Source organism: Neofelis nebulosa, chromosome 2 (genome assembly GCF_028018385.1).
Source record: "Neofelis nebulosa isolate mNeoNeb1 chromosome 2, mNeoNeb1.pri, whole genome shotgun sequence".
NCBI classification, from domain to species: Eukaryota; Metazoa; Chordata; class Mammalia; order Carnivora; family Felidae; genus Neofelis; species Neofelis nebulosa.
In genome coordinates, this window is record NC_080783.1 from 144,857,926 (window position 1) to 144,930,014 (window position 72,089).

The 72,089-nt window shown below is 42.6% G+C and overlaps 1 long non-coding RNA gene across 2 annotated transcripts; it reads right to left on the reverse strand.

Annotated features, from left to right (window-relative positions):
• Positions 1-15,004: 15,004 nt before the first annotated feature.
• On the reverse strand, positions 15,005-49,695 carry LOC131504391 (uncharacterized). Of its 2 annotated transcripts, none has more exons than XR_009257959.1 (5): positions 49,561-49,695; positions 49,149-49,274; positions 44,009-44,149; positions 43,404-43,546; positions 15,005-15,365 (listed from the first exon to the last, which is right to left on the reverse strand). It is a non-coding gene; the product is annotated as an uncharacterized LOC131504391 (long non-coding RNA). The 2 variants fall into 2 exon arrangements; XR_009257958.1 differs by lacking the exon at positions 15,005-15,365 and adding an exon at positions 35,168-35,743.
• Between the last annotated feature and the right edge of the window lie 22,394 nt (positions 49,696-72,089).

Consider the following 72,089-nt stretch of genomic DNA (forward strand, 5'->3'; position numbering starts at 1 on the left):
AATGAAGATGTGATGACCTAAAGTGACAAAGGAGGACACTTGCATTTTCTCTAAGCTTAATAGAATTTATGATTGTAACTTTGTGTAGGATGAGTTTGGACAACAGATGTTCAGTGAAGAATATTTGCAGATAATGATCAGAAAACTATCAAGTGCTATATAGATCTAACCATATATTTCCAGTCAGGAAGAGAATAATGCTTTTAAAGCCTAAGACAGACCTGTAATTCAGGATATGCCACATATTCTGGGCTTATTTATGGGTCGCCGAAATAATAGGGTGGATTTGTCTTTCTTACCAGTTCCCTTTACAGAATTCTTGCTGCATATGTCATTACATTGCTTGTATTATTAGATCCATTTCTTGACAAGCAAAGAAGCTGTCCCCCCCATATGCTCCTTCTTCTAACACATACGGCTGTCACGTGACTCAGAGTAGGAGAGGGGAAATTTAGAACACTTGCCTCAAAGGGTCTCTGGCTTAATGACTGACTAGCAACATATAAGAAAAAAAAAAAAAAAGCCTGCTGGATGAGATAGAAAAATCCTAGAAAGAATGGAAAATGACTTTTTAGTTTTAAAATTGTCTGCAATGGAAATGGCTCCCCTCTCATGTGTGGCAGAAGCTGTCGGTGCTCATTCAGATCCCGGGTGTGTATGCCAGGCATTTGGGGCCTGATTTCCTAAAATGCCCAGCAAGGTCTTCCCTGGTCCCTCACCTTTGCCATCTCTGTGCCTAGAACAAAGGACTCCGCTATGTCAGAGCCACACACGATGTTAGGAGCTGGAACCCTGACCTCGTGACTTCAAGTCACACAACCAGCAACATGCACGTTGGACTTTGTGTGAATGAAGAATAGCTTTCATTGTTTATTGTGTTAAACCCCTGAGATTGTGTAGCTGTCAGTTATCACACTCACCTAGCCCAACCTATCAGAAGCAGGCAAACCCAGTGAGTAATATGTTACCAAGGTACTCCATGGATTTCATCATCAGGCACATGTATCCTCCTTGTTCTGATGTATGAATGCAGATGCACCTACAACCCAGGTCACTTTTTCCCTGGGAATCCAGCCAGCTCCCTACTTTGCAGCACATTTGTAAGCGATTTTCTTATGAAATAAATATTCCAGATGGAAAGCCCCATCAGACCTAATATTGCACTCAAACTTAACCTGGGGCCTATTCAAAATAGGCTCTGCTTTAAGGCTGGGTCTGAGTCTGAGCCGATATCCTTGAGGAGTAGCCAGATCAAAGTTTGGACCCAAGTGTAAGCCAGTGCCTGGCACATATTGGAATCTCCACAAACATTGGTTGAACAGCGAGATCGTGAGGTACAATCAAGAAACAATGTCAAGGGTTAGAGGCTGGTAGAAAGTACAGTGGATGCCTGGGTGGCTCAGTCAGTTAAGCGTCTGACTTTGGCTCAGGTCATGATCTCACATTTCATGAGTTTAGCCCCGCATTGGGCTCCGGCTGTCAGTGCAGAGCCCACTCTGGATCCTCTGTCTCTCTGTCTTTCTGTCTGTCTGTCTCTCTCTCTCTCTGCCCCTCCCCCCTGCCTCTTTCTCTCTCTCTCTCTCTCTCTCAAAAAAAAAAAAAAAATTAAAAAGTACAGTGGAGGGGCACCTGGGTGGCTCAGTTGGTTAAACGTCTGACTTTGGCTCAGGTCATGATCTCACAGCTCGTGAGTTCAAGCCCCACATCAGGCTGTGTGCTGACAGCTTGGAGCCTGGAGCCTGCTTCCAATTCTGTGTCCCTCTCTCGCTCTGCCCCTCCCCTGCTCATGCTCAGAGAGAGAGTGTGTGTGTCTCTCTCTCAAGAATAAATAAACATTAAAAAAAAATTTTTTTAAAGGACAGTGGAGCAGGAGGCAGCAGTCTGAGAATGGAGTGCTACCTTGGCAGGAAGGCTTGCATGGTGTACTGAGCTGCCTAGAGGTGCATGTTTTCTTTAAGCCCAAGTTGAGGTTCACAGCAAAATTAGACAGAAAGTACAGATAGTTCTGATATGCCTCCTGCCCCTCACATGCTAGTCTCCCCCACTATCAACATCCCCCAGCAGAGTGGTACATTTGTTATAACTGATGAGCCTACATTATACGCCATCATCACTCAAAATCCATAGCTTATATTATAGTTCACCCTTGGTGTTGTACATTCTATAGGTTTTGGCAAATGTATAATAGTTTCACTGCCCTGAAGATCAGAGGTACATCTTTACAGTGGACACGGGTAAGCGGCTTTGTCCACGGCTTTCTCTTCTGAGGCATTTTCCCAGCACACAGCCAAAAGACCCCCACGAATTCTTCAGAGATCCATGTGGGAAAAGAAAGCCCACCTAGGATCCTGGCAGATGTGCATAGAGAATGTGGCTCCATTCCCAGCATTCTCTGGAGTTTAGCTTGAGACAATAATAAGAATCCTATAGGATCAATGATCTCACTCGTTTGGACTACAGTAAATCTCTCCTATATTACTGCTCAGCCTCTGAGAATATTATATTGGGTCTCATTTTATTAAAGAATGTCGTGCATACCCAGAAGTCGCTATTTAATTTTTAGCTGCAAGATACAATTTTGAAAAACCATTATCTAGAAAGTGCAATAATCAAACAATACAATCATGAATGTTAAACCTCCTTGGAATATTATTTTAAATGCTTGCCTGCTGGAAGCAAGAGTTGACAAGGAAGTGTGTGACTTGGTCGGCTTTCTAATTTGTCAAAGCATCTACATTTTCCAACAAGATATACTTGTTAAGATATGTTTTTTTTTCCCTCTGGATGATTGTTTTGAAACTATCAAAAATGCAAAATCCTTAAATAAGGAAGATAGATTTGCATTTTCTATTCATTCCTGCCTTAGATGTAGGATTAAATCACTTTAAGAGACACAACTGAATCTTTTCTCAGAGGAGCCAGACGGTCCACATACATCACCAATTGCCTCTGAGTTTTCTGGCTGCTCTGTGAGATCAGACTCGTAAATTTTGTGACATATGGAAAATATCAGAAAACCACAGCATGCATTTTAAAAGTGTCCAGAAAGCAGGACTCATGCTATCGTGATACATCCCTGGTAATTCACCATTGTTCCCATCACCCGTCCCTGACTCTCTGTGGAGAGGACCCAGTGGGTATTTGGCCAGGGACTGGGAAACTCAGGGGTAATCCAGTGGTTTTGGGGGGGTTGTTCCCCCCTCCCCACCGCATACTCCCCCCCCCACCTCTCTCTCAGCACATGTTTCTTTGTACCATAACCCACATGTCTGTCTTTACTATTGGTGTTTAACTGACAGAGGCCAAGGCCTAGACCTTATTTTCCTTATATGCCCTGAACTTAGAGGTACTCAAATCAATGAATGTGTCCACCTGCTTGGGGAGCCTGGGGATGGAGCAGGGATTGACCGTAACTCCTACCTTCTTTTATGCACACTAGCTTCACGGCCTTAGGCAAGGTACTTCACCTTTCTACACCTCGGTTTCCTTGTCTGTAAGATGGGAATGATGATGATGTCCACCTCCTCGGAGGCTGTGACTGTTGGAGGATTTATACATGTATTATACTTAAAATGGTATCTTGCAATCAATAAATCTTAGCAAACAAAATGAGCTCTCAAAAAATGTGAGCTGTCCTTATCAGTCATGATAAATGTCATTCCAAATGGCCAGACCCCCCTTGACCTTCCCACATTAGCCCAGGGTTCTCTTCCAAGTGTGCAAGTGAAGGCGATTGGATTCATTTGGAGGAGTGATTCACTGGGGCCGTCAGGGATGTTGCTGAACAGAGATGGGGGTGTTTTCCCTGGAGTGGCCTACCTTGGCTGTTTGAATGACCCAATAGTAGGAATTCATCAACATCTGCTCGAAAAAAGAAGACCCTAAACACAACCTTCACACTTTTCCCAGACCCCGTCCCTAAGGAGTCCTTGGATGACACTGGAAAGGGTGGCAGAGTCCAGACCTGACCTTGGCCGGCACTTCAGGCTCTAATGTGCCTGAAAGTCCACAGGCCCAAGAAGGACTCTGAAGGGAAGTGGGGGGTGATGATCCATGAAAGCAATAAGTTCCACCCTGCAGGGAGCATGGGAAAAAGTCCTGGCCACCGGCTAAGGTTAGTTGGTACCTCAGAGGCAGAAACTATGAAACCTCAAACGTGTAGGCAAAAGGAAAAGACGATGTTTGGAGGAGAGGGAGAGGCAGTGGGTGGGGAGTGGATAGAGCTGGAAGGCTGTCCTAGACACGGAGGCGGTTCTCCATCCTCAGACCTGCCTGGCCCTCTAAGGAGGGGGGTGTGAACTGAGGAAGCAACATATCTGGGTGTTATCTGGGGCCTTTAGGGAATGGAGAATAAGAACGAGCCTCCCCAGAGCCATTTTCACTGGAGACTCTCCCACAATGGAGAGGCCCTCATCCATAAGGGAAGAGGTTTTGTGATGTTGGCCCTGGGTCCACAGATGGGTGATTCAGAAGCAGGTCCCAACTCTCTGTCTACCTGTTTGGGGCCTTTGGGTGGTCACTTTGCCAAGCTGAGACTCGCCCCTCCTGTGAAATGGAGTTAATATGCCTCCTTCACAGAGCCATTGTCCATGTCTAATGAAATAAGGCTTGGGGCACCTGGGTGGCTCAGTCAGTTAAGCCACCGACTTTGGCTCAGGTCATAATCTCACGGTTTGTTAGTTCGAGCCCCGCATCAGGCTCAATGCCGTCAGTGCAGAGCCAGCTTCTGATCCTCTGTCTCCCTCTCTCTCTCTCTCTCTCTCTCTGCCCTTCCCCCACTCATGCTTGTGACGTGTTCTAAGAGCTATAACATGATAGATTAATAACAGGCATTTCACTTATAATAATCAGTATTTATGATGGTTTAAAGAATCCTGGGTGGTAGAACTGAGCCAGGTTTGGTCTTTAGAACCAGCAGCCATGGCAGCAATGAAGGGAGAGTCCCCCTGGCTCTGATGCCCTTTTCCAACCTGCCCTCACTCCCTCCTCTATCCTCCACAGCTTGGCTAAGACTGGCAATATAGGGTGGCAGTTGAAGGTATGGGGGGCCAGACTGCCTGCCTTTGAACCCTGTCTCTGTTACTGAGTAGCTTCATGTCCTTAGGCAACGTATTTAACATTTCTATATCTCAGCTTTCTTGTCTATAAATGGGGACAATAGTGGCATCTACCTCATAGGATGGTTTCTTGTAAACACCAAATGGTTTATTACATGTATTATACTTAAAATGAGAGCTAACAAAATGAGTGTGCAAATAATGTGAGCTGTCCTTATCAGTCATGGTAATGTCATTCCAAATAGTCCAACTCCATTGACCTCCCTCATTCGAAGAACACTGGGACCTCTCCACTCTGGCAGGCCACTGGGAAGCTGGGAAGAAAAACGTTAGGAATTTCTGCAAACGTGAAAATATCTTTCTAAGGAGAGAGAAGAGGGGCTGTTTGCAGATCATGCGTAGCTTATATGATTCACAAGGAACCAAAACTGGAGCTGTCGCCTAATGATCCAAGCTGACCCGCCACAGAGGGAAGCTATGATCCTCTACCATCTTGGATCAGTGGGACCAGTTCTCCTCTGTTCCTCCCATGTGCCTCCGGTGAAGAATCATACACTTTAAGACTGGAAGGGAGGTGCCTGTGTGGCTCAGTCAGAGGGCTCTTGACATCAGCTCAGATCATGATCTTTCTGTTGGGAGATCAAGCCCTACATTGGACTCAGCCATAATCATGGAGGCAGATGAGGCTGGAGTCAGTGGAGGCAGATGAGGCTGGAGACCAGAGGGTATGGGGCTTCGTGTGCCTTGTTAAGGATTTGAGCTTGGAAGATGGGAGCCACAGCAGTTTTGGGCAGAGGAACTATGCAATCAAATGTGTAATCTGGAGAAGCCATTCAGGGGCTGGCGGGGGGGAAAGTGAGTGGGGGTGGGCAGGTCTGGAGGAGGTTGTCCAGTTAGCCACCTGGAGGCTTGGTCCTATGCCTTTTCCTGGTTCCCTGGTGAGCAGTAGGACTTTCCAGAGACCCAGGGCACCAGAGTCACACTGACATTCTACACGTTGCCAGCAAACATCCACCAGCATGCCCCCCCCCCCCACAGTCCCTGCCACCATGTTAACTGTTCTCAATCATCCAGGTATTTCCCTCACCCAACACAGCCCATGTACTTCAGGTGGAAACTTGACTGCTCTCCTGGGGCATGAAGCTTAGGCTAAAGTGAATGATGCAACTCTATCCCCTGGTCACAGTGTTTGCTTTAAGAATGAGCAAGTGATTTAATTCAGGCCACTGAGACCCAAGGCAGTAATTTTGGGGGGGCTCCAGAAGGTGAAATGTGCAGATCTGAGGACTGCAACTGCTATGACTGTTTTCTAACATAAGGGAAGGAAGCCCTAGGATGAAGCTGGCCAGGAATAGCAGAAAATATCAGAGAAACAGACCCAAGGCCTTGATGAGGTGGTGAAGCCAGATCAAACCAGACCTGAAGCACATCTCTCTCACCTCAGAACAAACCTCTGGACTTTTCAATTACATGAGCCAATACATTCCCTTTGTTTTACATACTTTTTTCCCTTACTTACAAAGCCCAGGGGCAATAATCTAGGGCACTGTGGTCAAAAGCGAGCAGCTTAAACATGTAAAAAAAAATCACTAGGAATTTTTCCTGACATCATTTTAGAAAACTTAAAGATTGCTTCAAATTAAAACCAGTTTGCAAAGCTCTCTGCTGCATGGGAGTTTCCTCTTAAATCCACTTTTCTGGGTACCCCCTAAAGCGGTGGTGCACTGCCACCTGCTGGTCACAAAACAGAACCTGCCCCAGGAAGCCTGAGAAGCTTTAATGCTGGAAAAGGTCTTAAAGATCAGGGTGGGAAATAGGGAAATGCTTTCTCTGCTAGTGTATATTTCTGAGCTGTCTGAGTTTTGATTCATATGTGTTATTTTTATAGTCAGAAAAAATCTAGATATTTAAATTGGGAAATACAGTATTTCATTATCTTGCGATGTTTATCATATCTAACTGCTTCATTGATTCCTGCTGTTTGCTTTAAAAGCAGCAGTTACAACAACCACACCACATCAAAAACCCTTCTCATTCTCTTTCTCTGCCCACCTGGAAACACACACACACGCACACACGCACTCGCTTTGCCTTTATTACTTCTGCCTGAAGCACCAGCCATTTCTTCACTCCTGCTTCCAGCCAGCCCATTGCTAGCCTGTTAGATCTTCTAGGCAAAAGGCAGACCCCAGTCCAATGTCTCTCTATTCAGGAAATGCTTATCATGCTCTCCAAGTATTCTTCTTAGAGTGTCCCTCTAGGCTTGACTCCAGGAGCAGCCACTAACCCTTGGAAGCACCGGATTTGACAGCAGCTCGCTCTAAATATTCTCTTTGCAAATCCTCCTGGTCTTTTCCTAGTGGTTAAGGAATTTAAGACTTGTTTTGCCCTGTTCTTGATACTACTTTGAGGTTTCTGCACAGTGAATCCTTTGGAATTTAACATCATGGAATTTAGTATTCATGCCTCAGCCAAAACTGAGATAATAAGAATCCCACCATAAATGCTGTTACAATACAAATTCCTCCTGGCCTCCATTTGAGGCGGACCTGACCAGCACCAGGAGACTAGCAGTAGCCTCAGGCTACCAGCAGGTGGCACCCCAATCAGCCTTAATTGGGGGGCTCCGCCTAGGACTAGGCCAGGTGCCAGTAGCCTCCACCATCATCCTTCTGGGCAAACCCTCCCTCCTCTACAGCCCCGCTTCAGCTGCCAATCTATTCACCTAATTGTTACTCGAGCTTTGGCTTCTCTTCAGTGCTCTGAAACTCCCACAGAGGCCTGGTTCCTTGCTGGCTCCCTCCCCTCCAGGATCTTTTCCTGTGTTGACCCAACCCCAACCCCTCCAGGGCTGGCTGGGGCTGATTTGGCTAAGCACTTTCCTCATGGACTTCCACAGTCATATTCTGCTTTGCATCAGAACATTATATGACCATGCCCTCTTGTATGAAGCTTGAATTTTCACTTTCCTAAGGACATGGCACCCTGGACTATAGCCTCATAGGAGTTTGCCCTATGGCCAAGCTAGTTTTCCCTGGCCCCTCTCCAGCTGGTCCAGGAGCCTCTTCCTCTTTGAACCAGTGGTGAGGCTGTTCCCCTCCCTCCCCCTCCCCCCACATGTCCCCAATACATGTGTATTTACAGCCCCAGGCCTGCAATGTCCCATATGATCTGGCCTCACTCCAGTCACATCTCTTCCTTCCTCAGCCTTCCCCACAGACTGCACTGACATTCCTTCTTTCCTTAAAAAGATATGTTCAAAGCTGCAGAAAGCAAGCTCACACCTGCCTCAGGACCTTTGCACTACTGTTCCCTCTGCCTTCTGCACTCCCACTCATGCCCACCTCTATCTTCCCATTCAGGTGTCACCTCAAATAATGTGTCCTCAGAGAAGCCTTCCCTGACCATTCTATCTAGATTGTCAACTGCCATCACACCCTATGCTCCTCCCTTTCTTCTGAAATTGTCTCCTGTACTTTCTGTTTACGTGTGTATTGTCATCTAGTCAGATAACAAACCCTACCTAGAATGTAAGCTCCATGAGGATGAGTACCTTGTCTGTCCTGTTCAGTGCTGTATCCCCAACATCTAAAACAGAGCATGGCATTAGTGGGGACTCCATGTTTCTTAAGGAAGGAATGAAGTGTGTCCCAGAGCCACCCTCCTGTAGTGTCACATCCCCGGAACCTACAGTTGAGTTCATCTGCATGACACAGTGCCACAACATCTGCATCCATCGATGGTTCTTGGTGGCCACCCCCTGCTTGGTAGAACCTCGAGTGGCCCTTCAAAGCCAACTTTCCCACAATTTCAAGTTTTCGCCTTTAGCCCACAGGCTGCCAGGTGGTTTCTGACACTTTCCTCTGGTCCAGTTCCAGGTGGAGTGTCGGCTGCTGAGGTTGCTGGGGTCCACAAGCCCCATAAAGGTTCCCAGGCCCTGCCACGGCTGCCAGCCCCTCACATGTCCCTCCACGTTGTGCGATGTCATCTTTTGCTGTGTCACAGCTCTGGGTATTAAGGGCTCGATGACACAGACAAGCCCCTCTCCTCTGCCCTCGTGTTAGCCTTCTCTGTGTGACCAGAATGTCCTTCCATTTTGTCTGTCTCTCATCCTTTTGGAATCAGTATTAATGATTGCCATGGTCTGAATGTGTCCCCGCCCTTGAATTCCTATGCTGAAATCCATCACCAAGGTGATAGTGTTAGGAGGTGGGGCCTTGGGGAGGTGATTAGGTCCTGAGGGTGGAACCCTCTTGAATGGGATTAACACTCTTATAAAATACTAGTGCTCTGTAGGATATAAATTCTATCCCGCCGACCACGCCCCCTCCAGCCCCATCCACCATGTGAGGATACATGTCTGTGGCCTGGAAGAAGTCCCTCACTGACCATTCTGGCCCCCTGATCTCACACTCCCAGCCTTGAAAAATGTGAGCAGTAACATTCTGCTGTTTATAAGCTCACCGGTCTGTGGTATTTTGCGACAGTAGCACGAACGGACCAAAAGAACAACCTGTGTGAAACTGGCCCTGCATCTGGGGCCGGAGACACTGGCACACTTCCCTGCCTGGGGCTGCAGCACCTTACCTTGATTCGGACCTCCTCTCTCCCAGCCTCCTCACTGCTCCTGCCTCCCAAGCCCCACATTGACCTCTGCTGGCCGGTTACACCAGGGCTTGTGGCATCTCTATGCTAGGGGGTCTGGGGTAAAGCGTACCTGGGCTCAAAACGGGATTTCTCCACTCGCTGTCGCTGTGGGACCTAGGGCAAGAGACTGAGCCTCTCTGAGCTTCTGTTGCCCCTTCTGTAAAATGAGGTCGATAGAAGCATCTGCCCCATAGGGCAGCAGTGAGGCTCAAAGGAGATAGACGGTGCCCGTGAAGCACTCACTAAAGAGCCTGGCACGGAGCTAGCATTCCATAAATAGCAGCTATTATTAACTGCGTGAACCTAGACTGCTCCCAATGTCACTGTCATTTCTCGGCAGAAGCTACATTTAAAGACAAGAACTAATTTTCCTTAATTTGTATTCCCAGCACTTCGGATGGTGTTTGATACACAGTGGGTGCTCAAGTGTTTGGTGAAGTTATCTGAGAACATTAAATTCTTCTCATGTAGATTTTATCTTTGTTAAGGATAAAAATTACACACACACACATATATATATGCATGATTTTTTTATTGTGGTAACATATACATAAAATTTACCATTTTAACCGTTTTAAACTGTACAATCAGTAGCATTAAATACCTTCACATTGTTGTGCAACCATGTGTTTTGTGTTTTTTTTTTCAATCCCTCACAGCCTGCACTTGAACAGTAACAGAAGCTGAGTCTACATAGACTCACTCAGTGCATGTGAATAAAGAAGCCTTCCACCAGTGGGCTGGCTTTGTTCAAACAGCGACTGTGCCTGCCCCACCCCCACCCCCCAGCACAATTCCTTGACACAATAGGTGCTTAATAAATGTAAAATGAACCACCAGCCAAAGTTGCACTCTGGCAAGGAAACTGGACAGGGCCTTAAGACATGTTTAGGGCTCACAAAGTTGTTTTTGTTTTGTTTTGTTATATATTTTTAAAGTTTATTTATTTTGAGAGACAGAGAATTCGAGCAGAGGAGGCACAGAGAGAGGGAGACAGAGAATCCCAAGCAGGGATTCTCCTTGCTGACAGAGAGGAGCCCAGTGTGGGGCTCGATCCCACAAACTGCAAGATCATGACCTGAGCCGAAATCAAGAGTCAGAGGCTTAACCGACTGAGCCACTCAGGTGCCCCAAGTTTTTTTTGTGTTAGTTTTTAGCAAGGTGGTTCGAATAGGTTGGAACCTCATGCACAAAAGTCCATAATGTGGGGCAAAAACTAGACAGCTATGGCAAGTGTGGACCTGCGCTCTTGCTTGGCAGGGCCCAGCTTTTGCTGAGTAGAGGCTGCCCCTGTGGGCAGGGTGTGTGCTTCCCAGGTCATGCTGTCCCTTAGATTCCTTTCCTGGTCCCTTAGCCATTTGAGTTTCAGAGCCCTGCATTAGAGTCAGAGGAGCTGGGCTGGAGACCCACCCTCTTCAACTTACTAATGGGTCAGTCAGCCCTTTCAGTCTCCATACCCTCATCTGGAGAATGGAAAAGATGGCAGTGTCTTCACCAGGCTTCCGTGAAGGGCACTATGAGATGATGTATGTGATAGTATGTAAGGAAACGTCAAGGCTATACACAAATAAACTTTAAAAAGGAAAAGAGAGGGGTGCCTGGTGGCTTGGTCGGTTAAGCGTCCAACTTCGGCTCAGGTTATGATCTCACCATCCGTGAGTTCGAGCCCCGCGTCAGGCTCTGTGCTGACAGCTCAGAGCCTGGAGCCTGTTTCAGATTCTGTGTCTCCCTCTCTCTCTGACCCTCCCCTGTTCGTGCTCTGTCTCTCTCTGTCTCAAAAATAAATAAACGTTAAAAAAATTAAAAAAAAAAAAAAAGGAAAAGAGAAAACGTCAAGGCTATCACACAAACATTAGCCCTGTATCACGGGCCCCTTGCACCCATCGTTTTTTTTTGTTTTTTTTTTTTAATGTTTATTTATTTTTGAGAGAGAGAAAGAGAGCCCACGTGCGCATGAGCGGGGGAGGGGCAGGAGGGGGGAGAGAGGATCCGAAGCCGGGGCGTGGATAGCAGCGAGGCTGACGTGGGGCTCGAACTCACCAACCACGAGATCATGACCCCAGCCAAAGTCAGAAGTTCAACTGACTGAGCCCCCCAGGCCCCCCACTGGCACCCCCAATCCTTTCGTGCTTGCACTGAGGATGTATGGAGGCATACTCACCTGGGAAGACACAGGCATCTGTAAAAGCTAGGGCACTACCTGGTCAGTACGCGGCAGCCGGCAGGTACCCCCAGATATCAGTCCACCATCAGAGGGCTTGCACAAAGTCCCCAGCCGGGTGTGACACAGCTGAGAGCAAGTCACACAGGCATCTTCCGTCTGAGCGCCCTTCACGCACCACACAGCAGCCCCACAGGCATCTGACCACATTACACATCAGAGCAGAAATTCACTGTGCATTTGCCACATCTGAAAACCGGCTCCTAGAATGGGGGGTTGGCATCAGAGCACCGCTGATTTCCCTTCTCCTCCCTTCCCTTCCCTTCAGAGCTGGGGCTTGGTTTCTGTGGTGACCTTTCCACCCCACAAGCCAGAGGAAATGAGGTCTCTTCCCCTTTAAGCCCCTTTTACAAACTCTCTCACAATTCACCTCAAAACTCAGGTCAACTGTGTTTCATTAGAAGCACCCTGATAGTGAAAAAGAACTCAAGGCAGGCAATAAATAGAAAGGTAAGTCAGGTGATACGGTTTTGAAATAAAACAAGTTTATGTGGTAACCGGTTCCAGATTGCCTTACAGTCTTGCTTGGCAGGTAGAGATTTATTCCTGATAGCGAACCAGATGTCACACTTGCTCTTCTAAGACATTTGCTTTTATCTGCAGCAGTTCCTGATGGAAGAGACACAAAAGACTAGAGCCTTGTTTAAGTACGGAGTAGCGTGTTTGCATCCTGACACCAGAAAGGATCTGATCATCTGAGAGCTTCCAGTCTAGGTCTTAACAGCTTTCAAAAATCAAACACGTTCAAACAAAACAATACAAAGCAAAAGCCCTGAGAGGCAGTTGCACATTTTGCAATCACTTGTGTAAAGAGATAGCATGTCTGTGGTACAAGAACCACCTACAATAAGGGATATGTGGTTTGGCTCTTCTAGAGGAAAACAAGCCTTCCAGAAATTGGCGACCGGTTTTGCAGAAAACATGAAGTCATTTCACAACATGTCATGGTAACGAAGAACCAGAAACTTCTGTGAGACTCATTTTAGCCAGAAGCGGCAGCCTTCTCCACACCAGGACTCTCGGCCGCATCCTGTCCTGGCCTTTGCTGTGCCTCCCTTCCCGCCTCCTCTCCATGGCACAGTTTTTGGGTTAGCGAATGTAAGTGCTCAGGCTCTTTGGCAAGTCAAACCAACCAACTGCCACCCGGTTTAAGTGAAACGTCACAGCCTTCAGAACCTCAGCAACACTAATCCACGGACCTTCCCTCCAGACCCCTGCCATCAACAGGAATCAGCTCCCGACTCCTGGCCTTGGGGACTCCTAGCTCAAAATCTAGACAGAGACAGTTCCCGCTTGGCTCACATGCCTGCACGCTCCAGGCAGCTCAGTCCAGGTAGGAGGGTCTCATGTGACTGTTCAGAGGCTGGGGAATGTGCAGTGGGAGTGGGTCATGAGCTGGCCTGATACTCAGGGAGGAATCCCTCACTTTGCAAGACTTGGCTTTTTTTTTTTTTTTTTAAGTTTAGTTTGGAGTGAGAGAGAGAGAGAGCTCCCATGTGCATGTGGGGGGAAGGGGCAGAGAGACAGAGGAGAGAGAGAATCCCAAGCAGGCTCCGTGCTGTCAGTGCAGAGCCCAACGAGAACCATGAGATCATGACGTAAGCCAAAATGAAAAGTTGGATTCCTAACCGACTGAGCCACCCAGGTGCCCCTACATGACTTGACTTTTATAAGCGGCTGTGGTAGGGGTGGGGGGAGTTCTGTGGACTGAGTCCCAGGGAGAGTCATTATATAAGGGGGATGGGAGATGGTATGGTGAATGGAGGGGCTGTGGTTGGGAGGAAATTGTTTTGGTTTTCTGTTGCTGCCATAACAAATCACCACAAACTTAATGGTTTAGAACAACACAAATGTGCTGTCCTACAGTTCTGGAGGTAAGAATTCTAACAACTGGTCTCACTGCACTGAGGTCAAGGTATTGGCAGGGCCAAATTCCTTTCTGGAGCCTCTAGAGGAGACTACTTCTTTGCCTTTTCTGGCTTTTTTTTTTTTTAATGTGAAATTTATTGTTAAATTGGTTTCCATACAACACCCAGTGCTCATCCCAACAGGTGCCCTCCTCAATGCCCATCACCCTGCCTTTTCTGGCTTCTGAGGCCACAAGCATTTCTTCCCTTGTAGCATCTTCCACTATCCTTAAAAGCCAGCAATGTTGCCTCTCTCTGACCTCTTTTCTGTTACCACAACTCTTTCTCACTGAGGACAGAAGGGAAAGTGTCTTCACGTTTAAGGACTATGTGATTAGATTGAATCCACCTGGATGATTCAGGATGCCCTCCCTCTTCTCAAAGTCCTTAACTTTAATCATATTCACAAAGTCTCTTGTTATGGGTTGAATTGTGTCCAAATTCATATTTTGAAGTTGTAAACCCAAGAATGTGAACTTACTTGAAGATAGGGTCACAGCAAATGTAATCAGTTAAGATTAGATCATTCAGGTGGTTCTTAATTCAACAGGACGGGTGTGTGTATCAGAAGGGGGTGGGGGCACCTGGGTGGCTCAGTCGGTTGAGCCTCTGACTTCAGTTTAGGTCGTGATCTCGAAGTTCATGAGTTCAAGCCCTGCATCGGGCTCTCTGCTATCAGCACAGAGCCCACTTCAGATCCTCTGTTTTCCTCTCTCTCTAAACAAACAAACGTTTAGAAACCAGTGGGGGTGGAATTTGGACACAGACACCCACAGAAGGAGAAACACGGGGAGGAGACAGCCACCTATACAAGCTAAGGAGAAAGGCCTGGAATAGATCTCTCCCTCACAGCCTTTAAAAGAAACCAACCTGCTGATGTCTTGATTTTGATCTTCTAGCCTTCAGAACTGCGAAAGAATACATTTCCGTTCAAGCCACCCAGTTCGTAGTACATGGTTATGGTGACCTTACCAAACAAACATATCTCTTTTGCCATGTAAGGTATCATATTCACTGGTTCTGGGGATTAGGACATGGACATCTTCCGGAGGGCCATTATTCCACTTACCACACGTTTGAACAGTGGATCGTAGCCAAATGGTATTAACTTCACTTTGTCTTGGGACTAAGCTCAGTAGTTCCTGTACCATGAATGAAATAATGGATTGGACCACAGGCTTGTTGCTCACAAACGCTCTGCACGCATGAGAGCGGACTCAAAACAATAGGTCTTTGCATGGGAACATTGTCCAACTTCAGGCACTCTGGTTTTTGTAAACCACAATGCAAGGTGCTGGCATTTATTGCCATTTTTGAAGGGCAGACATTGTGTTAGCAGAATCCAGTGAACTGGACATTGGTACCTTTTTTTCTTAGAACAAATAAAAACATGTGGGAATGACATCAGCAAAATGGTGGAATAAGAGTCGTCTTCTGTGTTCTCCCCGCAAAACAGCAAGTTTGACAATCACCCACAGAGGAGAATGCGTTTGTGGCAGTCCAGGAGTCCAGCAGAGAAGTTCCAGCAAACCACTGGAGCAAAAAACAACCAGATTAGATGCAATGAAGAGGGTGACAGAAACAGTTTCGTTTTACCTATGCCACCCCTCCCCCAAGGCACAGATATAGATCAATGCCAAGGTAGACCTTTTAGATCTGTGGCTTCTTTCAATGGGGAAACTGAGAGTGTGTGAATGAGTACCTGGCTTCCCAGCCATGTGTAATGCTACCAAAAAGGCCCAGTTCTCTTTCACCCCATCCAGAGTACAGAGGCATGCTGCACAAGTCAGGGGCAGAGAGTGGCTGGGAGAACAGCAGACAGGGCTCTCAGAGGGCATCAGAAAGACACGGATCTTACCAACCACTCTGCGGAATTCATCAGGAAGCACGCCCACAAGCTGTGGGGGATGTTTCATTTGAGGATTCCCCCCAGATGGCCCCGGGGGTTCCTGAACACTCCGTTTACCTCCCTCACACACACCGCACCCTGTGGCTGGCTGGCTGTGTGTGTTCCAAGAGCGGGGAGCATGAGCCTTTGTAGACAGCTGGCGAGCACGGGCAGAAAGCTGGCCCTGACTCTGCAAGCCTGGGAGAACAGAGGGGCGCCTGCAAGGCTCAGGCAGTTAAGACTCTAGATTTCGGCTCAGGTCATGATCTCACGGTTTGTGAGTTTGTGCCACGCGTCAGGCTGAGCTGACAGTGCAGCGCCTGCTTTGGATTCTCTCTCTCTCTCTGCCCCTTCCCCCACTCAAAAAAAAAAAAAAAAAAAAAAGAAAGAAAGAAAGAAACTTAAAAAAAAAACAGATTGGGAGAAAACACACTAATGAGCATTTAGCACCATTCTAGGGAAAGCAAGAGAAGCATACACACGATCTTAAGAAATCCCCCTAAGAGGGAACAAGAAATGAGGAGCATGTATATCCATAGAAAAGGTCTGAGAAGCCTCAGAATCCTTAGCAGAACTGGCAGCATGTATTTCTTTCCCAAAGCCATTCAATAAAGACTACAGAAGGTAATTGTTTCTTCAGATGTGAAGACAGCAATGCAAGGCTCCAAGGAATATGAAAAATCAAGGAAATGAAGAAAATCATCCCATTTACGATGCTATCAAAACAACAAAATACGAATGGGTGCCTGCGTGGCTCAGTTGGTTAAGCATCTGACTCTTAATTTTGGCTCAGGTCATGATCTCATAGTTCATGAGTTTGAGCCCCACATCGGAGTCTGTGCTGACCATCCAGAGCCTGCTTGGGATTCTCTCTCTCTCTCTCTCTCTCTCTCTCTCCCTCCCTCTGCCCCTCCCTGGTTCACACACATTATTTCTCTCTCTCTCTCTCTCAAAATAAATAAATAGGCATTAAAAAAACCAATAAAATACTCAGGAATAAGTTTAATAAGGAGGTGAAAGACCTGCACCCTGAAAACTATGACATTTAATGAAAGAAATAGAGGAAGACAGAGTAAATGGAAAGATATCCCATGCTCATGAATTGGAAGAATTAATATTGTTAAATGTCCACCCACACTCCTCAGAGTAATCTATAGATTCAATGCAACCTTATCAAAATTCCATTGACATTTTCAAAGGTATAGAAAAAATAATACTAAATTTCATATTCATATCCACAAAAGACCCTGAATAGCCAAAGCAATCCTGAAAAAGAACAAAGCTGGAGGAATCACACTTCCTGATTTCAAACTACATTATGAAGACATAATAATTACAGCAGTATGGTACTGGTATAAAGATAGACACACAGATCAATGGAGCGAATAAAGAGCCCAGGCAGAAGTCCATGCATATACAGTCAACAAATCTTTGAGAAGGGCACCAGGAACACATAGTGGGGGAAAGAACAATCTCTTCTATTACTGGTGCTGGAAAAACTAGACAGCCACATGGGAAGGAATAAAACTGGACTCCTATCTTACACCATACACAAAAATCAACTCAAAATGGATTAAAGACTCGAACATAAGACCTGAAACCATAAAACTCCTAGAATATAGGAGAAAAGCTCCTTGATGTTGGTCTTGGCAATGACTTTTTTTTATTTGACACCAAAAGCACAGGCAACAAACCAAAAATAAACAAGTGGGACTACATCAAACTAAAAAGCTTCTGCACAATAAAGGAAACCATCACAATGAAAAGACAACTTACAGTAATGGGAAAAGATATTTGCAAACCATATATCTGATAATGGGTGAATATCCAAACTAACAACTTGATAGCAAAAAAAAAAAAAAAAAAAGATTTAAAAAAAAAGAAAAACAAACAAAAACCAAATAATCCAATTTAAAAATGGGCAAAGAATTTGACAATTTTCCCAAATTTGACATAAAAATGGCCAAAAGTTACATGAAACAATGCTCAAGATCACTAATCATCAGGAAAATGTAAACTAAAACCACACTGAGATACACCTCATACCTGTTAGGATGGTTTTTATCAAAAAGACAACAGATAAAAGTATTGGCAAGATTGTGGAGAAAAGGGAACCACTGTGTATTGTTGGTAGGAATGTAAATTGGTACACTGATTATGGCAAACCATATGCAGGCTCCTTAAAATTTACTACATGATCTACCGTAGTAGATTATAGTAATTCAAACTACTGCGAACTACTATATGATCCAGCAATGTCACTTCTGAGTATGTATCTGAAGAAAATGAAATCAGGATCTCAAAGAGAAATCTGCACTCCCATGCTCATTGCAACATCATTCACATTAGCTAAGATATGGAAACAATCCGAGTGTCCTTCAACAAATCAATGATTAAAAAGGTGTGGTATATACGTAGAATGGAATAATAGTCAGCCATGAGAAAGAAGGAAATCCTGCTGCTTGCAACAGCAGGGATAAAAATAGAAGACATTATGCTAAGTGAAATTAGCCAGACCAAAATAGACAAATACTCTATGGTCTCACTCACCTGTGGAATCTTAAAAAAAAAAAAAAAAAGTTGAACTCCTAAAAGAGAGAATAGAATGGTGGTTACCAGGGGCTGCTGGAGGTTGGAGAAGATAAGAGATACTGGTCAAAGGTTCTAAGCCTCCAGTTATAAGATGAATAAGCTCTGGGGATGTAGGGACAGCATGGTGACTATAGTTAATAATACTGTGCTGTGTACTTGAAAGTTGATAAGAGAAGAGACCTTAAGCATTCTCACCACACATACAAAAAAAGTAACTATGTAAGGGATGAAAGTGTTAATTAATTTGATTGTGGGAATCATTTCACAAAGTATATGTATGTCAAATCATCGTGTTTGGACACTTTAAATATGTGTAATTTTATTTGTCGATTATGCGTCAATAAAGCTGAAAATATGTTGTCAAAACCTTGACTTGCCAAATCTGAGTAACTGGTTATAGGGATTCAGAACTGTCTACTCTTTTTTTGTGTTTTTAAAACAAGAAGTTTTTAAGAGTAAATTAAAAGAAAAAAATCTTGATGTACTAAGTCACCCTCCAATGTGAGTTCACCATAAGAGAAGTCACCTCCCCAAACCATGACAGACTCTTAAATACAGGGAACAAACTGATGGTTGGCCGGGAGGTGGGGGGGGGGGGGGTGGAATGGGGGATGGGCATTGAGGAGGGCACTCGATGGGACGAGCACTGGCTGTTGTATGTAAGAGATGAATCAGAGGAATCTACTCCCAAAGCCAAAAGCACACTATATACACTATATGTTAGCTAACTTGACAATAAATTATATTTAAAAAAAAAGAAATCTCCTCCCCTCCACTATGCTGAGCAAATGTCCCTCACCAGCCCCCCTGCTCACACACGTGGACCAGGCAGAGCTCAGCGAGGACCTGCTCCCCAGCAGGTCACTGCTGCTGCTTGTTGGTTTAGGCTGGCCACCAGAGAGCAAAAAATAAAGTAAAATAATAATTAGACATGAGAAACAACATAGATTAACCAGAAAAGTAAATCTGTGACTAACAATAAACTAACAGGTTCATGCTCATTGCAGAAAGTGTTCACCGTGCCCCATTTCCCCTGCCACTACCTCAACACATTCTTGTCCTTTTGCACCTGGACAATGCCACACTCCTAGTGGTTACCTGTTTGCAGCCTCTTTCTTCCTGCCCTTCATCCTCCAGCTGCTGCACTTGTAATCAGAAAAAGAAAAGAAACACACGCGCACACACACACACAGAGTTGACGGTGTTATTCACCTGCTTAGGCTTAAAGGCATCCAGAGGCTCCCCGTTACCCATAAAGTCCAAGTTTCTAACTGTGGAGTACGAAGCCCACACCAGGTGGGTCCAGTCGGCATTTCCAACCTCATCTTTCACTGCTCTACACATCAATGTTTCTCAAAGTATGGCCGCTGAGCACCAGAATTAGCATTCTGGGGTGCTTGTGAAAAATCCCAGTCCTATTGATTCAGAGTCTTTTGACAAGCATTCAAAGCAATTTTTATGCAAACATAGCTGGAGGCTGCTAATCTCAAGTCACTGTACTCTTTCCCTCTGTCTCATGTGCCCTTCTCCTCCTTGTCCACTTCTTCTTTTAGGGCACTCTTCCTATAGCATCTTCTCTCTCTAGTAAGCCAAATAAATTGCCCCCCTATCTCTTTTCCCTTAGCGCTTCACACAGATCTCATAATACAGCTTTGTTTCACAGATGTTTGCTACAGATCTGTCTCTCCTGCTGGATTATAAATTCCTTGCCATTAGGAACCATGTCTTATTCATCTTTTCCCCCCTGAGTGACTATGCAATTTCTTTGTTTTTACAATGGGAAATGTGTAACTCACCACGTTTCCCTTTCCCCCTGGCCACCTAATGTACTTAGAGCCAAATTCACAGCTCAAGTATAACGATTATACTTGGCCGTGTATCTGTGTCCTCTTTTCCCCCTAGACTTGACCTATTTTAATTTATATTTCCTTTGCTCTGAGTTTTAAAACCTGTATTTGGCCATTTTATTTTATATGTTTCTGCTACAAGCCACCTCAGATCCTTTCTGGAACAAGGTGAGAGAGAGATAAATTATTCATCTCACTATTCCTACCACCCAGGCCAGTGTCTGGCAGATAGAAAATACTCAATAACTGTTTGTTAAATTTAATCAAAGGAATAAAGTTATGTGGATTCTGTGACAGCTATTTTACTCATCACTTAGAACACTTTTTGCTTACTTCTGATTTTGATCACAGTGCTCAAGAGCTAAAGCTACTGGAAGAATGCCTGATGGACAAGTGCCTGTAACTGTTACAAAAGTCACTTGATTTCAGCAATCTGATTATCTTAATTTTCTACCTTGATCCACGGGCAACCCTTTTAGGAGCTCACGCTGCTCACCAACTCTATAATCTATGACTAATGTTAAAATATAGTGAACAGGGGCACCTGGGTGGCTCAGTTAGTTAGGTGTCCGACTTCAGCTCAGGTCATGATCTCGCGGTTCGTGGGTTTGAACCCCACATCAGGCTCCGTGCTGGTGGGGCAGAGCCTGCTTGAGATTCTCCCTCTCTCCCTCTCCCTCTCTGACCCTTCCCCATTTGCACTTTCTCTCTCTCAAAATAAGTAAATAAACTTTAAAGAAAAGAATAAAAGATAGTGAACCGGTAGAAATCCACCAGGAACTGAGAAGGGAAAGGACAGTGTGTCTCTGAGCGGGGAGAGTTGTCATAGGAGATGGCACAAGGATGGAGCCAAGAACAGGACACAGGACACTGAGGAGGGTGTCTTGGAGACAGGGAGGCACACAAGGAAATGGCGGTAGACCATGTGTGGAAAGCCCAAGGGGATATGCAAGACTTCTGCTTGCTGAAGACATGCAGTTGTCCTGTCCCTAGGAGCTGCTGCTGGAAAATGAGTGTCCTGAAGCACATTAATATGATGTCAACATCAAAACACTGCATAATAAAACCAAGAAAGAAGCTAAAAAATTGGAGAAAGGAAAAAAAGTCACTTTTTCTACTTATGTTTCTTCCATTTACATCTCATGTTTCCTTCAGAAAAGTCATCTTTCCCATCTGTATGTGTCTTATCTGAAGAAATAATAGCAGCACCCAAGTCTCTCTAAATTGGAGATCTTATTTTCCCTGGGAAACACATGAACATGTGTAGTCTTGACTTTCAGTTGTCACCTCAACTTTCTACACAAGTCCCTCACGCTGCCAGTTAACTATTTACAAACCCCATTCTATCGGATCTTGTTTTTCTCTTGAAGAAAAATAAAGGGATGCTAACCTATTGGTGGTTACACATAACCAACCACATGTAAAACCACGTCTGATTTAAATTTGCTCCCAACATCTTTGTTTCAGTTAGAAACATCATTTAGTGTGTTTTCTCCATGAAAACCTGGAGGCACTGAGATAATTCTTTGAATAACATAAAGAAAGGTATTAGTATTAAACAGATTAAAACGGAAAGTTTGTAGGAATGGATTTGGTGACATTGTAACCATGTGACATGGGATGTGACAAAAAACCTCGTCCATTATAATAAAATATGGCTCTTTCCTCAAAAAAAGTGAAACTAACAGAGAAACTTGGCCCATGCTCTAGCTGAGCTGATGGGCTCGGAAACCTTGGGTAAGTCATTCGTCTTGGTAACCTCCGATTCTTCATATGTAAGAAAATAACCAAACCTACACGACAGAACTTTTACAAGAAATATAAATCAGGTCATGGTGCGGTTTCTCAAGCTTTTGAAAATGTGTCTTCCCCCAAAGATTTGGATTTAAAAGTAAAAACAAAACAAAACAAAACAAAAAAAGTGGGACCCAGGATTCTGTACTAAAAAGATCTTCAGGTAATTCTGATATACACTTGAAATAATCTACACACTAATAAAATGTAGGTTAAATTCTTTTAAACTGTTAAACTGCTATAGAAATATAAAATATCATTACTAATAAGTAATGAGGAAATCTAAAAATCTCATTCAATTCATATTCAAAGACTAGTCTTCCAGTAGCACACCCTCTTGGGCCCTGGCCACTAGGATGTATCAGACACCTGAAGGGCCAGTTTGAGCACAGCAGCCCCATGTGATCTGTCTAAGGGCCATGTCAGGGTCAAGCAACAGAAACAGGAAGAAAACCACAGCAAAACACATCATAATCACATTACTGAATACCATTGATAAAAAGAAAATGTTAAAAGCAGCCAGGGATGTAGAGTGGGAGGAGTAGAGAAACAAACCAGATACAGAGGAACAAAAATAAGAATTACGGCAGAGTTCTCATCAGAAGCGGTATATGCCCAAAGACAACAGAGCAACAACTTAAAAGTGCTGAAACGAAGGGGCAGCTGGCTGACTCAGTAGGTGGAGCATGTCACTCTTAATCTCAGGCTGTGAGTTCAAGCCCCACGTGGGGCCTAGAGCTTCCTTAAAAAATAAAAATAGACGGGGCGCCTGGGTGGCTCAGTCGGTTGAGCGTCCGACTTCGGCTCAGGTCATGATCTCACGGTCTGTGAGTTCGAGCCCCGCGTCACACTCTGTGCTGACGGCTCAGAGCCTGGAGCCTGTTTCCGATTCTGTGTCTCCCTCTCTCTCTGCCCCTCCCCTGTTCATGCTCTGTCTCTCTCTGTCTCAAAAATAAATAAACGTTAAAAAAAAAAAAAAATTTAAAAAAAATAAAAATAGAAAACTAATAATAATTCAAAAAATAAATTACTGAAACAAGAAACCATCAGCCTAGTATTGTATCCCGGAAGGAATTTTTTTCAAAACTGAAGAGAAAAAAAAAGACTTTATTCAGAAAAATAAAGCCTGGGAGAATACATTACCAGCAGATTAGCATCACAAACTTAAGCCAGTTCATACCACTTCACACAAACTGATTGCTAAATATTTAGGAATTTTGCAAATTGATTGTTAAAATGTTAGCAGCTTAAAATTGGTAATGATGGGAGAATTTACACCATGGAAATCAGCAAACACCACAAATCAGGGCTCTTTTTTATTTTGCAGAGAGCAACTTTACCAGCCCATCACTGAGGACAAGAGTATAAAAGTAATCCTTCAAACAAAAGAAACATGGTACCAGATAGAAATTTGGATCTGTACAAAGGAATTAAGGGCAACAACTATGTGAGTAAACATAAAACATTTTTCTTAATTTTAAAATCTCTTTAAAAGATAGTCAACTATTTAAGTAGTGAAAATGACTAATATTTGTAGAGGTAAAATCGATGACAAAAGTGGTATAAAGGATGGGAAGAATAAAAGAAAAATGTGCTTTTGTAAGAATCTTGAGCCACATGTAAATAGTATGGTAGTTGAAGGCAGACAGTATTTAGTTGAAAATGAATATGTATTATAAACTGTACATAAGTTGAAAGTGTGATATTTTGTAAGTTGAAAATGGATATTGTAAATTGTATAGTTGAAAATGGATATTGTAAATTGTATAGTTATCACACATAGACACACGAACTCAAAGAGGTGTAGCTAAGTAAGTCAACGGTGGAAATGGAGATAAAATTATTAAAAATGCTTGATTAGTTCTAATGAAGACAGAAAAGAAGACAACGGGAAGATAGAAGGGATGGGGTGATGAAAATTTTCTATCTCATGACTGTAGTCATTATATGACTATATATGTTTGTGAGAAGTTACAAATCACACTACCTGGTGAGTTTTGTTATATATAAACTATACATCAATAAATCTGATAGAAGAGGGAGGCAGAGGAGGAGAAGGAGGCAGAGGAGGAGGACTACCACCACCAAGTAGGAGAGTTACACTACCTGAGGGCAAGACACACTATAAAGCTATGGTAACCAAGATGGTGTATTGAGGTACTTGGGTTGCTCAGTTAGCTAAGTGTCTGACTTCAGCTCAGGTCATGATCTTATGGCTCTGAGTTCAAGTCTCCCAATGGACTCTGCACATGTGCAAAAGACAGGGTGGTATTGGTGAAAAGGTAGGCCTAGAGATTGTCTGGCTATAAGGAACTCATCCCCACTAGGCCTACGCAGCGTGGTGGTACATGCTATGGACCACGGATTAATATATGTTCACGACTTCTGTTTTTTAAAGGAAGAATGGGAGGTCTAACTATCACACCATTCTTTGTCCAACAGAAATAAAGATCAACAGTTTTGACTAGAAAGATCCACAGATGACAGTGATTATCTAGTTTACCCTGCAGGGGTGCTGGACATCTAGAGCTACAAGGGTATATAGGTTTATAATGTAGAGAGCCTTCCTGAGAATGAGGTGAATTTACAGGGATGCAGAGCTAGAAACAGAGGGAGGGACAGAGTCTTTTGTGTCATATTGGACTCCTAGATCTAGCTATACCTGAAGCCGGAATCTCTTTGGACTACCTGATTATTTAAACTAATAAATTCCCTCTTCTGTCTAAGCAAATTTGAGTTGTAACAAAAGGAGTCCCAAATAATGTACGTGTGTGCTCTGCGGTGATAGTAAAGAAACATTAGCTTATGCACGTACTAACTGGGAGCCCTCTTTTAAAAGCTCTGGGCCCAGATTTCTCATTTCATAGTAGAAATAGTTAGATTAGGGCAGTAGTTTCTCAGAAGAGTTATACAGAGGTGAGACACCACAGTGACCTCACTGGGAAATGAGGGAGAGGCACAGAAGGGACCCTAGCATCTCTTTCAACTAAACCAGGAATAAAGGAATTATACATAGAGTTAGATTTGAAAAAATTTTCCTTTGCTTAAAAAAAAGCTATGTGACCTCTAGTTCCCCAAATTCCAAAGTTCTTCGTGGCTTTCTGAGAGGCCATGCAACCTAAGGCATTGCATTACAGCACATCAGACTGCCTGGAGTCTGAATCCAGCTCTACCCCTTACTAGTGGTGGGGCCTTGAACAAGTTTCTCTGTTGCTTGGTTTCTTCCTCAGTAAAACAGGAGTAATAGTAGTACCTACTTCCAAGAGTTGTTATGAGGGGGAATTGACAATATTTGTTAAACCCTTCCAACAATGCCTGGTACCTCGTATGTGCTCAATAACCGTTCACGTTGATGATGATAATGGTGATGATGATGGTGGTGATGGTGATAAGCCTGGAAGATCTCAGTGAATCTTGGGAATTCCCCCAAGGAGTGAGCTGAAAAAAGAGCAGAGACCCAAATCAGGTCACCTGCTTATTCCCTGTAATGATGTCAATAGGTTAAGGGACTGAAAGCTCTGGTGTCTATTCTTTGTTTTCTAACTATAATCATGCTGTCTGGTCACAGCTAGCCCAAATGATAATTTTGTATGTGCGTAAGTAAAATCTTTCCTGATTATATTAATAATGTATATGCAGTCATGAAAATTTGAAAAATTAATAGAAAAAGAAAATATTAAAGCATTTGTAATTCTACTACTGAAAGATAAACTCTATTAACATTTTAATCATTGCATATTTCAATTTGGAGTATTTTCTTCCAGGTTATCTTTTAGAGCATTTACAAAGAACATATAAATACATACAAGAAACTTTATATACGTGTGTGTGTACATGTGTGTATAGTTTTATGTCCTTCTTTTCTCAGATAAGGTTATGAGTAATTTTCCATGTCATTAAATATTCTTTGAAAACAACATATGACTTCTTAATAATTTACCATATGGCTTCACCATAATTTACTTAATAACTTACTTATAATTGGACCTTTCAAAAGTTTTTAGTTTGGGTCTAGTATAAATAATGCTGTGATAAACATCCTTGGGTATTTGTCTTGAGACATATTTGATTAAGATGTTATTCCTAAAGGTGGAATTTCTGAGTCTAAGCCTATATTTATAAGGCTTCTGACACATACTGTCAAATAGTCTTCCAGGAAGCTTACATCAATTTATTATTATTTTGATTACAATATACTACATGGGTCTTTCATGCCATGTTTTGTGAAGGACCAACATCCCATCACTTAAATAGTGTGGTCAAAGGGATTCTCATTATCACACTAATTCTGACTTCACTCTAGTCCTTGAACAATTAATGCTTTCTTTTTGAGATCAGTAGCCTGTGGTTCATTAAACATGAACATTTGAATTTAAGTGTGAAGGACAATATGAAAATATTTCTTACGCGTCTTTCATTCAAGCCGTGGAAACTTCAAGTAGGAGAATGTTCCAAGGGGACAATTCTGTGGCTGGAATATTGAGTTGTGAAAAAGCAAAATGGCATCATCTAGAATTCAAAATAATCTTTTTAAAGGCCTCAATTTCCCTAGAGCTATGCCTGTCCTGACTGACATTCCACTTCTCCATGAAACCAGAAAGTGTAGCTGATGTGATGGTTTCTTGGCCTCCTTTTTCTCAGTGTCTCTTCACCAGTATTAACTGCATTTGTAACCTCAAGGAAACAAACAGAGGAGTGAATCTGATCATGTCCCCATTCTCCACCCTGCTTAAGGATCTTGTGTAAACCTCAGCATAACAAGCAGACTGCTGACAATCTGGACCCTACTGTTCCAACCCCAAAGACTGCCATCCTCTCCCATCCTTCTCTCAAATCATATCCATCTTCCCACCTTTTTTCAGCACCCACCTTGACCTTCCATGCCTCTATAACCTGGGTGAGCTGTGTCCCCCTAGAAAAGTCTCCCCCCACAGAGCCTAGTAAATTTTAGTCATCCAATCAGATCCTTCCCCTGACTCCACAGCTCCAGTTCACAAGTACTAAGACCAAGATTCATACTTTGTTAGGTTCTTTTGGTTGTAAAGAATAGAAATCTAAGGTACCTCCAGTAATGGGGGGGATGGGGGTGGAGGGGGGTTGTTCTTGGCATATCTATTACATGGAGGTACTAGGTAAAGAAGCTCATGGAAACCAAGGAGTAGCACCTGCTCAAGATCCAAGACAGTCCTGAGATCCAAGTGTTTTTGTCTCTTCTTCAGTTACAAGAGCCAAGTGTCTCCATTCTTCTCTATTGTTATGGTGACTCCTAATCTTGCTGGCCCTATACATCTTGCAGCCATGTGTCTGCTCCTTTCTCCTTTCTCCTCCCTGCCTCTCTGCATTAAAACTGGTTCTCTCTCTGCCTCCCCATTCAGAGTTACCTGAAATGGTTTCCTGGGCAGAGCAGAGCTTCTCAGACAAGACCATTTCACAGATATGTATCCATCCCCTGGATTGGCTGCCTTTGGTGGCCGCCCTGCCTTGGTCCAGTCCAGGGGCCATGCCATGTTTCAACCCCAGCCTAAGGCCCTGATTCCTGCAACCCCAGCCTAAGGCCCGGATTCCTGCAGCAGGGGAGTATGGGAGGGCAGTTACCCTTATAAAGGGATAAAGGGAAAGAAGGGCATGTCGCTGTACTGCGTTGCTAATTTTGGCCCTAAGAGTATTACTTTTGTGGATAGAAGATAGGGCCATAGTTCTAATTTGCTTCATATGTTCTAAAGGAGATGATTTTATAGTCATCCTCCAAACAATGTCTGATCATCCATACAATACAATGTCCTGGAACAATATCAGAGACTTTTGGAACTTTGTTTTATCTGTTCCTAGAACAATAAGCTGCTGCCCAGTGTACACTCAATCCCCAGCCTTTAAATGAGGCTTATCCATTTACACAGGAAGTGCTGTACCTAGAAAACAGCCTTGACCACAGCTCCAATAGCAGCTCTACGCCCACCCCTACCTTTCATGTGCCTTCTGGAATGCCTTGGGTTAATTCTCCAGATCACCACTGTCCCCAAGCCATCCTCCTCCTTCCCATGACCCACGCTGCTGTGGCTCACACTTGCTGCTTGGCATAAGAGGTACCTCTCTCCTAGCCATGATACGCCAGCACCCCATCTCTATCCACCCTCTACCCCAGCCCTTCCCCTCGACCCTGAAGGGAGGAGATTCAAAATTTAGGGCAAAGCAGAGCAGTGATTTTAGTGAGCTTTTGGGTTGGACTGTGGCTGAGAAACCAACATATTCTGCTGACCTCAGAGATTTGTTTTGAGGACAAAATAAGATAACGTATGTAAAGTGCTTTGAGTTGCACCTGCACTTAATTATTACATCTTAGCATCTGGAATCCTCTTGGCAGCCTCCTGAGTTATTCTTCCTTTCAGAATGGGATCTGCTCTGTGGTGTAGTCCAGTTTATGCAGAGCAATTATATTCCCAAGTGAGGAGGGTAAAGCATTTAATTTAGAAAAAACCACCGACTATTGCTACTAATATTTAGTATTTGTTGAAAGCTTATTAATATCAGACTCTACATTTAGTGCTTTGCAATTTTTATGTAATTTATTCCTCATGAGGTAATTACTATCCTCACCCCACTTTACTAATGAGGAAATTAAGGCACAGAAAGATTAAAGAATTTACCCAGGCCCTCAGTCAGTAAGTATCAGAGTCAGTAGTCAAGCCAGACAGTCTCTTCTAGAGTCTGAATCTTCTGCTACTAAACCACGTTGTCTCCAATTAGAATAGCAAACATTTAAGCAGGAAATGGTCTTAGAAATCACCTTGCTTCTATCCCCTCATTCTACAGAAGGGAAACAGAGCCTGAGGCAAATGAAAGAGATTTTCCTAAGACAGCAAATCTTGTTAGAGGCACAAGATGAACTAAAACCCAGGACCCTGCTTTCATTTCATTGTGTTTCCCTCACTACTCCACTTTATAAGTTAATATTTTTTAGGCTAATTTTATTAGCATCTGCAGAAATGCTATCTTCAGATTCACTTTGCTTTTAGGGAGTTGTTTCTGTATCCTACTTATCAAAGTAAGCTTCCATATTTGGATATATTCTTGGGGCACCTGAATGTCTCAGGTCATGATCCCAGAGTCATGAGATAGAGCCCTGCATGTCAGACTCTGCACTGAGTGTGGAGCCTGCTTAAGATTCTCTCTCTCTCTCTCTCTCTCTCTCTCTCTCTCTCTCTCTAAAAAATGGATGTATTCTCAAAACTTGGGAGAATTACATAACTGCTTTTTAGGAGCCAGTTTCTTAATATATTATGAATGATGGTTAAGTTTGATGACTGGTTTCTAGACTGAGTTTCAGGAAACAAAATTTTTAAAAACAGGGACCAACACAGAATTGCCATTTCATTTTTGCAGGTAAGGTTTTTCTAAAACCCACAGACAAAAGAGGAAAAACAAAGACACACTGCCATCTAAAATACTATCATTGTTCTGAAAGAGAAAGACTATATAATCTTAAAATAAAGGATAAGTCATTTAAAATAAATAGCCTTTCTTGTATGGAAAGACAATAAATTGTCCTGATCGTTTTCATTTCATCACAGACCAGCAACAATTTCATCATGGATCAGCATTTAACAATCTAAGTTGGATGACACTTTGAAGTTCTCTCTAGCTTTTAAACTCTGTGATTTTGAGCATCCTTTTTTCCATTTACAATTATTTTAGAGGTTTCTAGCTGTTGAGTCTTTGTAAATTAATCCTTCTTAAGCCTGTCCTTAAAGGCTTTGTTACATTGTGTGTGGAATGACTATTGGAGATTTTACATTCAGAACAGTAATGCACGAACATATAATTATCTGTTCCCCATCTTAACACTGCACAGCTTCTGGCTTCCCTCACCCTGTTCCAGAGCAACAAAGTAATGATTCTGAACTCTGACCTCTCCCTTCTTCCCAGCCTCCTTCAGGGCAAAGGAGTCAGGCTTAAGCTGCTGTTAAAGATCTGGTTTTTCTACTGACCACAAGCCCTCTGAGATTTGACTCCTTCTGCCCAGGGTCCCAGCAGGGAGTTTTGCCACAGAGGGAAAAATTCCTTAAGGAAAGAACACTTGACTCCATGTAACAACCTGGGGGCGAACCAAAGTCTGGCCCAGGTACCTCCTTGAATTTATCCCCTGGAAAATGTATTTGTTTTCTACTTCATATTGTCATGTCCTACCTATGTGCATGTTAGCGGTGAGGAGGAGGCGAGGGGGAGGCTAGAGGGTGCAGGACTAGACCATAAATGCACTGAGGGCAGAGATTTGTCCTTCCTTTTGCCTTTACATCCTTAGCGATTTGCCTGGCCACAGCAAGTACTCTGCAAACGGGTGCGGAATGCATCACGTTTAAGGATGCTAATTCATTAGCAATAACCTTTTATTGTGTGACTACTAGTGCCAGACACTGTGACCCATGCTTTCTAAAAAATGATTTCTTTTTTTTTCCCTTTTTAAAGATTTTTTTTATTTGTAAGTAATCTCTACACCCAACGTGGGGCTCAAAGCCACCACCCCGAGATCAAGAGTATCACACTCCACTGACTGAGCCAGCCAGGCACCCCTAAAAATGATTTCTAATTCTCAGCAGAACTCTCTTTTGTAGGTGAATCATTATTCCCATTATATGGATGAGGAAACTGAGGCACAAAGTGGCTAAGGGACTTGGCCAAAGGCATTGAAGTAATTTAAGTGAATGCACCAGATAATCTTTGCAGTGTGAGGAGCCGCAGAGCTTGCACATGGGACAGGCTACGGGAAAAGGAGAGGAAAGGCAGCTGGCATCTTCTTCCAAGCACAGCTGCTTTCCCAGCCAAGTCTCTGCAGAGGCAGAGAGGCAGCCGTGTCATCATCACACAGGAAGCACTTGTTGACCTTCTTAGACTCTCAGATCTCTGAGACCATTTAGGTCCATCAGGAAGTGAGGGATAGAGCCCAGACCAGGACCAGCTCTCCTGACTGCCTATCTGGTGCTTTACCCACCCTGCAGACATGAGCAAAAAAATAGAAAAGCTCATTGTACTCATCAGGATAGGCCACCTGCTATAAACACTGCCACAAGTATCAGTAGCTTGATACAATGAGAATTTGTTTCTTGTTTCTGTCACAATCCAATGTAAGTAGCGGGTGGGCCTTCCCTCTGGGTGAGCCCTCTCTTAGGCTCTTGGTGTTCTTGGTGTCCTGTTCATTCAGCCAGCAAATGAAAATGAAAAAAACAGAGCAAGGATGGTACCTGGGAGGGTTTAGCAGGCCAGGCCTGGAAGTGGCCCATCTCACTTCCGTTGTCTGGAATTCAGTCAGGGGGCCACATGTAACTGCAAGGGACTCTGGGAAATGTAGTCTGTGCTCTGGAAGAAGAGCACTCTCATGGACACTCATGAGTTCTAGAAGTATCTCTTGAGAGGAGCAGGATCAAGGGGCCTGTCTTCACTTTGTAATTTTGTCCTGAATTTACTATGGGCACTTGAACTTTAGGTCCCTATAATATATTTATTTAAATATGGTTTCCTTTGAGGTCATTGTAGTTAGCACACTTGTAAACAGGGGTGAAAGGAGGAGGCAGTGGCAGTTTTAAGCAGCTAAAAATTTCATATAGCTTTTCAGGGTTGCTTGTCCTATTTTTTTTTTTTTTTTTTTTAAAGAAAGAGATTGAGAGTGAGCAGGGGAGAGGGGCAGAGTGAGAGAGAGAGAGAGAGAGAGAGAGTGAGAGAGAGAATCCCAAGCAGGTTCCATACTCAGTGCAGAGCCCATCATGGGGCTCAATCCCATGACCCTGGGATTGTGACCTGAGCCAAAATCAAGAGTCCGATGCTCAACTGATTGAGCTACCCAGGTGCCCCATATTGTCCTATTTTTGTTGTTATTTGGTTGACTGAATTTCGTTTTCTTATGCTTTGTTTTTTGTTTTGTGAACATTCATTATATAGTTACTATATGCTAAGGGCTACACTAAGCACTTAACATGTGTTATCTCTGTTAATCCTCCTAACAATGCTGGGAGGTGAGTGGTATCATCATCCTCACTTTACAGATATAAACATGGAAGCTTAAAGAGGCTATAAACAGACTAAAGTCACAAAGCCCGTAGGTATGAAAGCTGAGATTTTAACCTGGGCCTCCCCGCATTCCAGACCCTATGCCATATACTCCGTCGGCCTGTGGCTGGCAAGCTTCTGGCCAGAGCTAGAGCCCAGTCCAGCTGAGACAGGCCTCTGAAGTCCAAGCATCTCTGCCGTGTGAATTCCATTTGTTGACACTGGGGTCACCATGTACCTCTCTCCTGTGGAAGCTGCCAGGGCATCCAGGCTCCTATAAACATTCTCACCACGTGAAGGGATGTCAGAGTTGCAGCAACTCTTCCTTGAATATAAAACAAGTTATTTCATATTTACACATTTTTTGGTCTACATTTTGGAGACGAATTTCGCCCAAAATGAATTAATTTATGCTCAGCCCTGTATCTCTCCTCAGTAATGTTGAATTCAATGAGATATTTCAAAAGGAATCTGCAGCAGTTCTCTTAAACCTCTATGGTTCCAGGCTAGTCAGATCTTTCATTACATGCTTTTAAATACTTAGAACACCCTGGGAGTGAAGCACTGGATCAATTAGGGCAAACTGACTAAAGGTTAATTTAACAGAGCCCCCAGCAGATGCTCTGCCTGTCCTTGTGGCTCAAGGGTCTAACAAGCTGAGCTACTTTGTGTAAACACCATTAAAAGCATAACTGGACCCGGGCTGTGTATCTACCCCACCAATAGAGAGTAGCTTAAAGAACCTTATTAGAAGAAAACCATTGGGTGTAAGGGTGGGGAGCAGAAGGGAGAGAAGGGGGTTGTTGAGCTATTGAACTCTAATTGAACAATAAACAAGGGCTTATTATAAGCTCTGCTCCCAGTACTCAGCCTGTGACTCCCTTTGGGAGTCTCATTGCAAGCAGAATTTAATCACACATCTGTCTTCCCAGGGCATCATACCACTCCACTTGCCTCTAGTTCAAGTACCTGAAAAGTGTGAGCAATGGATTTTGAGATCATGATGCCTTAGAGGTTGACTATGCAGGGAGAACTCAAGCAGCACAAGGCTGAAACTACTCAAAGGTGGTCCTATGGCTCAGGAATCAGGCATGGAAATGGCTCCAATCCTGTGCACTCTTCTCTAGCAGTGACAACCATCATGGCAACTGGAAGCCATGATAACTTCTCAGGGACTCATTATCTGGTTTTCAGGTTATTCCCATGGAGGTAGGGGGAGCACCTGAGTCCCCTTCTCCTCAAATAGCCCAGTGGTTCTGTATCCTGGCTGAGTATCAGAATTACCTGGGGAGCTCTTTAAAATATTGATGCCTAGGGGTCTTGTCAAAAGGATGGTATTTTTTACAAGCTCCCTGGGAGGACCTAATGAGCAGCCCGAGCTGAGAAGCATGGGAGTGGCCTCGACCCTTCTCCAGCTTGGTTGAGTACTTTGGTCCTGGACATCTTGGATATAAAAAAATAGAAATGAGGTGGGCCTCAGAGCTGCTACTCATGGCTGACAGCAGCCACTGTGTGGGCCAGCTGTACCTAAGCCTCTATTGCACAAAGAAGATGGTAGGACTGTATGATCCTCGTGGGCAGCCCCCAACTCAAGTTTCTTGCCTTTCTTCCCATCACATGGTCTTATTGCCACATGACAATTTAATGAACATTTATGGAATATTTTCATATGCCAGGTGCTGGGCTGGGCAATATAGAGAAGAAAAAGACATGGTCCTTATCCTCAAAGAGTTTAACAACAACCTTCACCAGGGAAGCAAATACAATAGTATGGAAATCAGTTTCCTACATATTAACAGCTCTTATTAAAGGTTGAGATGAGACGTAAAAGTAGGATTACATAACATTTTCAGAGATTATTGGTGCTTTTCCCCATTATAGAGTTAATTAACGACTTTAAAGTCTCTTCTCCCAGATCCATTCTCTCTCTCTCTCTCTCTCTCTCTCTCTCTCTCTCTCTCTCTCTCTCCAGTGCATGTACATGTGCACACAGACATACACCTTCAGAAACAGGAAAAGGCTAAACATAGATATTTTAGATACCAGCCACAGGCCTGCTATCTTTTTTTATGGGGAACCTGTTTGTAGGAAAGCCTGAGTGAACTAAAGTTTAATCAAGGCTGCAGAGTCCTTCTAAGGAACAGGAGCCCCCATCTAAGCTCAATGTGCCTTTGCACATGGCTGCTTCAGACCCCCGCGTTCATTCATTCAACTAAGATTTGAGCCCTGTTATGCAGATACCATGCTAGACACTAAAAAATGTTATAGTGAACCCCTGACACCATCCCCCCTACCCTACTGGTGCTTAAAATCTAGTGAGGAAGACAAATGTGAGTGTAAAATTACTACTGTTGTAAGTGAAGGTACATTGAGGGATGTAATATTGTTAAAATGGGAACAGACCCAGGACATCGAGGAAGGACCTCCCCCCAGAACTTGGTCATGAACCTGAGCATCACATCTACAACGTGATGGGCTGGTGACGAGGTGGTGGTGGCATTTCATTCCAGTCAGAAGGAAAAGTATAAATGAATTAGTGAGGATGGGCTAGAATTAGCAAGGATGGGCTAGTGGTTCTCAGAGTGTGGTCTTCAGACTGCTGTGGGTACCAGAGGTCCTTTCAGAGGTTCCATGAGGTCAAAATTATTCTCAAAATTATACCAGGATGTCATTGCTCCTTTTCACTGGGTTGACATCTGCACCAATGACATAAAAGCATTGGTGGCAAAACTTTGGGGTGTCAGCAAGGCAGTGGCACTAAACTGTACTTGTAACCACTGTATTCCTTTTCCACATACTTGTAGCTGGGAGAAAAGCCAGTTTCGCTTAGAAATGCCTTTGATTAAGCAATAAAAGTTATTCTTTAATTAAATCACCACCCTTGAGTACACATCTTTTTAATATTCTGGGTGACAAATGGGAAGTACGCATAAAGCACTTCTGCATACAAAGTGCAATGGCTGCCTTGAGAAAAAGCACTTGTTTGATTTTTTGAGCTGTAAATGGAACTAGCTGCTTTTATCATGAAATACAGTTTTCGCTGGGGAAAAAAAAAAAAAAGAAACCAAAACCAAAAACTACTGACCATAAACCATAAACCATAGTTTGTGGTTATTCAAACTTAGGTTCTTGGCAGACCTTTGTTGTTGTTGTTGTTGTTGTTGTTCTTGTTCTTGTTTTATAATGAATAAAGCCCATCTGCCACTTCAAGGAAAATAACTGAAAGTGTTTGTTACCAAAGATAAAACTCAAGCTTTCAAACAAAAATTAGAACTTTAAAACTTGTACGTACTACCATGAGCTTAATAGCTTCCTAATACTTAAAGACTGCAATGAGGTTGATGGTGATACTAATTAATGTGATTTTGTATATATTATATAATGAAATATGTCAACATTTGGAAGATGTGTTTAACTCAATGAACCTGTCTTTTCCAAATAACCAATGCAAGAGGTTACAAAATCATGCCATGAGTAAAGGATCCATTCAAAGTGCAAGATAGCCCTAATGGGCTTAATGTAACAGCATATGAAAATTTCATTGGTATAGTTTCAGACTCCATACTGTAACTAACTTTTAAATTAAAAAATTTTTTTTTATAATTTGAGAGAGAGAGAAAGGGTGCGAGTGGAGAGAGGGATTCAGAGAGGGAGAGAGAGACAGAATCTTAAGCAGGCTGCACACTCAGCATGGAGTCCGATGAGGGTCTCGATGTGGGGCTCCATCCCATGACCCCAAGATCATGACATATCTGAAACCAAGAATCAGATGCTTAATTCACTGAGCCACCCAGGTGCCTCCATATTTTAACTAACTTTTAAGAAACTACCACTTGTCAAGTTTTGATGTATTATTCAAAAAGAATATCCACCATCATCAGAAAAGGCTATTAAAATACACCCCTTTTAACTACATGATCTGTTTGAGGCCAGATTTTCTTCACATACCTCAACAACAGTAACAAAACAGATTGCAACTGATTAAATGCAGGAGCAGAGATGAGAATCCAGCTGTCTTCAATTAATCCAGAAACTTGCAAAAATGTGAAATACTGTCATTCTCACTAGTTTGTTTTGGAAGCTAGCTGGTTTTCATAAAAATGTTATTTATATTAACATGCAATGGTTATATTGTTATTTTAAAATGAATTAATATATGCACATTTTTTAAATGTCTCAGTTTTAATGTCTAATCTGGAAATATTGCCAGATATAATCCACATAAACAAAAGCTCTTTGGGATCATCAATAATTTTTAAGAGTTTAAAGGGGTCCTGAGACCCAAATAGTTGAGAACTGCTGGACTAGATTATTTTGCAGTAACAAAATTGTCTTGAATCTCTGGCCACACAGAACAAATGTTTATGTCTGTCTCATGCACAATCGGGCAACTCTCCAAAGACAGCTGTCTTCCATGTGCTGACTCAGCACCCAGGTTACTCCATCTTGTGGTTCTGCTGTCTCAACATATGGCCTCCACCATTGCTGTTCTGGAAAAGAAAGCTGGAAAATGGCACATCAGCTCCTAACTCTTCTGTTCTGTGTCACGTCCACTCACAGAACTGGTCGCAGGGCCCCACCCAACTGCGAGAGGGCTAGAAGATGTGAGAAAGTTTGTGAATATTTGGTGAGCAGCAAATGGCTCCAGGTACCACAGACAAAGAATGTGTGGTGAGAAACTGAAGCTCCTTTGGGAGAAATGATAGGGCGCAAGTAGAGAGATGAAGCACAATGCAAGAAAGGGCAGGGGAGACCTGTAGGGCGCAGACAGTGTAGGCTGGCTTCATAAGCCACGGTGAAGGCTGTGGTCTTTCTTAGAGCAATGGAAGACATTGGATGGTGACAACAATCTCAGCTGTAGCTGTTGAAGGCCCACTGTAGCTATGGAAGGAGGTCAATGAAGGGGCACAGGAATGGAAGCCACTAGGCTGTGCTGACAGATGGCATCTTTGGGGAAAAACAAAAGCCTGGATTTGTGGCACTTGTTGATTTATGGTGTGTAAATACTCCTGCCATGGCCAACTTCAAACTCACCAATTTGATGCTACTGAATGCAGACTCAGGCAGAGACATGCATGATCAACTCCAGAAAAAAAGATGATGGTAGTCTAAACTTTCGTGTCCTTTGAACACACAGCTGGAGCTGACCCAGTGTTCTGTGTATGCCCGTGGCTGAAACTCCCTGCCCCACCACAAACATCACCACCACCACCAAATATCACCAAGATTTTCCAAACATTGCTATGACATATGAGGGTGAGGCTATCTCCCTATCTCCCTAGCATTCATGCACAGTCTTACCTCCAGGACAAAAGTATGGGCCTACATCCTTTAAGAGTAAGCAAAGAGGGGCACCTGTGTGACTTAGTTAAGCATGTGACTCTTGATTTCAGCTCAGGTCATGATTTCACCGTTTTAAATTGGGCCCCAGGTCAGGCTTGGTGCTGAGTGGGGACCCTGCCTGGGATTTTCTCTCTGTCTAAATAAATAAATAAACATTAAAAAAAAAAAAAACTAAAACAAAACAAAAAGAGAATCAACAAAGAAATATCTCCTCCCCCTTTAGCTCATCTTCCCAGACCCATGTTTGCAAACACCCTCAGATATTCTGGTAACACTTCTCCCCAACTGTTCCAAGGAGGAGGCAGCCAGAAAGCTTCCAGAAAGGCCATACTTGGGTTTTCAACCTCTCCTGATTTACATGAAAAGATCCACAAGAGTGAAAATAATTACAGTCTACAGCTATAGGTTGCAAATAAAAGTATAAAAAAAAACTTGCAAGTTTGTGAATGAGATGAAAATCTTGGTTTTTGCTGGCTGGTTTAGAATGTAACCAGGTGACTATCTAACAAGGACAAGGGATAGAGTGAGGGTCCCTATCCCAAGGTTCTCTTACTGAGTTACAGTTACCTGAGGCTTAAAGTAGCAGCCAGATATGCCCTTCATCTAACCCAACCTTGGGTTTAGTTAGTTCACCCAGGCTCTTTTTCCTTCTCCCTTCCCCATGCCTGTTTTCAGAGCGAAATAACAGCTTGTGTGAACTTGAAGAGGTGCCTGGGGTGCTGCTATTTAAATAGCTCTGCCTCTAAACACAACAGGTGTCCCTCACAATCTAGATCCCAAAGTTTAACTGTTTGTTTTGTTTTGTTTTCTCCAGAGGGCCATATGGATTTTTTATTTGAAGAGCTTGCCTGGCTCAAATAATAATCTCCACCTCTCACCCTCTTCTGGCCTTCCTTTCTCCCTCCCTTCCTTCCTTCCTCCCTCCCTCTCTCCCTCCTTCTCACTTTCTTTTTCCTCTTTTCTTTTCTCTTCATATAAAGCCACAGACTGAAGTCTTCCTCAGCAGCCTCATCCATCCCTTCTGATGGTTCTAGAAGTTACTGGCCCTTAAGCAGAGTGACACTACTGTCCTGGCTCTGAGCTCCCCTCTTCCTATTTCTACCTGATGGACAAACCTCCCAACCCAAGCTAGAAACTTCAACAGATTCAGTCATAATATCTGCACCCTCATTAAAGGTCTTATATAATCTAAGTCACTAGACACTGGAGGATTCAAAGGAGGGCTACGAAGGTTGATGTGGTAGGCAGATGGGGAAGAAAATGTCACCAAAACCTGGATACCACCAAATGCTAACATTCTCTCTTGAGACAAATGACAGGTATGAGAGAATGAAGCATGGACATACAATTTTGTTTTAGAAATTTCCATTTTTATTCCTAAATTAACTGAAACCACTAACTAAATAGAAGACCTGAATGCAAAAGAGGGCACACCTTTTTATTTCACTGGAGTTGTTTAATCAAAATACTTCTGCCTATGTAGGTACAAGTCCCAAGTAACTAGATTAAGAGACTGACTTCTTAGATAGCTAAGTAAAAACATTTTTTAAGTTTATTTATTTTGAGATAGATAGAGAGAGAGAGAGAGAGAGAGAGAGAGAGAATATGAGTGGGGGAGGGGCAGAGGCAGGAGAAAGAGAATCACAAGCAGCCTCCGCACTGTCAGTGCAGAGCCCAACGGTAGGACTCGAACCCATGTACTCATCACGTGAGCCGAAACCAAGAGTTGGACAGTTAACTGACTGAACCACCCAGGCACCCCAGTAAAAACATTTTTTAAAAAAATGATCTCTCATCACCATCATTTGACGAAATAAAGGACATTTTAACATTCAATATTTCAATGAATTGAACATGATGGAAACCCTCTACATTGTCCTTTTTCACCCAACAAAGGACTGGTGAAAAATGACAGCCCACGTAATAACATTTGAGAAGCCAAATCTCAGTGCATCCCACACCATCCAAGAGAAAGAGACTATATTTGGTAGTGATTCCCTTCAGACTTACAGAGAAGTGAAATCTCAGAGGGGTTAAACAACTTGTCCAAAGTCACACAGCTAACAATGTCAGAACTAAAATTCAATCCCAAGATGCAACTCTTTGTATTAAGCCAAGGATAACATTTTCCAGCCCCAATATTGAATAAAGTTTACTAGATATATTCTTCCTGCTATATCATTCTCTGGATATCCTATTATGTTTTTGATTTCACAAGCAAGCCTACTACCAGGTAAAGAGATTCTGGAATAGAATAAGTCCCCCTTGTAAATTATTAGCTTCCTTGATTACAAATCAACCTCAGCAGAGTTTGGTTATCATAAGTCTATTTCCTGAGGCCTCTGAGGCACTATTGGGGAAATGAAGAATAGGTTGTGGGGTTTTTAGACTTGAAAAACCTGATTTTCCAGCCCTAGAACTCAGAGACAATGAACATGCAGACAAGCACTAACAGGGCTGTGGGGAACTGCTCTGGCCAGGCTGGGACCAAGTGGGATGGATCCTCCACCTGCCAGCCAGATGGGTCTCCAGCCAGGTGACACGTGTACTGACCGTGTGACCTTGGGCATGTCACTGGGCCACAGCTTTTCCTCTATGAGTGGCAGAGATCTAGATAAAATCATCTTGAGGGCTTCTTCCAGGCTGACTAAAACAGCAGTAACCAATGTCATTCACAGGACATTTTCTGCTGCCAACCATAGAGGTCAGGCATTTCTCCCCTTTAAGCTACATACAAGCTGGCATTGAACAAGACTTCTTTCTTCATTGTTTTTCCAGTATCATCTACTTTCACCAGCCTCCAGGGAGACGAATACTGGGCCAGCCCAAGCTGTTTCCCTCTGAGGAGTTCTCATGCAGGGCTGAGCTGTAACTCACGTAGCCCAGTAGCACATTTAGGTTTAGGTTTAGGTTTATGTGTATTGCTTGATTGCCTCCATTCATTTAAAAGTGTGACCTCAGTCCACACCCCCAAAATGTCCCCAGAGGGGACATGTCTCACACCCAAGTGGTCAGCTACTATTACCAGGCTGCCTCAGCCTTCTTCCTCCTCTTGTGTCCCACAGAGGTGACTCCCAGCCAATCAGAAAAGTGCCAATGGGAGTGGACTCTGGATGTTCCCAAAGCTCCCAGTGCCAGTGACAGATTGGGTGGACTTTACTGCAGTGAGGAGGAGGAAGGGACCCCCCCACCCCACGCAGTGGGGCTGGGCTCCAGGGTCTCACTCAGTGTCCCTCCCGTAGTTACATCACCTTGGTCTCTAACTTCCTGTTTCCAGAGGGAGCCAGGAGGGGCAGATGCCATTCATTCCATGGCCTCCATCCTCTTCTTCCTCTCTGTCCCTTCCCCTGTGGAGACTCCCCCACCTCGTGTGTGTGTGTGTGTGTGTGTGTGTGTGTGTGTATTGGGGGGTGGGACAGGCCGAGGTTATCCCTCACACATATACCCCTAGTGTTGGAGAGTGAGTAATTCTTGGGAAGGGAACTACGCTAATTGAAGGATAGGGGAGAGAAAAACCAGTTTTCACTATATCCCCTTTTGTATGGTTTGAATGTTATACCAAGAGCATGAAATGCCTTTTCAATAAAGTAAGTTTTTTTTTAAAGAATGATTTTTTAAATAATCCCACAGGGTCCTGAATCTTTTTTCTTTCTTTTTTAAAATTTATTTATTTTGAGAAAGAGAGTCTGAGAGACAAAGGCAGAGGCAGAGAGAGAGAGAGAGAGGGAGCGAGAGAATCCTAAACAGGCTATATGGTGTCAGCACAGAACCCAACTCGGGGCTCAACCCCACCACTGTGACATCATGACTCGAGCCAAACTGAGGAGTCAGATGCCTAACCGAAGGAGCCACCCAGATGTCCCACAAACATGCGTATTTTTAACATTACTTTTCCTCTAGTTTCTTTCTCTCTGTGGAGAAATTCCCTATGGGGAACTCCCTGCTGTCTAGCCTTTTTAACTGTTCTCTAAATCAACTAATGCACTCCTTTTTGTCTGCCCATCACAACTCTCTCATGTGAAGAAATCAACTGGAATGGCAAAAAAGGGAGGACTCAAAACTTCTCTGGAGTGGGAAGATGCTGTAAAGTGTCACCAGTCTTTCCTTCCACCCATTCAAGCATCCATCCATCCATCCATCCATCCATCGAGATTGCTAGGTCTTGGATTGCAGAGTTGATCACAGATGTGGTCCTTCCCCTCAGGGAGCTTCCAGTCAGATGTGAGGAAGGCGTGAACTCAAGCCTGTATTGGCCTAAAATTTCTTTGCATTCCCAAACCAAAAGGCTTATAAGAAACCTGCGTTTGTGCTCACCAAGTGCCCCTAAGATTGGGCTAAATGTACCTAGAAAAGGAGCAGCCTCTTTAATGCCATACATTTAAGAATCCACATTAAACTCTGGTAAACTATGCAATTCCCCCCAGAGTCTATATAACATACAGTAATTTGTTGGTTTTTCAGGCTTTGTGGGCCTAAATGAAAGTACCAAAGAATAGGTTACAACTTTTCAGGCTTCCTTTACTCTCAGGCAAATGCTCACCCTGAAGGGATACTTGAGATTGAATGTGGCCAAGCAAGTGAAATGGTTTGGAAATAGCAAATGGCCATCTGAATGCAGGGCATTATTGTCACTATGGCAGCTGCTGCTGACGGTGGGAAGGAGCCCAGAGTTTCTTGAGGCTTTAGTGTGGGTTTGTATGACTGGAACTAAATGAAGTTACATCCCATCCATCAATCAATAGTGACAGAGTAGCCCATAACTGCCAGGTGCTGGGACGCAGCCCTGAACAAGACAGACAAGGCTCTCCAGCCAGAAAGAAGTGGAGCTTTAAGTAATTGCTCAGGGCATGCTGACAGAGCAGAAGGCCTGGGCCAGTGCTGCCCAAACTTGCTCAGAGTGGGCTTGGATATGGTCTTCCTGTGTCTATGACTGTGCTCCCCTATTTGTTCACAAAGTTGGTCAGAAAGGCAGCATGATGGCAATAGGGACACGGGGAGTCAGGAAATATGGAGTCCAGTCACAGTATTTGAGGACACATTGCACTTGTTTCTATGCCAGACTTCTCAGTCGTTAAAGAAAGGATTTTGAAAAAAGCAGAAAGGATGGCTAAGGACAATCTGGTTCCAACAAAAACTGTGATTCAGGAGTCAGGGAACAGACAGTGGCACCACTCTGAGAGTGCTTACCCAGCTCTTGCACACACATGCATGCACACACACACACACACACACACCATTGCCCCCAAAGTGAGGACGTTGAGATCACTTGCTTCCACTCATAGCTTCCCTCCCAGGACTGGATGCCAGCTAGGGCTCTCCTTTGCCCTCAAAATCCAGGTGAAATTGTACAGTGTCTGCCTTATACACGTCCCCAATTCCCATGACCTGTGGAAGTCAAAAGCCCTCTTGAATATTTCTGAGAACTCAGGGGAGCAGTGGGGTGATGTTCCATTTGCCAGCGCTCTGGCTCCTGAACTCCAAGGTACTGAGTAGGGGACTTTCCCCATTTTCCACGTTTGTCTTTATCAGTGCAGACACCACATCCTAACACACGTGCCTCTGAGTGACTCCCTCACCTGCACCCCAGCGTAAGGGATTGTTCATATTCATTTTCCTGCTCTTAGCACCAGCCTACACCTGGAATCTAGTAAGTGTTCAACATTATTTGATGAATAAATAAAAGGGAGGAAGGAATGGTGTGAGAGGTGTCACTGATGTTACTTTGAATGGCAGGTCAAGGCCAACCCTGGAGAAAACTGTGTTAAAGTCAATAAAAGTTGTTTCTCATCCAGAGTCATTCCTGTCCTGCCTGCTTCTGATGCCCTTCTGGGTCCTGGTCCAATTCCAGTCTAACCACAAGCTGCTGAGATGCTAACTGACAATGAAAGTTCATAAAAGTTCAACACATTTGCTCCCTGACCCAGCCTGTTTGCATTGAGTGGCTTCCTCTGTCTCTGCCCTACCCTCCAACTGGGTCAAATAATACCACTGTAGAGTCATCCTCGCTCGGACGAACCCATACCTAGCCAGACGCAGAACAGAACTGACTTCACAGTTCTGCACCCTTACCCTTTATGCAGAACTTGCTTCCAGAAATGATCAGTCTGCAGCACTTTTGTTTGTTTCTCCAGCTTAGCCTCTAGATTGTGAGCATTTTTGTGATTCCTTCCCCAATTCCAGAGCCTCGCTCAGTGCTGGAAACATAGGAAGACCTAGTAAATGTTTGCAAAACGAACAAAGAAAGAAAAATAAAAAGAGTAAGGGGGCAGCCATTTTGAGAGTCAATGAAGAAAAATAGCAGAACTGCTTATAGCAAACAAAAGGTGGGGGGTGTAAAAAATTTGACAGAGAGAAAGATGGAAAGTTCATTCAGCATTATTGGACAGATAAGTCATTTGGCAGAGCATGCTGAGGGAGGCCTGGGTTTTCTAAACCCCAGCTCAATGTTGTTTTCATACTGGCTTTGTCATCTCTGTCACATTATTTTTGTTTGTGTTTTGCAGCCTTTTGGGGATTACAACATCAATTCGCTGTCTGCTGGGTTTCACAATCCCCCTTCCCATCAAGCACATACCATGAGGCACATACAATAATTGCTTTTTATATATCCAAGAATTTAAATTATATTTTGCTTTGCAAACTTCATGATACCCCTTTGAGATAACTGGAAATACCTGGTGATGTTGTGAAACCAGGCCTAAGAATGGCCATTTCCCAATGTGCTCAGCAGGGCTCCCATGGTTAAGAAAGAGCACACAGTTTCAAGCTCACAGCCTTCTTCTTTACTTAGAATTCGTGTTCAGCTCAGTTTAAACCTAGGGACAAGTGGCAGGATAATCCAGATTATTGATGAGTCAAAAATGTATGCAGAAGTGAGTACTTTCCTTCAAAATAGTCTATTAATTTAGTCAAAGAGTTTTGACTTGAATTAGCAAACTAACTGTTTCTATTCTACACTTGGCTGTGTAGCACCACAAACTGTAACTACTATAACCACTAGTCAATTCCGGCTACTGAGCCCCTGAAGTATGTCTAGGCTGAATTTTGAAGGCTTAGTTACAAAACAAAAAAAAACAAAAAAACCCTCGATAATTTTAACATTGATCACATATTAAAACAATAACATTTTAGGAGTGCTTGGGTGGCTCAGTTGGTTAAGTGTCCGACTTCGGCTCAGGATCTCACTGTTTGTGAGCTTAAGTTCTGCATCAGGCTTTGTGCTGACAGCTCAGAGCCTGCTTCAGATTCTGTACCTCCCTCTCTCTCTGCCCTTCCCCTGCTTACACTCTGTCTCTCTCTCAAAAATAAACATTCAAAAATTTTTAAATAATATTTTAATATGTTGGTTTAATATATTACTAAAATTAATGTTAACTGTTCCTTTTTACTTTTTTTAAACATGGTTAATGGAAAATTTTATATTACATACGTGATCTGTATTATATTTCTATTGGACAGCACTGGTAGAGACAATGTCTAGATGCACTCAGTAAATATTGTAGCAAAAAAAACCCCATGAAGATTGGATCACCAACAGAGTGAGGGGAGAATTCCTTACAGGGGAAAATAGTTCATTTTAGACAAAACCAAAACTTTGCTTGAATTATTAGTTCCATCATAATTTCCATTTCACAGTGCAATCCATTAATGAGCTAATGCCCAGAGGTTATAACGAATGGAAATTCTTTCTTTTATTTTTTTAAAAGATTTTATTTTTAAGTAATCTCTTCACCCAACATGGGACTCGAACTCACAACCCTGAGATTAAGAGTTGCCCACTCCACGGAGCCAGCCAGGCGCCCCAAAACTATTTCTGTATTACAGAATTAATGGGCCCAGTAAATACATCAAGTTGCCATTTCCTCCTTAATGAAACCCTGAGCCTAAATCTTTACATTGTCATGATTACTTTATGTGTTTTCCTACATCATCTCTGGACAGTGAGCTCTTTGAGGACAGAGACCCTATGTAGGTCATCTGTTAGAACGACCAACCATCCTGGTTTGCCCAGGACTGAAGGTTTTTCTGGGGCTTAGGACTTTCAGTTATAAAACCAAGACAGTCCCAAAAAACTTGGATTGGGTTGGCCACTCTACATGGAAAATATCCCCCAAGCCCTTCAATATTCCTTGTGCTTGATATAAAATAAGTGCTCAATAAATGCTTTTAGTTGAACTTGTACTAAAAACTGTGAACTTGTACTAATGTTTTCTCGGTTGTGTATAGACACCCCTGATAGAACTGAAGTACCTTCTAAACCAAAGAAAGACTAGTATGAGATGTTTTTTTTAAACATGGTTGACCAGAGGTTTCATAATCAGGGTGTCTTCCCAGGCATTAGCACTGCAAGAACAATCTTTTGTCCCTGTCAGGGGAACTTAGGGGGCCATCGCCATCGCCAAAGCCCCTACTCAGGTAGGGGAGACAGCTAGTTTCTTGAGCTCAACGAGTTCCAATGTACATTGTTAAACAAATGCAGCACAGTTGTGTGTTTGGGACAGGGAGGAACAAGGAAGATACAGGAAAGGCTGAGGACTTAAGGGAAGAAAGAACAATTCCCTGATCTGTTACTGGCTTCATCCAGGAAAAGTATTAGTATATGGTACCAGGATTCTGGGACCCCAGCTCAGAAACTTTTCCACAACAGACACAATCTCACAGTATGATTAAGAGCCTGGGTTCCAGAATCAGAGTCCTAGGTTAAAACCTGGCTCTGTATTTGCTAATTTTCTCTGGGCTTCAGTTCCTTATCTGTAAGTGGTAACAAGAATACTTAACTCATAGGCTTATTGTAAAGAGTAAATGAGCTGATGGATATAAAGTGCTTTGTGCAGTTCCTGGCACATAGGAAGTACTGGATGTGACTGCCAGCCATAATTATCCTGTCACTCAAGGTCAACGGAGAAAGTTGGTACAAAGAAAGAGCATGGACTTTGGAGCCAGACGTAGAAATATTTCAGTTCAGATCCATACAAATGTGGTCCCTTTGTGCTTTACTTTATATATTTGTAAGGTAGAATTCCACCTTGTAGGATTGTTATGAAATGGGACGTAATATGTAAGGTACCCAGCTCATGGTGATCAATGAAGATGATTGATATTGATCAATGAAGATAATTGGTAAGATTCTTTCTCTCTTTTTTAATGTTTTATTTATTTTTGAGAGAGAGAGAGAGAATGTGAGTAGGGGAGGGGCAGAGAGAGAGGGGGACAGAAGATCTGAAGCAGGCTCTGCATGACAGCAGAGAGCCTGATGCAGAGTTCAAACTCCTGAACTGTGAGATCATGACCTGAGCTGAAGTCAGATGCTTAACCAACTGAGCCACCCAGGTGCCCCTTTGGTAAGATCCTTTCTGTATTCAACTCATCTTCTCCAATCTGAGTCTGAGAGACCCATTGGATTTTCTGTCTTCCAGTGTACCCCCCACACGCCCAACTCCCATGTCTAGGCTTTTCTATCCCGGTTCTAGAAACTGATCCTAAAATGCTAAAAGCCTGCCTAGCACTCAAGATCCAGCTAGAACCCACCTTCTCAAATGTCCTTTCCTCTCACCAAGCAGAGAAGGTAGCCTCAGCCAACTGTCCCCACATTTAATCTATTCCAATGAGTCAAGCTGTATTGCCCTTAAAGTCAGCATTCCACAGTTCTTAGAAAGTGGCAACGTCGAGAAAAGTAATGGCAATACAGTGAGTTATACATTTTACAATGTACAAACGAAAGAAGGGAGGTAAAGGAGATGAAGAAGGAGAGATGTTAAGAGGGACTGGTCAGAATCTGCAGTCTCCATGTGGCCACTTTCTGCTGAATAGGGGCCCCAATGGCCCTGGCTAGGTGCTATCTAGGCACCCACATGAAACAAGCTACAGTTAAGTATATGTTCATTTGTTAGAATCAATGAGTGATCATCTGTATCTACCTCCAAGTTGTGACAGGTAAGATTGGCTCCAGTTTTTTTTTTTTTTTATTTCTTTTGTTTCTATAATTAAAAAAAAAAAAACTTGGTGGGGGGGCACCTGGGTGGCTTAGTCAGTTAAGCATCTGACTTAGGCTCAGGTCTTGATCTCACAGTTCATGAGTTCGAACCCCACACCTGGCTCCTCACTGACAGTGAGGAGCCTGCTTGGGATTCTCTCTCTCCCTCTCTTTCTGCCCCTCCCCTGCATGCTCCTCTCATTCTCTCTCTCTCTCAAAAATAAATAAACTTTAAAAAAAATTTTAAGTAATCTCTACACCCAACATGGGTCTCAAACTCACCACCCTGAGAGCCAGTCAGGCACTCCTCCAATGGTTTTTAAAGCAATGATTTTCAAACTGCAGTGTGCATCAGAAAGGCCCGAAAAGCTAGGGAAACTCTGGAGTGCTGGGCCCACCCCCAAGGACTCTGGGTCAGTCCATCTGGGGCATGTGCATTTTAAACCAGCCTTCTGGGAATCACTGGTGCTGATGGTCCTTTGGCTGGTGGCCAGCCAGATACTGACCATTCTGTTCTATCTTATCCAAAGGCTCACACACCCCAAGCCTCTTTCCCAGACTCTCTCCTGATATTGCATTTGCTTTCACATATAAGCAACTCTCAGGCGTCCATAACACCTTTTCTCTTGGAACCTTAGAATAATGAAAAGTCCCTAATGGTCCTAGATGGGTAAGTTCCCCCGAATCAAAGTGAGGTCAGGTCGGGCAATCTGTTTAAAATTCACAAGTCTTGTGAGTGTCTCTAGGTCCTGACAAAACAGCAGTCCCTCTACCCCCTCCCCAATCACTGCCTCTAATCCACCTGCAGTGAAAGCAAAAGCTTTTCCTCTGTCCCACGGATGCTGTGCGAGAAGCATGTTCTGTTTCTTACAGCAGGTGCTTACTGGTTTGTTCATGATCTGCTGTCTGAATTCAGTACCCCAGGTCTCCAGATGTCACAGGAAAGAAAATGTGACTAGGAGAAGCAACCTCTGGTCGATTTAGAAAAAGCAGAGAGAAAAGCAACTGTGGAGACTGGCTCTTTGGTTTTATCAAAATCACTAATTTCACAGACTTCACCTTCAGCCTCTGCATGTAACATTTATCCATTTTCTTGTTTTAGTCACCACTTAGTGTTGCTGTCAGTGTTATGGTCATCTTTTTGCAAAACTTCTTACCAATATTCATGCAAAAGAAAGGTAAAATGAAGTTTCCTGAGCCCCCCTCAGGCAGCCTGCATCCAGATGTTTATCCAGAATCATAAAGACTTTTGAAAGGACTTTACAAGTGTAAAAAGCTCTCAAACAGACTGATTGACAAAATACCAACTTCCGTCTAACCTCACTCCTCAAAAACTTGTGTTTCTGGAGGAGTGATTTTAGAGGCCTAGGAACAAAGCCTAGATTTGGTAAGTTTAGGAAGGATAAGTGAAGCAAAGAATTTCTTTGCTTTACACACAGAATAACTGAAAAAGGAGGCAAGTGAGTGAGTGAGGAGTGTGGGGGAAGGGTGTTCATTCCCGTGTTGAAAGAACAGAAAGGGAGCATATTTTGCTTTTTAATTTTTTTTTTTTTTTTTTTTTTTTTTTTTTGGTGCAAGGCAGATGGGCTGTGGATTGACACTAAATAAATCCTTGAATAAATGAATCTCTCAGCTCTGGGGAGGGAGTGGTGTGGAGGGAGTGGGGGATGGTAGGAAGTGGCATGTACATATGGAGCAGATAACTTTTTTAAGGAAAGAAGGATTAAAGCAAGAACCTCAGGGCATTTCAAAACTGTGGCATTTTATTCTTGCTTTATGTGGATTATTGGAGATTATCTGCTAAAAGCAAGAGCCCAGTCTAGTGTTACTGTTTGACTCACCCTTCGTTTCCTCTCATTTAAAATCTTCTGTCTCCTCCGTGATTTTCATTTGGTCAGAGACAGACGACTCTGGAGCGTAAAAGAAGTTTTCCTGATACATGAAAGGCTCCACACAACCAACCTTCTCTAAAGAACAGAAATGAGTATTCCTGTCAAATGCAACCTTATAAAATCAAAAAGACCAATTAGAAGCATTAAAAAGCAGATCCATACAAGACTCGGGCAGCCAACTGCAGGGGCCTATAAAGCTCAGAGCCGCTGAAGCTGGGTAGAGCCGGCTGGTGGCAGAAGCCGCGCCTCTATGGGCATGCGCCAGCTTTTCGCTGCACCACGTGATCTCTGCAGGTTCTCGGGGACTTGTGCTTATGAACCAGGCAAACGCTCGTGCTTTGCCTCGAATGTTTCAAATCACCTGAGAGAGAAGCTGTACTTCAAAGGGAAAAGTCTTTCCTTGGGCTTTGTGGATCCAGAAAGCAAGGATGTTCTAAAGTGAAGCCCAGTGGAGGCGGGGTTCAGCCTCCTTAAAGTTCAGCTGGGGGATTCTAGACACAAGGGATCATCTGGGAAGGCTAAAAAGTAGTCATCTAGTAGTCTCAGGAATTATGACCTCATAGGGCAATGGGCTTTGGGGCCAATTCCAAAGTGTGGATTCTAGTCCTGGTTCTGTTTCCTATTGATAGTCTGACCTGAGACAAAATAGTTAAATTCTTTAAGTCCCAGTATCTTTATTTGTGTGACAGGAATAACAACATTGTCCTCACAGGCTTGTTGTGAGTACTTATGACTTAGTACGCTGAGATCTCCTTCCTTCGATATTTAAATGCTCCAAACAAATGTTCAGTAAATATTACTTTCATTTTCCTGCTGCGTCTGCCCTCCTCCCACCTGCCCCCAAACTCCTTCCTTCAATCAAAACTGCTGCCGTGCCTACCTGCCTCGGAGATTTATTTCATAATGTCAGAAGGGGATGATTGGATGAAACCTGAAAACATTGATGAATTCCCGTAACAGACGCATGCATGGGTAAGGCCTATTGAGGGCAGCTATTCAGGGGTGACCATAATTTGCACCTGATATGAAGTATTTCACCACCAGAGAAACTGCCTCACAATTCTGGTCCAGGTCCAGCTGGAAACAAGAGAAGGTGGGTCCCCAGCAAGTCTGCAGGCAAAGGGTAGAGAACCAGCCCATCAAGAGAGAGCAGCAGATGAGGCAATGGGGAGGGGGTGGGCCCAGAGGAGACAGGGAAGTTGAATCAGGGAGAAATCGAGGCCAAGGGGTGAGCCAAGGGGGAGGACACGTTGACTTTACAAGCAGAGTGAAGTCAGGGGAGAGGAGAGACTCTAAAGGCCTCTCCAGGAATTCTGGTGCAGGGACTCGAGGGCAGTAATCCTGACAGAATGGTGATTTGAAGCTATGTCTACATAGCACTCTATAGTGACAAAGCCAATTCGTGTATTGAAACCCACAAAATGAGGCCACCCCACAGTGCCCTGTCCCAGGTCACAGATCTAAAACCTAAGTCAGCCTGCATTTACAGGAAACACCTCACTGCCAAGGAAACCTAACATACACCAGTCAGAGCACCAACTCTGATTTGGCTAGCTCACCTTACCCTACAAAACAGGACCTGCTAGCCTTATAAGGAAATTCTCATCTTCTAGCCAATCATGCTGTTTCTTGTTGCCTCTTCCACTGGCTCTTGCCCAAATATCCCTCTGCAAGAGGGCTCCACTGCTCGTGTGAGTGCTGTACTCCCCCAACCCACGGATTGTTTTCCCTTAAATGAAGGACGTCATATTCATTACTAAATTGTTTTTGTTTTGCCATTTGACAGAATAAAAGTAGGGGGTGGTGGATTAGACCTAACAGACCAGTAGGAGGGAGGTAGGGCTGGGGATGGGGCCTTGAGCACACAGAGAAACTTGGCCTAAGAATCTGTATTTTTTTTAAGCTTCCGCCAAGGATTCAATTTGGGAGCTCCTCCATTAGTGGTGTCATGTTTTGCATGACAGTGAGCCAGCACAACCATCTGCTAGATCGCAGTTCCTTCTCTCATTGTTATGTAAAGCTCATGTCTCAGCTCACAGAGGTTTCTTCCCGCAGGGACGTGAACAAGGCATTACAGGCACAATTCTTAAGGACCTATAAAAAAGGTTTCAGACTTAGAAAAAAAAAACTGGCTGTAAACTGTACAGCATCAAAATTAATAAATGTTTACATGCCTGCAAAATGTAACTTTTTCAAGTACCCAAATATAACGCCGTTTCTATTTTGTTATACATAAACGATAGTCAAGTATTCAAACTCTGTTCCTCAGTTTCTTCTATGTAATGGGTATATAATAATAGTACCTTTCTCAGAGGTATTTTTTAAGTCCTCAGTTGACATTGGGGGAATAAATGTGATGTGGAACGTGAAGCCCTACGGGGCCCTGGTGCATGATGTGCCAGCATGACTTCAGCAATGGTGGTGTTAATGGTAAGGAAGATGACGGTGAGACGGTGAGAGCACACTTTTTCCACACAATACATTTAAGAAATCTTGGTATACTAAGCATTGGTGGCGTCGATATTCTTCTGAAATACAGTGGTGCAGCAGGCCAAAGCCAAACCGTAGTTCTCTATAAATAGCCCCCCACCTGCGTGTTCTGGTCCGGCTGATGAGGATGCGAGGATGTGGCGTGGTGCTTTCAAGTCACAATGTGTGCCAAGCGCTTTCACATCCTTAATCTTCTTTCCTCCACGTAGTGCCCTGGAGGAATCAGGGGTGAGCTCTGTGACTTTGAACAAGCCCTTTAACCTTTTCAGGCTCAGTGTGCTCACGGTGAATTGGGAGAGAGAATTCCTGCTTTGAGCAACCCACAATCTTGCAGGAATCAAAAGGGAGACTGTATGTTAAAGAGCTAAACCCCATGCCCACATATAAATCTCCGCTCTGCCCTTATTTTGGGAGATAGGAGACTAACGTTGACAGAAATGACCTGACGGGTGCACAATCTCTCAGCTTACAAGAGGGAAAGGCGGGACGGGAAATTGGGTCAGTGTGCCTTCCTTCACACAGCACAGCTTCCTGAACGGCTAATATTCCCTGCAGGCCCGTCACGCAGAGGCCAAGTAAGGAAAGGCTCAGGTCACACAGACCCCTGCGGGCAGGGTTTTGTAAAGCAGACTTGGCCAATAGATCACCGCACCCCGGCCCCATAGGTCAGGCCACCACCTCTCTGTGGGAAGCGTGGTTTCCCGCGTCAGCCTCGGCGCCAGGCCAAAGCCCTTCGGGGGATATTTAACTCTTTGCTACATCCCAATGTATATAGGGTTGTGAGGTGCAGTGGGGCCTAAGGTTCCTGCTGGTGTGGTTATGAGTTGGCTAATGAATGTATTTCTGCCTGAATTCAAGATAACAATAGCTCCCATTTCTTGAGTGTTTCATATCGGTACTTTATCCACATTATTTCTTTTGATTCTTACTATAGCCCTCTGAGGACATAAGCACTCTTATGATCTCCATCCATCAGGTGAGAAGACTGAGGCCCTTACAGGTTAAGTTACACTTCCAGCGTAATGCAATCACATCTGTCAAAAGATAGGCAAGAAAGGGGACAGTCTGATCTTCAGTACCAAATGCATCTTTGGCAACATTGTGGACAACAAAAGCCAAGTCTCTTTTCCGTTGTAATTTGTTGAATAACCTGCACAGCTTCTCTTTAGTAGATCTGAGTGGGACAAGGTTGTTCCTGTTGATTGACGGGGATTTTAGTATGAATATTTAATGCGCAGGGCAGCCGGTACACTTGGCTAATGTAATATTTCAAGCTCTGTTTTCATACTGAAGGGATTTGCCCTCCCTTAATGCATGTCTACATCCTGTCCCAATCCTTCCAACAGCATTTTCCACACAGATAATGCCAGTTCAGGGAGCCTCTTTTTCCCAGCTCTCAGTTTAAGATAACACTTACTCTTATCTTGAGATAAGGATTTTTGTGATGACAGAATGCCACTGGGCATTGTCCTGATTTTTATCATTTCCTGTCCAGGCCCTCCTTGCCTTCTTGGTTACAACCCATTGACAGAATCAACTTGGCTGATGTCATTCACATGAATCGTTCATGCCTTTACCATTCTATCTCTATATCCATCTCTATCCCTGTCTCTGTCCCATTCTCTTTCTCTTCTTTCAGCCAAGCCAATTAGATTAGCAAGGACTATCATCAGGATGTACACTCTTGTTTTCTGTGTTTCTGAAAACTCTTGAGGAGCAATTGCATACAACTAACATTATATTTATAGTGAAAGATGAAATACTTTCTCTCTAAGATCAGGAACAAGGCAAGGATGTTTCCTCCTACCCTTTCTGTGAGGCAAATAAATGTATGCATTTAGATTGGAAAGAAATAGGTAAAACTGTCTTCATTCATGCATGACACAACATTGTATGTACAGGGGATTCCTGGGGAGCTCAGTAGGTTAAGCATCCGACTCTGTTTCAGCTCAGGTCATGTTCTCACAGTTTGTGAGTTCGAGCCCAGCATCACGCTCTGCGCTGGCAGCCTGCTTGGGATTCTCTCTCTCCCTCTCTCTCTGCCCCTCCCCTGCTCATGTTCTCCCTCTCTCAAAACAAATAAATAAACTTAAAAAAAATATTTAAAAAAGCATTGTACGTAGAGAATCCCAAAGAATCTAGGACAAAATACTAGAACAAACAAACAGGTTGAGTTAGATCCCAAGACACAAGAGCTAGACACAAAAACCAGTTATACTCCTGTATATGCACACCCAACTATCCAAAAATAAGATTAAGAAAACAATTGCATTCGCAATAACATCAAAAAATATATGTAGCAATAAATTTAATTTAACGGTGGAAGACATACACTAAAAAGGACAATACGTGGATGGGACACATTAGAGAAGATCTAACTAGAGGAAAAGACATCCCAGGTCCATGAATTAGAAGAATCAATCAATATTGTTAGGGTGACATTTCTCCCCAAATTGATTCATAAATTCAACACATCCCTATCAAAATCCCAGCCTTTTCGTATATGTTGACAACATGATCTTAAAGTTTACATGGAAATACAAAGGAACTGGAATAGCCCAAAACAATTGTTAAAAAGAACAAAGAGGACTTCTACTCACTCACAGAGTTTACTATAGAGACACAGGAATCACAGTAGTGAAGACAGTGTAGCATTGGTACAAGGACAGGCATGTAGGTCAATAGAACAGAATTGAGAGTCCAGAAATAAATCTCACAGTTGTGGTGAGTTGATTTTCAACAGAGGTACAAACACAATTCAATGGGCCAACTGTAACCTTTCCAATAAATAAATGCTGGGACTGGATGTCCATATGCAGGAATCCCTACAATCCGATATGCATATACAAAAAAGTGCACTTACCTCATGAAATACACAAAGATGATCTTAAAGACCTCAGTGTCGGATCATGGACCTAAGTGTAATAGTTAAATATAAAACTTCTACAAGAAAACATGGAAGGCAACCTTTGTGACTTTGGATGAGGCAAAGTTTTCTTAGATACAATGCCCAAAGCAAACTCACGAAAATGAAAATCTTTGCCACTTCAAAAAACACCATTAATCTGATAAGGCACTCATAGCTAGAATATGAGAGAGCTCTTATAACCCAACAATAAAAAAATAATGAAATTAGAAAATGAGCAAGGCTTTTGAGTGGATATTTCTTCAGACATACACAAATGGTAAATACACACATGAAGAGCTGCTCAGCATCCGTAGTCACTAGGAAAATGCAGATTAACACCTGCAATAAGATACCAATTTACACCTGCTGGAATGACTATGATAAAAAAAAAAAAAAAGATTGGGGTGCCTGGGTGGCTCAGTCGGTAAGCGTCTGACTTCAGCTCAGGTCATGATCTCACCGTTTCTGAGTTCAAGCCCCACATCAGGCTCTGTGCTGACAGCTCAGAGCCTGGAGCCTGCTTTGGATTCTGTGTCTCCCTCTCTCTCTGCTCCTCCCCCACTCACACTCTGTCTCTCTCTCTCAAAAATAAATAAACATTAAAAAAATTTAAAAAAAAGATAATAGCAAGTATTGGTGAGGAAGTGGGAAAATTAGAACTGTCATACACTGCTGGGGGGAATGTGAAAAGACGCAGCCACTTTGGAAAACAGTTTGGCAGGTCATCAAAATGTCAAACATAGAGGTGTCATCTGACCCAGCAAGTCCAGTCTTAGATATCTACCCACAATAACTGAAAACATATGTCTACGCTAAAACTTGCACATGAATGAGCATTATTCATAACAGCCAAAAAGTAGAAACAACCCAAATGTCCATCAACTAGGTTAGTGGCTAAACAAAATGTGGTATATCCATGCAATGCCACATTATCATTGATTTAAAGGAAAAAAAAGGAAGTATTAATATATGTGACAGTATGGATGAACAAAAACATCATGCTAAGTAAATGCAGCCAGTCACAAAAGACTACATATTGTATAATCCCTTTTATATGAAATGTCCAGAATAGGCAAGTTTTCAGACACAGAAAGATTCATTATTGTCAGAGGCTACATGGGAGGGGAGAATGGAGAATGACTGCTAATGGGTTCAAAGTTTCTTTTGAAGATGATGAAAATATTCTAAAATAAGAATATGGTGATACTGCACAACTCTGTAAGTATACTAAAAGCCATAGAGTTGTATGTACATTTTGAACAGGTGGGCTTTATGGTATGTAAATTATATCTCAATAAAACTTAAAAAAACTAATAACAACAACAAAAGACACCATTAAGAAAATGAAAGAACAAGACACAGACTGGGAAAAAATATTTGCAGATCACATATGTGGAAGAGAACTTGTATCCAGAAGGGAGGAAGAACACTTATAACTCAATAATAAGACAAATGATCTAATTATGAAATGAGAAAAAGGTTTAAGTAGACCTTTCACTAAGAAAACTACACAAATGGCTAATAAGCATGTGAAAAGATGCTCAACAGCATTAGTCATTAGGGAAATGCAAATTAGAACTACAAATTAGAACACTTCATATCCTGTAGAATGGCTACTCTCAAAAAGATAGCTAATGCTCAGTGTTGGAAAAGATGTTTAGATACTGGAACCGTCATACTTTGCTAATGGGAATGTACAATGATACAGCCAATTTGGAAAACAGTTTGGCAGTTTCTTTTTTCTTAATGTTTTTAAAATGTTTTTATTTATTTTTGAGACAGAGCATGAGCAGGGGAGGGGCAGAGAATGGGGGAGACACAGAATCTGAAGCAGGCCTCAGGCTCCAAGCTGTAAGCACAGAGTCCGACACGGGGCTTGAACCCACGGAGTGTGAGAGCATGACCTGAGCTGAAGTCGGACGCTCAACCAACTGAGCCACCCAGGCGCCCCACGGTTTGGCAGTTTCTTTAAAAATTTAACATTAAGTTACCATATGATCCAGCAATCCCACTCCTAAGAATCTAGAGAAATGAAATTTCTCGTTCAGACAAAGGCATGCTTGTGAATCATAGCCCCAAACTGGAAATGATCCAAATATATAACAACCGAGGAAGACATCAACAAAATGTGGCATACTCTACCAAGAAAAAACTTTCTTTCTTTCTACATATAAGATTTTTTTTTCTATGGAATATTATTTTGCAAAAAAGAAAGAAAGAAAGAAAGAAAGAAAGAAAGAAAGAAAGAAAGAAAGAAACTACTGAAATATTGTTTGGAGAAAATTCTCCATGGTCTTCGGGCACTGATTGTCTTCATTCCAGACCATTTTTTCCCAACGATGGTTGTTTAGCAAACAGATGGGGAAGATTGAGATAGTGCCTCCCTGTGGAGCAGAGGGAAGATTTGTTTAATGTCCAGTATAATAAAGATAATGTCTCTCTCAGGGGCAAACGTCAAATGGGTCTGCTTGCAGCCCATTACAAAAAAATTGGGATTTCCTAAGCTTAGAATTCCTCAGCTTTGACATAAGCCCACTGGATGTGCATTCATGTGGCCCCACTTGCAGCATACCTGTGGGACTTGAGGGGCAGAGAGATCAGCACAAAAGTGAGCTCATGCTGCCTGCTGGGCCATGAGTAATGAAGTCCTTTCTCCCTGACCCGGGAGCCTCCTGTCTTCAGTCATGAAATTGTGGCAGGCTAAGTTGCTAGTTTGCAATCAGGGTAAAATTTCAGACCTTCCATGGTTCTTGACATACAAACTACAACATGGATGAATCTCAAAAATATTATAAGCAAAAGAAGCCAGATGCAAAACACTACCCATTGTAGGATCCCATTTACCTAAAATAGCCAGAACAGGTGAATTTACAGAGACAGAAAGTAGATGGGTGGATTCCCTTGGGCTGGGAATGGGAGCAGAGACCAATTGCAAGTGAATGTGAGGAAACTTTCTTGGGGAAAATAGAAATATTCTAAAACTGGCTTGTGGTCATATTTACACAAGTCTCTAAATTTACTAAAAATCATTGAACTGTGTAGGGGGCACCTGGGTGGCTCAGTCGGGTAAGCATCTGACTTTGGCTCAGGTCATGATCTTGCAGTCTATGAGTTCGAGCCTGTGTCAGGCTCTGAGCTGGCTCTGTGCTGACAGCTCAGAGCCTGGAGCCTGCTTTGGATTCTGTCTCTCTCTCTCTCTCTCTCTCTCTCTCTCTCTCTGCCCTTTCCTCACTCACTCTGTCTCTCTCTCTCAAAAATAAACATTAGGGAAAATTTTTTTAAAAAAGTCATTGAACAGTGTGTGTACTTATAAGGGGTGAATTCTTATGATGTGGTATATTGGTAATACCAATAGGTATTTAATACACACAGTTAGATGCTATTTCACACTCACAAATTCACAAAACTAAAAAGACTGGCTACCGTGTGGATTGACAAAGTTGGGAAGCAGCACTCCTGCATTGCTGGTCGGAGCATAAAATGGGGCGACCACTTCCAAAAACCATTTAGGAGTTCAACACACATCAACCCTATGAGCCAGTAATTCTGCTTCCTAGGTATTTACCCACAAGAAATGAAAACATCTGTCAATAAAAGGGGACAAGAGCAGGCCTCCCCTGCTCACTTTGGCATGAAGATTATTTTGAGTTAAAAAGCCATCAAAACCCAACAGATTTGGGAAAAGCCCTTTACCTCCCCTACGGTTGCCTAAAAAGAATTTAGATAGAGGACCTGCTCCACGAAGAGAGCTATCACCATAGAAAACAACATTATACTGTGAAGTAAGTAATTGTAGATAGGGAGGAACAGCAAGGCCTGTTTGATCAAATGCTCCAGATCCCATTATTTCTGAGTGGCCCCATAAACCTTTGTTTACCAAACACTTACTCTTTTTCATCTTCCTGTGAATTGCATTCCTTCCATTTGAAGTCGCCTTGACCCCTACCCCTTTCTCTCGACCCCTACCCCTTTCTCCTTAGTTCAGGAGGTATATATATATATATATATATATATATATATATATATATACCTCACTTTGCCTACCTTTGGAATTTCCATGTCTATGCACATTCCCCATAGGTACGCTATTAAATTTGATTTTCTCCTGTTAATCTGTCTCATGTCAATTTGATTCCTAGTCCAGCTAGAAGGACCTTGAAGGAAACAAGAAATTCTTGCCCCCCGACAACATATACTGGATATTTATGGCAGCTTCATTTACAATTACTCTAAATTGGAAACCTAACTACATGTTCATAAACCAATAAAGGAATAAACAAATTATGGTTTGTTCATACAATGAGATACCATTTACACCATCCCTCACCTCCGCAAATTACTGATATATGCAACACCACGGATGAGACGCATAGCCATTATATTAAGCAAAAGAAACTAGATACAGACAATATAAGGAGGAGTATAATTCTGTTTAAATGAAGTTTTGGAACAGGTAAAATCAATCTTTAGAAATAGAAATCAAATTAGTGGCTGTGAGGGATGACAAGGGAAAGAAGGGACGTGTGGGAACTTTTGGGTGACCTGTAAATGTTTTATCTCTTGATGTACATTTGTCAAAAGTCAACTTATGTGCTCAACGTGTGTAAATTTTATTGTATGTAAATTATACCTTAATAAAGTAAAAAAAAAAAAAAGCAATTTTATTATTTTCCCTTGAAACTGTCTCTCTCTATCATGGACCAGAACATCCTCCAAGTTAACCAGGTTAAAAACTGTGAAGACTTTGTTGACTTTTCCTTCTTTGTCTTCCAAATCCAGTTAGCCAGAGGTCCAGTGGCTTTTCCCTTTGAAGTCTCTCCACTCGTTACTCCCTTCCGTACTTCCCCATGCTGTACATCTATTGTTTTCATCTGTCTTGCATAGACAAAAGCAGAAGCAGAGTGGGGAGAAGGAGAGAGTGAAACAAGAGGAGGAGGAGGAGGAGAACTAACAACGAATTCTTTGTTTGTTTGTGGGGGTTAGGATTTAAACTTAAGTTCTGTGTTGTGTTTCTGTTATTTGCAGCAAACGCTGAGGCAGAATGCTGTGGTGATTAATAACTTGAACTCTGGAGCCAGAGTGACTAGGCTCCAATGAATCCTGGCTTTACCACTTACTAACTAAGTGACTCTGGGCAAGCTGCTTATTCACTCTGAACCTCAGTTTCCCCATTATCACTATACGACGACTGATAGGAAAACAGACACACCTTTCTACTGGGCATTTTTATTGCCATAACATAATTAAATATTTAAAAAACAGACAGACAAGAAGAACAATGTGTTGGATGCTATAATAGGAGTAGTGACAGCGTGCTGTGGGAGGATTGAAGACGTACACCACACAGTTAGACAAGCTTCCAAATTTGAAGGCATAGTCCCCAAGACTGCCCTCACGAACTCCATGTTCAGGGAGTCCCCAAATCATCTTCAGCTTCCATAATTCCCTGTAACGTCTCAGAACTCACAGAAAGCCGTCATAGTTGAATTACAGGGAAAGAATACAGATAAAAATCAAGTGAAAGAAGAAACACGTATGGCAGAGACTGAGAGGGCTTCAAATTTAAAGCTTCCATTGTACCCTTCTCATAGAGTTAGGATGTGTTATGCTCCCAACATCAGTGAATGACAATGCTCACAGGGGCACAGAAGCCTGAGCTTCAGTGTCCAGAGTTTTCTCTGGGGCTTCATTACGTAGGCGTGGTCACTTGATTGCTACACGAGTGAACTCAGGCTCCAGGTCCAATGACACTGCATGACCCAAAGCCCTGACCCCAAGTACATTGTTGGTCTTTCTTGTGTGGACAGTCCCTGCCCTAAACAAAGACACTCCTACCAGATATGACAGAGTGCATCTCAGAAGCTGAGAGCAAAGGTCAGACCTTCTCCTCAGATAAAGCCAATTCCTTAGTATACAGAACCTAACCCAGATTTGAAAGCCAGCTAAGGTTTATAATTAGCGTTGAGATAAATTGAAGTCTGTGGAAGAATGTAGCAAAGGCTACACTGGATTGATTTGTTACTATTATTTTCATGTGTTTTTAAAAAGAATCATTTTCTTTCTTATATATTTAAAAATTAATGGCAATATTTCTTACCCCTAGACTTCTGTGTTATCCTGGCCACCTCTTTCTTCATTTTCCTGTTACTTCCTTATGAATATTTTATGTTTTCCTAAAATTAGAAAGTTTTTAAGGGTTGTAAGAAAAACGGAACTGAAGGTTAAGCATATATTTTACTTGGAAGAGAGTAACAGAATGGCCAAAATCATGTTCAGGAGTTCATCTGTTTTTAGTAATCTACGCTTTAGTCTATATTGCTGTAGATAATTGAGAGTTGTCTAAGATTGGTTTTTGTAAATGCTTTATTTTACTAGATTTTTTACAAGACAGTCGTTTAGCAAAAGAAGTTCCCAAATAATTCCTCATTTCAGCAGTGATAGGCAAGAAAAGAAGATCAAATCCGTGAACTATTTACCCAGATGAACAGAAATACCCTTTTTTGAAATAATGGATATGCAAGATTTAGCCATTAAAGGGTTGGGGTGAAATGAAAATCCCCTCAATAATAGTTGAAATCTGAGAAAATCTTTCAAGGAAATTAAACACTTGATCAAAAAGAGGAAAGGGTTATTGGTGCGAGCCGGAATTAACCAGCAGAGTTGTTTGAGAAGAGACCTCAATTATAAGAAGCAGGCAGTTAACAATATCCTCTCAGGGATCTGCGTTTCCTCAAGACATCTCTTTGGGTAAATGCAATAGCTTCATTTTCTTTTCATAAAGATAGGAAACAGTGCCTCACCTTTGAAAAATGAGAAGAAAACTTTACAATTTTGAAAAAATATCAGAATCAAGAACGAAGAATTTAAAAGTATGTTTCCAGTATAATCTAAGAGTAAGTACCACCCCAAATTGGGGTCTAAGACACTGCAAAAGCATACTTCCATTAAATCTTATTCTGTAAACTGAAATATTTTGTAAAAAGCAAAATAACAGTGATCCACACTTCATTCATGAAACTAACTAGGCACTTCTAGCACTTGAACCCTTTTTGGCTCATAATAAAATCTCTAAAATGAGTCGGTTATTTGAATCCTGTCTTTGTTAGCTACTCATCATGTGGCCTTGAAAAAAAAAAAAAAAGACCACTTTCCCATGCAGTATTTGTCTATTGGAAAAAAAGAATGGGACTACTTTCTAGTTAAAATGTTACTGTTATTATCACTACCTCCCATCATCATCCTCACTACAAGTACCGCATATTAAATGCTATGTGCTTTCCGTAGTTCCTTTATTTAATCCCCATGAAAGCCCTGAAGGTTTAAGTATTATTATTCTCACTTTATAGATGAAAACCTGGCGCTCAGAGAGTTCAGTGGGTAAGCAACAGAGTGAAATTAAAACCAAGCTCTGCGGGGCTCTAAATGTCCCCCACACTTTATCCCTGCCCCTGTGGCTCAATAGTGTAGGATTGCCTATGAGCAGTTGTATCTGTATGGCTGCTAGTGTTCGGGACTGGCATTCGCATGCTTGTGCTTGTGGTCAGCTCAGTACCTGGAAGGACAAGGGCTCTGCCATTTCTGTGGGCAAAGGTTAACAGAAGATGGGCCCTCACAACTCAATGGGGAAATGGTCAAGGTGAAACAGTTCTTTAGGTTTTGTTTGTTTGTTTGTTTGTTTAATGTTTGTTTATTTATTTTTGAGAGAGAGAGAGCATGAGCAGGAGAGAAGCAGAGACAGAGGGGGACAGAGGATCTGAAGAGGGCCCTGTGCTGACAGCAGACAGCCCGATCTCACAAACTGGGAGATCAAGACCTGCGCCGAAGTCTGACACTCAGTGGATTGAGCCATCCAGGCGCCCAGGTTGTGAAGAGAATTCTGATGCATCTGGGTCAGAGCGGCAGACTGACCAATTCCTGAATTGAGCTAAATGAACTGTTTAGCTCTCTCTCACACTCTCTCACACTCTCCCCCAACACCACGTGTTAACAATAGATGATTGATACTTCCTAATACTCAAAATTCTTTCTAATGTTATTTTAAAACCGGCATGCCTTTTATTACAGCATACTGCCTTTTAGGTAAGTGTACGCTCAAAAAATATTTCACTGATGTCTTTAGTTGCACAACACAACCCCCTAATTTGTGCCTAAGAAAATTGGTAAATCTATGGACTCACAGAGCCTGGGACGGGCAGGATGAAGCTGGCCTGAGGAAAGACTGGATTCAGAGACCCCAGCACCACCAGGATTGTCTCTCTATCTCTTCATGGGAGGCACTGGCGGCTCCAGGCTCACACACTCGGAGCACCACAACCAGAAAGGAGAAAGTATGTGTGAATCTCTGTAACTCCTCTTTGGAAAGTCCTGGGAAAACAGTTGCGATGTTCCAGCTTGGATCATATGGATCATAGTCCGATATCTGGAACTGATCACTGGGGCCAGGGAGGCATCCTACAAGAAGATGGCCACTTCCGTTTAGACCATCAGGTGAGAGTGCAGGAAGGAAGAGTTGTGCTCCCAAAGAAGGGGATGATACCAACATGGATGCCAGGAGAATTATTGGCAGCCTCCCCAGTCGTAGTTGACCAAAAGGTCATATCTGGAACATTGACTGGCTAGGTCCTAACATCAGCCTAAAACTAAAATATCACACATCTCAAAATCATCCTTGCAAAATCTCTAAAATGGGTATACAATGCTAATTCTTAGTCACGCTAAAGATTAAAAAAAACCCACGAAGCTTGATAGAACAAAGTAAATGTGCACTAGCTGATGTCTGGGCATTCAAATGACCTTACTTTTAAGACCATAATCCCATCTGTTTCCAAGAATGGGAGACACAGAGAAAATTCTAAAAGTGCCCCTCCTTATCCACAGGGTGTACTTGGTTCTTTTTAAATATGAAGCTTCTGCTACCTTCGTGCATATCAGTCAAATACTTTGTTATGACAGTGAAGAGATATATGAAAGTACATAGCACAGGATCTGGTCATAGAAGGTACTTGGTGAACATCTGCTGAATTTGGATCCAAATCTTCCTTGAAAGTAAAGAGAAGTTTTTTGTGTTTTTGTTTTGTTTTGTTTTGTTTTGTTTTGTTGTTTGTTGGTTGGTTGGTTGGGTGGATGGGTGGGTGGTTGGTTTGGATTGACATCTCGTGCTGTGGCCTCTCCAAGCAGCAACGATTTCCTGTTCATTTGGGCTTGGTCTTCTGTCAATGGAATCACATGCTATAGAAGTTTCTTACAGCATGGGTTTTGTGCCAGGAGAGGCGGCTTGATGGGTATAAAATGTTCTGGGATGCCTTGAGGAGCCTAAGCTCTCTGCTGAAATTAGCCATGAAACTAGGTAAATCCTCTCTGTTCCCTGGACCTCAGTTTCCTCACTGGCAAAACTGGGATTCTCATACCTCTCTACCAATAAAGCTGCTGGAGGGAGATTAAATTAGATACCATACAGCAAATAAGCAAGCTCGTATTAAGCACTGAAATAGTGAATTTATTTCCTTTCTGGGATGGGATTACGTTGTGCTGGACTTCAGGACACCAGTACCCAAAGAGAGCCCGGAACGCCCGTGGTCACATCTGGCATGAAATGGTTAAAGCAGCAACTTCTGTCTCAAAAAGAGAAAGGTGGCATGCAGCACTTCAGTGCCCCCTCTTTTAGGCAGAGTTAGCTTCTCCCTGTTTCTATCAAGCTGCCAAATTATTATTTTCAAATATATTGAATTGTGCCTAGTGAGAAAACAATCATTTTTTATTTGGATTTGTATGTGTGCATGTGATGTGATGCTGTTGAAGGTACTCAGCTATTGAGCTAGGAAAGCATGTGTTTTTTAAAAATATTCTGGACACGCTGTTGACTGTTATATATACTAAATATATATACTCATATATAGGACTCACTTGTCCTAGAAATTTTTTTTTAATGTCTTACTGCTGGTGGTTGAATATCTCTTTCCTGACTATGGCATTAGCCTCTTTAACCTTTCCTAATCAATTGCTCCAAAATAGTTTACCATTGTTCATTATACTGTGGGTCATATAAACATGTTTAATTCATGTTATGATTATGAGGACCCCTCTTGGCCCAGAGAAACCCAGATGTGGCACAAATATTCATAACACATGGCTTCTGGAAAATACCTGGCTTGGAGATCTAAGCCAATGTGGAATTAATTTGATGTAATTCAATCTCTGAGAAACATTGTCTGATATAATTGCCTTAAAATTATATTACTGATTGGTTAATTTGGATAGAAGTGATTTTTTTCGATAAGTATAAATTAGAATCTTATGCTGATTTTGCAGAGGAGATTAGGTTATTCATTTCATTTTAATGGCCTTCCAGGACTCCATTTCAATTGTTGGTGAAATACAGTTGCTGCCCCGTAAATTGACACCCAGGCTTAATGAGTATCTTGGGGTAATCATTCCAAGATGGCATAGACCTAAGCAGCAGTCCTCATATTTAAAAACATTAAATCATGTGATATTTATTTTCTTAGGCCATGAATTTCCTATCATTGTACCTCATCTCTGAAATACATATTGTCTGGAACAAATGGAACATTCCTGATCACTACATATGTTTAAAAAACCCACACACTAGAGAGAGGTACAGCATGGGTCCCCAAACCGTACCTAGAAGACGGCTTGGCACACACCCATCAGTTATCGTAGACCCACTGAGTCTGGGTACACCAGAAAGCAGGACAAGAGCCTGCAGACATGTTTAATACATAGAAGACGTGAAATTTGACAAGGCTGAGACCTGGCCATTCAGTATGCTAGACCCTACCACCTCCTTGCCTTGTTCATGTTTCCAAGCAGAGCAGCAGCAAGTGACTCACAATTTATTTGTTTGCCAGGCTTAGAGTAAGCAAGTAGAGCGATCAAGGAAAAGAAATCAGCAGACATAGAGACCTAGAGACGAGACAGAGCATGGAATACTCACAGAAATAAGTCGGGGAAAGTTAGGTGTGCAGATTGAGAAGAGTAAGGAGAGAGGCAGCATATGGAGAAGAGTCCAAGTCTGCAGGGGTTTCACCTCTTCCTAAGGGCAGTGGGAAGCCACTGAGGAGCATTAAGTAAAGAAGTCACATAATCTGGGGCTCCTGGGTGCCTCAGTGGGTTGAGCATCTGACTTTGGCTCAGGTCATGATTTCATGGTTCATGGGTTTGAGCCCAGCTTCAAGGCTCTGTGCTGACAGCTCAGAGCCTGGAGCCTACTTTGAATTCTGTCTCTCTCTCTCTCTGCTCCTCCCCTGCTCATGCTCTGTCTCTCCCTCGTTCAAAAATTAATAAACAAATGGGGCGCCTGGGTGGCTCAGTCGGTTAAGCGTCCGACTTCAGCTCAGGTCACGATCTCGTGGTCCATGAGTTCGAGCCCCGCGTCAGGCTCTGGGCTGATGGCTCGGAGCCTGGAGCCTGCTTCCGATTCTGTGTCTCCCTCTCTCTCTGCCCCTCCCCCGTTCATGCTCTGTCTCTCTCTGTCTCAAAAATAAAATAAAACGTTAAAAAAAATTAATAAACATTAAAAAAAAGAAATTACATAATCAGATTAACATGATTATACGTTTTTTTTTCCTAGCTGTAGGACAGCAAATAGATTGTAAGGGGGTCAGGAGTGTATCCAGGGAACCCTTTGAAGTGATCCAGGCAGGGAGCTAGGTTTCCATGAATGGGAGCGGGGAGAAGTAGGGGAAGATTTGGCAATGGGTGATTGACTTGATGTGGGAATTGGGGCAGGGGGTGGGGGAGTTGGGGGAAGGAGGCCAGAAGGGCTCCCAGGTTTTTGACTTGAGCAACTGAATACCAAGGGCCGTTTATGAAGCAGGGTGACACTGGAGGAGTGGCAGGAGTTTTGTTTGTTTTCTATTGGTTTTTTACTTTGCAAGGTAGGGAATATGAAGATGAGTTCAGTTTCAGGAACACTGAAGTGTCTGTGAGATGCCCAAGCAGAGATTGAGTGAAGAGTCATGGGGAGATGGGCTGGGGGTGGTGGGTGGGGTCAGAGAGAAGGGCTGGGCCAGCAGAAGTCCTGAGCAGAGAGCCATTGGTATAAAAATGGCAACGTGAAGCTTCAGGAATGAGCTGAAATCTTCCAAGGAGAGAGAATTTCAAAGAAAGAAAGGCTTTTCAGCATGTATCCTTAAGGAGAGGCTGACAAAAGAGACGGAGAAGGAAGAGTCAGAGAGGGGAGGAAACCAGGAGAAAGTGGTAACTTGCAAACCTAGAAAAAAAAGATTTTGAGACTATTGTCCTGTTTCCCTGTCTGTGGCCTGGAAGGCCGGAAATTCCCTCAAATATAGCATGTCTGCATCAGACTTCTGGATCTGACCCTGCTTCTACTTTTCTCACAAAGCCCTAGATACAACCCTCTAACAACAAACATGTATTGCAATTAGAATTTTAAAGCTCTAATATGGCCTCTGTGGAGGACAGAAAGAGCAGAAGTAGATCGTGTGCTCAAGGAATCACTATCTTACAGAAGAGCCAAGAAACATTTTCATATAGAAATAATTCACTGGGCAGGGCCATGAGTATTAACTTCCATAAGGTTTATACACTGAATGTCGTAAGAGTTTAAAGAAAGCAGAAATTGCTGTGGCCAGAGAGAGTCAGAGGAAACGTGGCCTTGAGCTGGCAGGGACCAAGTCCTTACAGTCTAAGTTGGCATTTCAGGCAGATGGAAATTGCCTGAGCACAGAGGACAGAGATGGCAAATCAGACCCTGTGGTGGATCTGCAAGGGCTCCCTCCCTGTTGCTGTCTTGGGACTCCCAGGGGCTTCTGTGCTGTGGTCTCTGTCGGGGGCCCAGACACACTCTCATTCCTGCTCTTCCTGCTTGTGGTTCTTGACATATATACGCTCACACACCACAAGCTGTTTCTAGCTTCCATGTCTTTGTTGGCGCTGTCCCCACTGCTTTGAACACCCACCTTCCTCCCCATCTGCCTCTGGGGCTGAGGCAGACCTAAGCTCTCGCTGGTGTGGGGGGGCTCATCTGCACTCAACCTTGCCCCCCCCCCACTCCTGCTCACTAGCAGCAGGAGCAACCACATCTCCATGAAGACCCCTAACAACACCCTTGTCCAAATGTCTAATTGCTCAAGTGGCTGTCACCCCTCCCCCACACTGAGTTTCTGGTAGGCAGGAACTGGATTTCTTGTTTTTGTATCTTAACACAACTCCAGCATCTAACCCAGACAATACATTTCTGTTGACAATGTTAATGAGATAAATGAACTACAGATGCTCCGCGCTGCCTCTTCACATTCGACTTAACTGACAGTTAACCTTATACTCATTCCATTATGCAAAAAAAATGCAATGAAACATTAGAGGTATAGAAGCACAAAGTAGCCAGGGGCAAGCTGGATCACCACCTGAATGGAAAGCGTTAGGTAAGCAACTGGTGCCACTAGGAGAGGGCCCTGGCTTCTGGATACTCGTCTGCTTAGTTCAGCAGCTCCAAGCAGTTCACGCTGATCAAATTTGGGAAGTGCCGAGTATTCATGGGAGTGCGACACCAATTTATAAGCATGAGAAATCCATTTTAAAACAAAAAAGGAAAATAGTGAAGTATAAAAAGCCATATAGCTAATTTTTAGTGGGGACTTACTACAGGGAACTTACTTTTGTCAGTTCCCAGACCAGAAAAATTGGTGTCAGAGGGGGAAGGGTGTATGTGTGTGTTTCTAAAGAGTGTGAGGTTACCAACATAAAGTCAGGTTCAAGACATTGGAAAGAAATTATTACCAGTTTTTGTCATTATCATTTTAAATGGGAAGATATGAGGATGATAGAAGATAAGAGCAAACAATTACTGAATGTTAGACAATCTTCTAGCCATATTTTATATTTTATTTCATCAAATCATCATGACCATTTGGGATGTACCTGTATCCTTATCCTACTTTTGAAAAGAAGAAACCTGAGGTTTGGACTGGTTCAGCTACTTGTCCAAATCCCCTGGTTATAAGTGGCAGGGCTAGGATTTGAACCTGGGTCTCAGTTTTTTTGTTTTTGTTTGTTTGTTTGTTTGTTTGTTTTTGATATAACTGAATGTAACTGTCTAAGTCTAAGGTATAAAGTATGTTGCTTTGATACACCTATATATCCCAGTACGTTTACCACCACAGCATCAGCTAATACCTCTATCACAACGCATCACACAATTATCTTTTCTTTTTTGTGGCTGGAATAATTATGATCTAATAATCTCTTAGCAACTTTGAAGCTTATCATACAGTATTTTTTTGTTTTATAATTAAATACATTATAATTTCCCAATTGAATTATCCTGGTAATCATTTCTTTTTTTCCCTTAAAAAAATAATGTTTATGTATTTTGAGAGAGAGAGCACATGCAAGTTGGGGAGAGGCAGAGAGAGGGAGAGAGAGATCCCTAGCAGGCTTCATGCTGTCACTGCAAAGCCTGATGCAGGGCTTGAACCCACGACTGCAAGATCATGACCTGAGCTGAAATCAAGAGTCAGATACTTAACCATCTGAGCCACTCAGATGCTCCTATCCTCATAATCATTTCTATTTGAGGTCACAATAAGAAAATCATTGCATAAACATGAAGTACTCATTAATTAGAAAGTTAATACAGATTAAGACATAGATTTATTTTCGCTGGTAATGCTATCAAACATTTAAGAAACAACATAAATCTTATGCAAACTCAAAAAGTATAAGAGGAGAGAATACTACATTATGAACCCAGCATATCCTTGATACAAAAACTGGACAAAGATATTATAAGGAAAGAAGTTACAGACCAAACATTTCTCTAGTATGTAAACACAAATATTTTAAAACAACTTTCACAATCCAACCAGTAATAGCAACTGAAACAGTATTGTTGACTATGGTCACTATGCTGTGCATTACATCTTCAGAACTTATCTGTTGGTTGATAGTTTGTACCCTTAAACAACATCTTCTCAATTTCCCCATATCCAGTCCCTGGTACCCACCATTCTACTCTCCAATTCTAAGAGTTTGGATTGTTTATTTACTTATTACTTAATTTTAAAAAATGTTTATTTATTTTGAAAGAGAGAGAGCACAAGCAGGAGGGGGGCGGGTGGAGAGGGCAGGGCAGCAGCAGAGGAGAGAGAGAATCCCAAGCAGACTCCACACTCATCACTGACACAGGGCTTGATCTCACAACTGTGAGATCGTGACCTGAGCCGACATCAAGAGTCTGACAGTCAACTGACTGAGTCACCCAGGTGCCCTGATTTTGGCTTTTTTAGATTCCATATACAAGTGATATCATGCAGAATTTATCTATGTTGATCTGAGTTACCTCACTTAGCATAATACCCTCAAGGTCCATCCATGCTGTTGCAAACGACAGGATTTTCTTCTTTCTCGTGGCTGAATATTATCCCATTGTATATACTTACCGTTTCTTCTTTATCCATTCATCCACTGACAGACACTTAGGTTGTTTCCATATCTTGGGAATTGTGAATAATACTTCAATAAACATGAGAGTGCATACTACGTCAGTAAAAATATTCTGTTTTTATTTCCTTTGGATTTATACCTGGAAGTGGGATAGCTGGATCATATGGTAGTTATATTTTTAATTTTTTTGAGGACCCTTTGTACTATTTCCCATAGTGGCTGAACCAATTCATTCCCACCAACAGTACACAAGGAATCCCTTCTCTCTACATCCTCAGTAATACTTGTTATCTCTTGTCTTCTTGATGATAGCCATTCTAATGAGTGTGAGATGATATCTCCTTGTGGTTTTGATTTGCATTTCCCTGATGGTTAGTGATGTTGAGCATCTTTTCATGCCCATTGGACATTTGGATATCTTCTTTGGAAAAATGTCCATTTGGTTCCTCTGTCCACTTCTAAAATCTATTTGTTCGTTTTTTGTTATTGAGTTGTATGAATTCTTTGTATATTTTGGATATTAATCCCTTATTCAATATGTGGTTTGGTTTGCAAATACCCTCTCCCATTTCAGGTTGTTTTTTTCTTTTGTTGATGGTTTCCTCCACCGCGCAGAAGCTTTTTAATTTGATGTAGTCCCACATGTTGATTTTTGCATTTGTTGCTTGTGCTTTTGATGTCATATCCAAAAATCATTGCTAAGACTAATATCAAGGATCTTCTTCCTTATGTTTTCTTCTAGGAGTTTTATAGTATCAGATCTTATGTTTGTCTTTAAATCAATTTCTGTCAATGTTCGTGAGTGATGTAAGATAGAGATCCAATTTCATTTTTCTGCATGTGGCTATCCAGTTTTTCAAACACCATTTGCTTAAGAGACTATCCTTTTTCCACTGAGTATTCTTGACTCTCTTGTCAAGTATTAGTTGACATATGTGCAGGAGTTTATTTCTGGGCTCTCTGTTCTGTTCCATTGGTCAGTGTTTCTATTTTTGGGATAGTATCAGACCATTTTAATTACTATAGCTTTGTAGCATAGTTTGCAATTAGGAAGCATATGCCTCCATCTTTCTCAAGATTGCTTTGGCTATTGGGGGTCTTTTGTGGCTCCATAGAAATTTTAGAATTGTTTTTCTATTTCTGTGAAAATGCCATGGAATTTCAATAGGGATTGTATTGAATTTATAAACAGCTTTGAATAAACTGGGAATTTAAACGATATTAACCCTTCTTATTTATGATCACGGGGTATCTTTCCATTTGTATCTTCTTCAGTTTCTTTCATCAAAGTCTTATAGTTTTCAGTGTACAGGTCTTTCACTTCCTTCGTTAAATTTATTGTGAAGTATTTTATTGTTTTTGATGCTCTTGTGAATGGGATTGTTTTCTTTATTTTTTTTTTCAGATGTTCCTTTGTTTAGGCCTGCCCCAGTTCTGAAAACCGTGTTTTCCCTATTATGCCAGACTTTACATAATCATAACTTTCCTCCCAATCACATCCTTCTTCTTCCTCTCAGAGCCATGGGAAATGCCCATAGTTCTTTTTACTTTTCAAAGAAAACTGGCTTTTTAAACTAGAAACATTACACTGCCCCTTTATTTCTTTTTCTTTTCTTTCTTTCCTTTCTCTTTGTAGCAGAATATTAAAGATTTATCAAAAAAGTAGAAGAAAGGGGCACCTGGGTGGCTCAGTTGGTTATGCGTCTGACTTCAGTTCAGGTCATGATCCCGTGGTTCATGGGTTCAAGCCCCGCATTGGCCTCTGTGCTGACAGCTCAGAGCCTGGAGCCTGCTTCAGATTCTGTGTCGCCCTCTCTCTCTGCCCTTACCCTGCTTGTGCTTGTGCTGTCTCAAAAATAAAAATTTTTTTTAGAAAAAGTAGAAGAGAGAATCACTAAATTCTTAAAAACCCTCAAATATCAGTGTCCTACAGTGGCTCATGGAGACGCTTTTCACTACAAAGCCCTAAACGAGAAAAATAAAATGTGCTGAGTTTTCTATAAACTAAATGTAATCTCTTTATTCAAAGATTCTTTTCTTACTATTTATCTATATTAAAATATCTT